Below are 72,089 nucleotides of genomic sequence, written 5' to 3'. Positions count from 1 at the left end.
TTCTCTCCCTAGATTACCGCAGCCAGTGCCACAAAAAGGAGGCTTGAATTGGCTTCCAGTGACACCCTTACACTATGAGGGAAGGTCTCAAGGAGCAAGCACTTGACATTTCTCGGGGGACCTGGTTTGGACATCCAGGTGAGAAATGTGGAGTTCCAGTGTGAGGCAAGTGAAATAGAGTGGAGTGGCAATCAGATAGTGATTGCCATTATGTGGATGATTGCACCCACTCTTTCTAATGTAGGGGGAGGGTAGAGTAGAGGACGAAGTGCAGCAACTGACTGCACAACAAGTCTATGCAACATCAACAATAATTCATACTCTCTCACAGTTATTCTGCCATGAGAAATTACTCTTCACTTCTGAAACACTGTAAGAGTCATGGTCACAGTAACTTGCAGAATGTCTCCAAAGTTTGGACCACAGTTAATAAATGTGAAGGTCCTGTGTCTCAGTCGGTTGTGTCCCCATCTATTATATGGAGGCCCTGAGTTGAAGTCCCATTCCAGGGCTTGTTAGCCAGGGAAGGAGCGCTCATGATGCAGATCAATAGGTTTACAATCAGCCCGCTACTCTGTTAAACACTTCTTCATTATCTCCAAATCAAAAAAAAGGATGTGAATACACCAAACCACAAACAGACTCAGCAAATGCTTGCAAAAGGCTAGAGAATGGTTTCCCCTCCTGTTGTGGCTTCTTCCTGCTCCATTGCCTTTACTTCCCAAAGACTGAAGCTCACAGATGTTAGTCAAGTCAGGGCCACTCCCTGCATTGCTAACCTTTGGGGAATTGCTTCTGTGTTCATGCAGGCAGCTTTGGAGTAGGGAAATGGGATGGAAGAGTGACCATTGTACTAAATTCTTTTTAGCACAAGCTTAACTACTCTCCTTGGGTCAGAATTCATCAACCCACATGGTGGTCTCCAATTGTCAAAAAGAAAACACATTACCGTTTCAGAGGGAATAAAATGTCTGTCATTCCTGATTGCTATTCAGTAACCTTTGCTGGAAAAGCGCTTGCAACATGAACATTGGGCTTGCACAGGGTCTGTGATTCCCTCTATCCATCCAAATCTGTGTACATTCATTTTTAGACAGATGCACGTGAGGAGTCAGAAGACTGCCAGTTTCCAAATTAATAGATCTTGGAATAAGTCATAACCTTCAGGAGAGGAATCAAGAAAACTGGGCCACAACTGTTATATTGTTGTAAACACTGATTCTCTCACTGAAGTTTTCTCTGTGACACTGATGGGTTCCTTCTTGACAATGTTTTAATGATGGAGAAAAAAACTCTGTAATTATACAAGGAAATATTGGACTTCTGAAAAGACCAGAGTTGTATATTTCAAAATGGGCATAGAAATCGAAGCTGGCTGAGAATGTTCGAATCCCGCCACGGCAGATGGTGAAATTTGAATGAAAAAAATCCCTGGAATTAAGAATCGACTGATGACCATGAAACCACTGTCTGTTGTCAGAAAAACCCATCTGGTTCACTAATGTCCTTCAGGGAAGAAAATCTATTGCCTTTACTTGATCTGGCCTATGTGTGACTTCAGAGCCATAGCAATGTGGTTAATTTTTAACTACGCTCAGGCAACTAGGAATGGGCAATGGCCAGCCAGTGACACCCATGTCCCACAAATGAATAAAAAAAAGGAATGGCTGCATGGGATTTCTCTCAGGCACAATCGAATCCCTCCCTGTACTTCCAGTCAAGGCACTTATCAAACCATCCAAACACTGATTACCATCTCCAGTAAGAATAAAAGGACATCTCTAATCTCTCATCTCCAAAACCCTGGGTATAATGGCCAAGACAGGCTAGTACATTCTGGTCCTGTTGGAATTCTGTCTATCTGTGGGTCCTTGTGGGTGTGCTGCGAAAAAAACAGCTGAAGGTTTGTCATACTAAAGAGAATACAATAACTAAGGCAGGGTCCCTGCAAAGTAGCCAACTTTTGCAGGAACATCTAAAACTCTCTCTCTTTCTGTGGAAGTTGATAAACCAGCAGAAGGATCACAACCACAATGCACCATCATCTATTCTAAACGCAAGAACTGTCCTGTGTAACTATGTTTGATATTTACTCACTATTGGACTTGATTCTTATCTGTAATCCGTACGGCTGTGGATGCACACGTTTTGCCGTTTCTCCTTACCTTTCAGTTAATAAACTTCCTCTACCTTAACTTAAATTGCCTCCATTCCGAACATAACTATTGGGTCTGGAAAAAGTATCCAAGGGAAATGGAACCTTGTCAGATTAAATCTTTGTTGCTACTAACATAGGGTTTGTTGAATAAAGGCATGGAACCAGTCATCCACCCTCACCCAGGTTTGTGAAGCCCAGCCAGACGGTGACAAATCGAGGGGTCTCACCTGGATCAATAACTTTGAGAATTTCACCTGTAATTTCACCTGGTTGTAATAAAGACCACTGTGTGGGGTAATGAATTCTGACCCAAAGAGAGTGGTCGAACTTGCGGTGATTAGAATTTAGGACAGTGGTCAGTCTCCCATCCTATTTCCCTACCCCAGAACTGCCTGCAGGAACATGGAAGTAATTCCCCAAAGGTCAGCAATGCAGGAAGCGACTCTGACTTGACCCACACTTGGGGGCCTCCGACAATAGACAATGATAACAAAACAAAAAAAATCAGTTTTGAATTGAGTGCTTTTAATAAGAAGCACATTCTTCATTGTATCACATGCTGCTGATGAAGTCACCACATCAAGATGCCAGTTCACTGGAAAAACATGAGACAGCTCCACATTCTGGAATTCAACACAAACAGCTGCAATCACATCTGGACTTGTTATTTTTTGAGTGCTGGTTTCCAATATGTATTTGTGTTTTTCAATCTCATTTTCCACTGTAGGTACAAGACGCAGAGCAAAAATCACCCCATTTTCTTCACACATTGAAGGAGAGAAATTATTCTTCTGCAGGCACTATGGATTAATCCACAATTAGTGTCATATTTTGCAAAAGTTTTGCAGGATTCATGCAGTTGACACTCAAGTGTGGTCCACCATTTCAGAATAAATGTCCGCACTTCATGCCAAGGCAGTTCTCTTAGTTCAACAAATGAATGTTGTGTGTGGAGCCAAGGTACATCATCAACATGTCAACTAAAAATGATTTAACAACAACCTGGAAGCAAATTACCCTTGGGATGTACAAAATATTGGACAGACCAAATAAAGAAAGAAAGTAAAATAATATTACATTGTATTATGTAAATGATATAGTAAATTATATCTTTGTCACAAATACAGCAAGGGGATGAATGGTAAAGTATTTGCCATGCTTCACTGTTACAGTTGGGGTGATTCGCTAGGTCCGCTAGTCCCAGCTGGGTTTCCCAGTGCCCCAGGTATTGAGGGCCAAATCGCGATTCTCGCTGGGCATCAAAGCCATTGCGTGTCTCCCAGCTCTCTACACCGGGCCTGATCATGTTCTCATCCAGAGTAGACAAGAACTTGATTACAGCTGATTCAAATACATTTTAATGCAATTAGTGGACTGGTGCCTGATTCAATGGCTTCCTGGGATGCTGGAGGGCCAGTTTGTTCTGGTCCTGACTATTGGGAACCAGGTGCCAGGAACCAAAAGGAGTCAAGGAGCTAGATACTGCCTCCAACTGTGCCCATGGGCTCCTCCGCAAGGTTTCAGGTTTGTGGAAGGGGGGTGTCATTTAAGGGACCTGGGGAAGGGGCTTGTGCTGGAGGGAAGGGGTTGACCTCAGGGCCCTCTCTCATGAAGGGGCTGTCTATAGAACAATAGAATACCTACAGTGCATAAAGAGGCCATACGGCCCATCAACTCTGCACTGACTCTCTGAAAGAGCACCACACCCAGGCCCTCCCCTCCACCTTATCTGCATAATCTCATGTATTAACTATGGCTAATCCACCTAATTTACATAATTTTGGACATTAACGGGCAATTTAATGTGGCCAATCCATCTAACTGCACATCTTTGGACTATGGGAGGAGGCTGGAGCATCCGGAGGAAACCCACACAGGGAGAACATGCAAACTTCACACAGACATTCACCTGAGGCCGGAATTGAATGTGGGTCCCTGGCACTATGGGGCAGCAGTGCTAACCCACAGTGCCAGAATGCCACTGAGCTTCTTCTTGTTGCCCTGAAAATTGTGGAATTTATTCATAGGATGGCGATTTCAGGTGCCTTTCTGGAAAAAGTCTTTATTATTGTCTGTGTTCTATAAAACCTTTGAAGTGGCCTGGTCACATTTAAATCCATGTCACCGGAACACCTGGAGGCCTTTAAAATCACAGTAGCATCCCATTCAATAGTGGGGATTGTCTTTGGTTGAATTCAGAAGCCTTAGGTGTTACTAGCCCTCCTTGCATTGAATGACAGGAGCATTCAATTTCACTAGTAGATCCCCCTTTCCAGCTTGAATGAGCTGCAGCAGCTCTGAAATCTCTTAGAACTGCTTTGGCTGATAGCTCTAGAGCAGATCAAAAAGGGTTTAGCAGAAGTTTGTTTACACAAGGAACTGATGGTTTATTAGCTTTTTCTGACAGATAGTTCCAGGACAGATCACAAAGTTCATTGTTGATACAATCAGTTTATGCTCCTTTAAACTTGAAGTGCTTCCTCTTTTCACTACACTTGTTCTGTCTAGCCTCTTTTTTTTAAGACACTGCAGTATTTTTCCAAGCCTCTGCCCCTTCCTAGAAAGCAGATATGTTTTCTCGTCAATTTTTCTCCATTGGCTTTTTTTCCTCTCTGCAAAGCTTCTCACTGAACCCATAAGTTTCATATTACCCCTTTTATCTCTTAGAATCATAGAATCGCTGTAGTGCAGAAGGAGGCCATTCAGCCCGCACTGACAACAATCCAACCCTGGCTCTATTCCCATAACCCCATGTATTTACTCTGTTAATCCCCCTGAAGCTAATGGGTAATTTCTCATAGCCAATCAACCTAACCTGCACATCTTTGGATTTGAAATTGATCTTAAGAGTTATGACAATATCACAATTAACAAGCATGCCAGAGACTAGACGTGAGTTAAAGCACAGACTCTTTCTACGTGATTTTGCTTTCTCCTCATCAATGTCTGCCTTCTTAAGAACTGTTCATAGTATTACAATATAACTGATTTTTACTCTGGGATATCAGAAGAACAAGATAAGGTGCTATTGAAGAATGCATATCTTTTTATGGTTGTTTTCTCATCATTTCCAGCATCTATGAGTGAGATGGTAGGTAGCTGGCATTGGGGTGACTCTTCCTCCCTGTTTGCCTTCCAATGTTTGGATGAGATTGGAAACTCGTGATGCTTTATATGTGCTAATCTATATCTCTCTTTAGCTTTGTTATATACAAGCTAAGAGCCCTAGGGTACTGTGTCACCCTGACGCTCCTGCACAAAGTACAATTTCAGAACTACATTTCATTCCATTATCATGGGTATGTGTGAATGATAGAATCATTGAGATGCAGTTGTCATGGGGAAAACTACAGGTTTGATTCAGTTATGACACATATTTTAAAAGGACATTGCGCAGAACATCTAATCAGACTTGTAATAAACTAAGCAATTGTTGAGCTGTTCAGTTATAGGCTTCAATTCTTGCTGTAGTAGAGACTGTCAGAACTAAGCCAACAGTTATAACTCAAAGCAATTGAGATGCAGTCTCATAAAAGATCTAATTTGAAATGCTACCTGCATTAATGTGAAACTGGGTTCTTCTTCCTTCAGTTATTGAGGAAGAAGGGAAAACAGGAGTGTGAGCTGAACAGCTGATCACAGATCCAGGAGCCTCACATGTCAGGCACACTTGGCCTGTGATTCACGTGGGGGCATTTTTTTTGAGTTTTAAAGCTTTCATTAAGAATTATTGTCGTGGCTGTACATTTACATAATGGGCAGAAATTAGGGTCATTTTGCACTCCCAGATAGGGTCTTGCTGGGTGTAAGAGCTTTGGAGCCATAACTCTATTCTATCTGAGCAGACTTCTCAATGGGAATAGAACCTCAAAAAATTATCTTTTAAACTATCGTTAGAGTGACTGAACTGTCTCTCAATGAGTGTGGAAGTATGTTATTCAATACTTCTATGGAAGTGTCACTTGTTGCAATGGTTCACATTTTAATGAAATCAAAATCAAATTTAATCCACTTTTAAGCAGAACATTCAGTATGTTGTGGATTCCACATTTACAAAAAGAACATTTCAAATAAAAACAAATTACTTTGGATTTCGGAATCTGAAACCAAAACTGGATGTGCTGGAGACCTGACAGTATCTGTGAAGCGAGAGCAGAGTTAACATTTTGAGTCTGAATGATTCTTCATCTGAGCTGAATGCAGCAGAAAACAGGATGAGATTTATGCTGTGAGGGTGAGGGGTGGAGGGGGCACAATTGACAAAGATAAAAAGGGAATGTAAATGGTGGTGGTTGAGATTAAGAAAGATGCTGATGGCGGCCTAGTAAGAGATCAGAATGAAGGTAAGCCGATGTCAGAGGACAACTAGAGACATGTAACAGATGACCCTAGTGAGCCATCCGATTAGGCAGTTTACAACCTTCCGGACTTAACATTGTGTTCAACAACTTCAAAGCATGAGCTCTCCCTTCTCCCTTCACCCCATTTCCATTTATTTTATTTTGCTTCATTTCATTTCATCATTTTTTTGTTTCCATTTCTTCCATTGCTTCATTTTTCCACTTTTTAAAGCCTTGCTTTCCATCGATTATAAAGAACAACAAAGAACAAAGAATTATTCCCCGCCGTGGTCTTTCCTCTCCCTGCACCACAAGGTTCATCTGTTACATGTCTCAGATTGTCCTTAGTCACTCTGTTTACTTTTGTTCTGCCATTTACACATTCTAATCTCTTAAGGACCGCTCTCAGCCCCCACCTTTGCCGTAATCACCACCATTTACATTCTGCCCCCCTCATCACCCCCACAGTATAAATCTCATCCAACTTTCTGATTTCTTCAGCTCCAATGAAGGGTCATCCAGACTCGAAACATTGGCTCTATTCTTTCTCCACAGAGCTGTCAGACCTGCTGAGATTTTACAACATTTTCTGTTTTTATTTCATGGAATCAACAGGATGCCATTAATATAAAAGTTGAGGGACACACACACACACACACACACACACACTACATTGTATGGTTTATATATGCAATATCTATCACGTGTAGGCTACTGAGTGGAGTCCTTTTGAAATGCAATCTACTTTTTCCAGGGGGTCCTTTCTCTAAAGAACTTGCTCATTACTCACAGCAGTAATATACAATTCTCTCTGTTTTACATTATTATTAGACCTGGATTTCTTTCAAAATCTTACTGCAATGTTCTGTCAATGACCTATATCCCCCAGCTTTTGGCTTTGAAACATCAAACAAATAAGCACAAGTTGCATTACAAATCAGATTGAATTTTCTCAGTGCAGATAATGCTGCACTCAATCTGTACATACTCTATCCCATAGAGGCAGACAAGCCTAAACAAATAAGCACATCCATACTTAGACTGCTGGGGTACTCGGAGGAACACTACATTGATAGGAAGCAGGAACACCAACAGAAGAGGAGTCAAAATATCCTGTTCCAACTTTCCCAGTCTAACTTGCAACAGATGTGATTAAGACCGCTCTATTATTTACCCGATTTTCCTTATTTTATCTAGTCTCCCCATCAACTGCCAATGCAATTCCCACTTGTTACAATATTCATATTACAACTACTTCATAGAATCATCAAATGATACGTCACAGAAGGAAACCTTTCAGTCCATCTTGTTAATACCGACTCCTTTTTAGAGCTATTCCAGTTATCCCACCCCCTTGCTTTTTATCTGTAGTCTGTAATTTTCTCCCCTTCAAGGATTTATCCAATTATCTTTTGAAAGCTACCATTGAATCTGTTTCCCCCAATCTTTCAGACACTGCATTACAGATCACAAAAACTTGTCGTCTGAAACTATGTTTCTTTGTGTCATTTTACCAATCACCTTAAATCTGTGTCCTTGGTTAGTGACCCTACTATGTCTTTCTATCTTAAGTCCCTGTCCACTGGTTACTAGAATGTCTGTTGTCACCATCAAAGTGCACATCAGAGTTCGGGACTTACTTTGTACATGGTTTTGCACAGAGCTTGAAGCCATCTTTTCTCGAATGGAAGTGCTGCCCAATTCAGTGAGACTACTTGTAAACGCAGCCACGCTGCAGTATCTGATGGCTGAGTCCTCAGCTTCTACTGCAGCACAAGCAGGTACCAGTGCTGCAGTGGCAACTAGTCATTGGCCATGCTATCTCAACTTGGTGCCATACAAGCTCGGGTTTCTGCCTCATGGCTAGTATTCAAAGGGGCTTGGAGCTTCTCACATCAATCTACTAGTCTGTTTTCCAATAGATTACTAGAGTTAAAACAAAAGCTGTTGGAAATACTCAGCAGATTATTCAGCATCAATGAAGGGAGAAACAATTAACCTTTCAATTGATGAATTTCACGTTGCTTTTAGGTTACGAGGATTACTAAAGTGCTGCCTAGTGGGGTAACATGAAGCACCACCCTTCTATCCACCCTCAGGATTACAGTATTTGTCCTCCCAACCCTGCCATTTCGCTAGTGCCCTTGCTGTTGCCTGCTCAGAGCATTCCAGATAGCAGAAACATTGTTGAAACATCCTAATGGCCTACTCAATGCCTTTTTGTGTGCCAGAATGCTTCTTGTTATATGCATGTTTTGCACACATGTATGGGTTGTACAGTGGAAGCATGCGCCACTGGATAGTTCTTGTCATTCAGTATCCATCTCTTGGTGTCTCAAACACCAATGCAACAGTAGACTGGCACAGAACAAAGGCACTGTGACTGCTGTCAGAGTATCTATCTCGCATTCACATGCATGATGTGCTGAATATGGTCATACACTGGCTACACATTCAAAGAGTCGACCCTCTTGGGTTTATTGTTTGTTCTTTGGATGTGAATATTACACCAACTGCCCTTAAGTGGTTGGTGGTGAGCCAACGTGAACCCCTGCAATCCACGTGCTCCAAACACACCCAGAGTATTTGATATTTCTGTAAGGATTGGATATAACTAAATGGTTCACTAGGCCATTTCAGAGGGCAATTAGCAGTCATCCACAGGGGTCTGGAGTTACTTATAGGCCGGGATTTTCCTGCTGTTCATGTACTGCTGCCACTGCAAGCAAGGATGGAGAAATTGGAGCTCCTCATTCAGCAGGACCAGAAAATCCCACTGGCATGAACGGCTGGAAAATTCCAGCCATTGTCAAAAGACTAGATAAGGATGACAGATTTCCTCCCTTGAAGGGCATTAGTGAACCAGATAGGTGAACAATCCGGTAGTATCCTGAACAACATTAATGAGATTGGTATGGTTATATCAGATTTATTAATTAACTTAAATTCCCCCCCCACCCCCCGCTGACCCCCTGCTGACCCCCAGCTGCTGTGGTGGGATTTGAACTCATGTTTCCAGGGCATTTGTCTAGGCCTCTGGATTACTAGACCAATATTATTACTATTATCTTACAGTGCCCAGTACATCTCTGCATTTAGATGCAGCTCTCACAAAGCCACGTGTGCAGTGCAATGCCACCTTTTCAGCAATAGATCTCAGTATTATTTGCAGAAACCTTACCACAGTTTCCCTTCCCCAGCTCAGGATACTTGAGGCCAAGTAAAACATTCCCACTGGTATCCTGGCCAAGATCATCTAATTCAACACAAATTAAATAAAAAATATAGGGTCTAAGGCTTACATTATACATGAAGGCCATAAAAATTGAACATGTTAAAGCATTCACTCATTAAATTCAATATTTGCACTGCATGTGTAGTTTGCTTTATCATGGACGTTATCCACTTAACTGACTTCTGGAAAATTTCTCCCTGATGATTAAAGTGAGTCAAACATAACTCTAAAAGCTCTGTGGATGAATCTTGGAAAGCACATGGGAGCAGGATATGAGGCAGGTGGGGGAAAAAGGTTAGTTTCTCAGCAGTGGGGTGGAACTATGGCAGCAAATCAACAAAGGATTGAGTCCCTGATGGCAAATATTGGGATCGTTTTGTTCATACATTTACTAGACATGGATGCTCTTTAAAAAGCAAGCTCACCAACATTAAGTGCATCTTTACAATAAATAAATTGCTGAATGAGAAACACATACCTTTAAATTCACAACTGCTTAAACATGGTGAGCAACAGGCGAGGTAGTTTTCCTAGTTGATTTGGAGTGAGTAGAAACTGTTTTTTGTTCTGTAGGGAGCAGTTCAATTATGATGTTGATGATAAAGATGGGGTGGTAGCAATCAAAGAGCAACAAAATATGGATGATCTAGGGAGGGGAAAAAGTGAGAGCTCTATAAGGTCTGGCAGGAGTCAGAGAGAGGAAGCTGAGTTATACAGGAAAGTCAATGTCAAAAGGTTAAACATGAAGAACATGAGTTATAGGGAAGGGAGAAGGTCAATGGTGAGTTCCTGAGAGTTGATGATAAAGGCAAGGATGTGTTACAACCAGGTGAGGAGAGATGAACTGGCTCCCCTTCATTCAGTCTCCTTGGCTAGCCGCAGCAAAGGTTTTGAAATTTATTTTCTCCTTAGTTATTTTTTCCAATCTAAATGTATTTACTTTTCAATAAAGAACAAATTAGATCAAGCTTTCTTCAGTCGAAGATAGACCATTTTAATTAGTTACTAAACCTGGGGAAAAATAATAAAAGGTGCGACAATGCACACACACTCAAACAGATATAAAAAGTAAGAGAAGTTACAGTCCAAATAAAAGTTAAAGAATATATGATTAAGTCCTTTGCTTGTCCTTGAGACATAGATTATTGAATGTCATGGCCATTTGAAGATAGTTGGTTTTCTTTAAGATCCTGGAGTTGAACTAGAATCCAGATAACCATAATTTGCTGGAGGCAATTTCAATCTTGTTCATTTCATGATCCATCTCCCAGAAATTGATCGATTTCTCCTGAGGTTTTTGCTGATGGGCAGTCAGTATCTCTTGGGTTGGATTTTTATATTGTAGAGAAGGAGCTTTTCTTAACTTAAAAGAGAGAGAGATTCTTTATTGGTCCTTTCAGCAGTTTCTACAGGTGACTTGGTTAGTTTCTCCTTTCTTCTGGTTTGATAAATCCAGTTCTTATAAACCTTCTGTGAGTATATTCCCAAAAGGGAATTTGATTAATGTCTTGCAGTTATTTCTATAGAGCAACTAAGCACATTTGATATTTAATTTCAGAAACTTTTGATACATTTTAATAGAGCAGAAACCAACAGGGGATGGGGCTATTTCATTTTCCACAGGGGGTTTGAGTGCCTGTTGGGTCTAACTAGCTGGTTAGCAGTTCCCATTTCTTTATTGCTGATTAAGATTCAGCACTTTACATTTTTATTTCTTCCTTAGTGTGGGTGTTGCTGCCTGTTGGTTTCCTATGAAAAATCTCTTTCTTCACACTTAAAAAAGTAGTGAAGTTTATTTATAAGGCTTACATTAACACTACAGTGAAATTACTGTGAAATTCCCCCAGTTGCCACACTATGATACCTGTTCAGGTCAATACACCTAATCAGCACGTCTTTCAGTCTGTGGGAGGAAACCAGAGCATCTGAAGGAAACCCACGCAGACGTGGGGAGAATATGCAGACTCCACACAGACAGTGACCCAAGCCAGGAATCAAATCCAGGTCCCTGGCATTGTGAGGCAGCAATGCTAACTACTGTGCCAACGTGCCACCCAGCTTCTTTCCAAAAAGGGTTTATTGTTTGCTTTTTTTCAGCTTCAACTTGGAAGGTGGCCTCACATTTTAAAGCTATTAGTTGTCTCCATTTTTTAAATACCAATTTCGGGTCAGTTGAAAGTTTTTGAAAAGTTGATTTTTCAAAGGTAAAAAATATTTGTGCGACAGATGATAGCAGGTGAGTTGAGGATGATGGCTGGCAGGCAAAGGGTAACAGATGAAATTCCACTCCACCAGGGGCTGTTTGTGCATCATTGAAGCAGACAATGAAGGGGTTAGGTTGAAGGGCACAGAAAGCAGGACAAGGCTGATGGAGTTAAAGTCAGTGGTGATTTAGGCAGGTGCAGGGAGCTGGGTTCCAATTTCAAGAGGTAAGTAGAAAGTAGGTGGTAACAGATGCAATTCACAAAAGCCCCTCAGACAAGGAGAATGAGTCCCCTGTCCTTTAAATACAACACAGTAAGAAGTTTCACAATGCCAGGTTAAAGTCCAATGGATTTATTTGGTAGCAAAAGCCACTTTTGCTACCAAATAAACCTATTGGACTTTAACCTGGTATTGTGAGACTTTTTACTGTGTTTACCCCAGTCCAACGCCGGCACCTCCACATCTTTAAATACAGCACCCAGACCATTGACCCAATAGAGTTAATGACAATGAGGTTAACTTTCTGTTCACCCTCTGTTACATAATTCATCACACTCCATAACCATGAATATCTAATTGTCTGGCTGTTGTGTGATTGCATTTACATCATGGGATATATTACTGCCAGGTTTGGGTTTTTCTTCTCTGTTTAAGTTTAAGTAATGGTGTCACAAGTAGGCTACAATGAAGTTAGTGGGAAAATCCCCTAGTTGCCACACTCCAATACCTGTTCGGAGAATTTAGCATGGCCAATGCATCTAACCAGCACATCTTTCAGACTGACACTTCACACAGGCAAGGGGAGAACATGCAGACTCCACACAGATAGTGACCCAAACCAGGAATTGAACTCGGGTCCCTGGTGCTGTGAGGCTGCAGTGCTAACCACTGTGCCACCAGCTGTATACTTTCCAGTAAAGGGCATTAAATAATGATCGGGGTGGGAACCCTGCATGAGCAGAACTGCCATGTATTCCTGGTCCCGTTGCAAACAACCTTACGGCTACTGGAAAATTTCACCCAATGTTAACACACATTTTATGTTACAGCCTATCTATTCTCTCTTTATAACCATATGGTTATTCAATACTGATTTTCCATTATCCTCTGTTTGAGCCTCAGGGTTGCTGCAGAATAAAGGAGACACAAGTTCTATTTCTTCATAAAATACCTTTATTTCTTTGATCCAACTCCACAAACAATTCTCTGCCAATAAATAGTGCCACCTGTGACCCCTTTATATATCATTACTTCTATTGAATAACTGACATCAAATAGGACTTAATTGGAAGGTCCGTTAATCCATTCCTAACATCCCCGAGAAAATTCTATCATCTAACTTTGTCCCTGCAATTTTCGTCATCAAACTTCCAACTTTTTCATTATCTAGAATCAGGAACTCCTGACTCTATTCCATCATTTTAATTTTCTTCTGATTCAAATAATCCCTTAATTGGAAAACACACTTGCACTGTGAAGAAGGAAGTTATGGCTCCATTCCATTGTTTGCTGTTTTGTCGTAAACATTCAGATCTTGCATTGAAGTTCAATTCCAAAAGGTATATAGAGCGAAAGAAAACACTGACCTCAGTCTGTCACATTAATGAATACAGATGAACTTATTTACCATCTCTTTACATGTTTAATTTCAGTTAAAAAGGTGAATAACCCAAATATGCAATAACTGAACAATATGCTATAACAAGAGATCACATGAAGGGGAAACTGGATCTTCTTACAGTAAGCTATGAGGAGAAACAGGCGTCATTATACAGCAGTTGAGTGACTAGGTCATTAGCTCTCATGACATAAGCTGCACAGAATGATTATAGGCGTAGAGGTAAGAGAAAGACAGACATGGTATTTATACAGCTGACTTGCACATCCCCAGGATATCTGAAAGCAATTCACAACCAATTCCTTACTTTTGATGTGTTGTCATTTTGTAGGCAAATGTGACAGGTGATTCGTACTCAGCAGTAAGTGAGATGAATGAGTACTGAATCTGATCTTTGATGGCATTAGGTTGCAGAACAGTTGTTGACCAGGGTTTCAAGAGAATTCGCTTCAATAGGATTTTTAAAATTCACTTGAATTACCAAAGGCAAGGCAGCACCCTGATCAACATAAACATTGCTCAAGCTGCTATCTATTTCTAATAATGTCTGTGTTTTTATTTCACATCCAGCATTTGTAGTTTTTCTGTTTTATTTTAGCCAAATCATCTTTCCTGCCGCTGTCACAGATTCCTGGGTATGAGAACAACAAGGTATGGTCTTGTGGTGCATGTTCACTTCAACTCCATTCGTATACTTAATTTCATCTTGTGATAGTGATAACATACATTTCTAAATGTTTATGCGCAAAGCATTTAACAATCAGCAGACATGCTAATTTCCTGAATACTTCTTTTCAGGGATTTGTTTTAATTGGGGAAATCTCACACCAGCATACCAAGCAACTCACTCCATTCAGGATGGGCCTCTTACTGTAAAAAGGGATACCAAGGAAATACCCAATTCCAGATCCTAGGACTGGCTTAAGAAAATCAAACTGTTCTTAACCATTGCTAATGTGAAAAGAAACTACAGGAGAGTCACATTAGATGGCAAATGGCAAGATATTTATGCAAATCGCAGGATATTTCTGGCAAATCACAGTGTATCTTGTAATCATCCCCCAAGTCCTTTGATGGCAGCAATCATTCCGCCACAGTTGGGAACAAGGAGAAGCATAATGTTGAGCAGATTTGTTGGGCTGATCAGTAAAGGTAAAAGCAGAGAGGAACAGAGTTCTATTCATGATGACACCGCACTGGGCAAAAAGGCGATGTTTGCTTTTAATCTGGCAGAATTTATCAAAAGGAAAACATATCTTTCATAACTGTTGAAAATAAACCAGTTCAGTGGGACAAGCTCCAGTTTAGCTTTTCTATTAATTTACACTTCTGGATTGCTTTGCAAAAAGCCATAGGGGTTTATCTAAAGCCTTTGCCTTTGTAAAGGTCGACAGCTAAACAGTAGCATCAGCATCATCAATGTTTGGAGACTGGCTGGATTTCAGCCCATTGTTGTGGATTGTGACCTCTTGCCTGGGCTGTATCATCACTTGCAAACGCTAGAGTGAGGAAAGAAAAACAACATTGTAAGAATAACATTTCAATCATTGTGTATTAGTAAATTAAATACATTTAGCCAGAGGATATTATTGTGGCTGAAAGCAAGCAATTTTCCCATTAACTGTCACAATGAAATCCCAATTGTTAATCCACTGAATGTCAGACACTAGTAAACTCTTTGGAAAAGGCAGCAGTGTGATGACGTTGGGAACCTTTGTTATGCCAATGAATGCAGTAGATGTTGAGGAGCCGAGCCATTAGTAGAACAGACCAGGACCCGAGGGCACATCGTCAGAGTAAAGAAATATATAAACTAGAAGCAGGAGTAGGCCATTCAGCCCTTTGAGCTTGTTCCACCATTCATTATGCTCATGGCTGATCATCAAATTCAATATCCTGACTCCCCCTTCTCCCAATAACCCTTGATCCCTTTAACCTAAAGGGACAATCCTTTAGAACCGAGATGCAGAGAAATTTCTTCAGCCAGAGGGTGGCAAATCTGTGAAACGTATTGCCACAAAAGGTTATGGAAGCCAAATCATAGAGCGTATTTAAGACAGAAATAGATAGGTCTTGATTGGTAAGAGATCAAGGGTTATGGGAAAAGGCAAGAAAATGGGGTTGAGAAACATATTGGCCATGATCGAATGGCAGAGCAGACTCGATGGGCCAAATGGCCTAATTCTGCTCCTATATCTTATGGTCTTATGGTGCTGACCAATGCATCAATCACTTGATTGATCCATGCTCGGGTGATACTTTACTTGATATCTCAATGCTAGCCGAGCCTCAAGCCATAGTCAAGCCGTAGTTAACAACAGTAGTGACTTGGCTAAAACCCAGTCCTACCACCCTGTAGACTATACCCTGGCTGCAGACGGAAAATCTCTGTTCTGACATTATGGAGAAATTGTTCTCAGTCATTGACATGTAGGTGCACGAAAGCTTCCAGGTATGTGAAGTTTGCTGGTCTATTTTCTTTCAGCTTGTTCCAGCTTAAACATGAAATATTGCATTTGGGCAGCACAGTAGCACAGTGGTTAGTACTGCTGCTTCACAGCTCCAGGGACCTGGGTTCGATTCCCGGCTTGGGTCACTGTCTGCGTGGAGTTTGCACATTCACCTCGTTTCTGCGTGGATTTCCTCCGGGTGCTCCGGTTTTCTCCCACAATCCAAAGATGTGCGGGTTAGGTTGATTGGCCATGCTAAAAATTGCCCCTAGTGTCCTGAGATGCGTAAACTAGAGGGATTAGTGGGTGAATATGTAGAGATATGGGGGTAGGGCATGGGTGGGATTGTGGTCAGCGCAGACTCAATGGGCCGAATGGTCTCTTTTTGTACTATAGGGTTTCTATGATTCTATGAGAGGCTTTTAAAACAATCTAACCTTAAGGAGTGAAAAAATCCCTCTTTTCAGAAACTAAATATTGACACAGTATCAGAATTATTGTAAAATATCTCATCGGAATACATTAAAAAGAGCTGTAAATGTTATGAAGTATACGCTTAAGAGCTTCATGAACATTTTATTGTTTCATTTCCAAATAAAGGTGCAAGGTGAAAGAATTAAGCCTACTTAAATATCACTGAATTGTGCTCCTTTAAAGACTTTGCATAAAACCTGACGTTATACCCAGAGCAGCATATAGAAGTATGCAAGTATATTTTGAAGCTCACTATATGCTGAATATTGAAATAGCCAAAACAAGTGTTTTGCCGCTGACACACATCACTGATGATATAAAAGACATTGATGATTATGTAGGGGGTAGGATTAGTAAGTTTGCGGATGACGCAAAGATTGGGCCGGTGGTTAACAGTGAGGTGGAGTGTCTTGGGCTACAAGATATAAGGTGGAGAAATTCTCCCATCCCGCTGTGCTAATGTTTTAATGGAATTTAATCCTGAAAAGTGAGTGGTGATACAATTTGAAAGGAGTAATTTGACAAGAAAGTATTCAATGAATGGTTGGACACTAGGAATTTCTGTGGGACAAAAGGACCTTGGCATGTTTGTAAGAACATAAGAACATAAGAAATAGGAGCAGGAGTATTCTGAAAGTGGAAGAGCATGTTAGTGGGGTGGTGAAAAAGGCATTTGGGATACTTGCCTTTATCAGTCGAGGCATAGGTTACAAAAGTAGGGAAGTCATTTTGGAGTTGGATAGAACTTTTGCGAGGCCACAACTAGAGCACTCTGTGCAGTTCTAGTTGCCACATTAGGAAGAATGTGATTGCACTGGTGGGGGTGCAGAGAGGATACATCAGGATGCTGCCTGGGATGGAACATTTAAGTTCTGAAAAGAGGTTGGATATGCTTGGGTTGTTTTTGTTGGATCAGAGACTATTGAGGGGTGACCTTGTCACAGAGTCATAGAAGTTTACAGCATGGAACCAGGCCCTTCAATCCAACTTGTCCATGCTGCCCTTTTTCTTAAACCCCTAAGCTAATCCCAATTGCCTGCATTATGCCCATATCACTCTATGCACATCTTACCCATGTAACTATCTAAATGCTTCTTAAAAGACAAAATTGTACCTGCCTCTACTTCTACCTCTGGCAACTTGTTCCAAACACTCACCACCCTCTGTGAAAAGAAATTGCACCTCTGGACATTTTTGTGTCTCTTCCCTCTCACCTTAAACCTATGCCCTCTAGTTTTAGACCCCCCTACCTTTGGGAAAAGATATTTACTATCTACCTTATCTATGCCCTTCATTATTTTGTAGGCCCCTATAAGGTCACCCCTTAGTCTCCTACGCTCCAGAGAAAAAAGTCCCAGTCTAACCAGCCTCTCCTTATAACTCAAACCATCAAGTCCCAATACACCTTGTACACCTGATCAAGTTGTACAAGATTATGTGAGACATGAACAAAATGGATAAGGAACAACTATTCCTCTTAGTTGAAGGATCAGTCATGAGGGGATATGGGTTCAGAATGAGGAGCAGGAAGCTTGGGGGGAATGTGAGGAAAAACTCTTTTACCAAGAGGATGGTGACAGCCTGGTGACACACTGCCTGGGAGGGTGGTGGAGGCGGGATGCCTCACATCTTTTAAAAAGTATCTGGATGAGCACTTGGCACATCATAACATCCAGGGCTATGGGCCAAAGTGCTGGCAGATGGGATTAAGTGGGAGTTCAGGTGTTTTTAATGTGTTGATGTGGACTCGATGAGTGGCACAGTTGCACTTGGCTAGCACTGCTGCTTCACAGTGCCAGGGATCCAGGTCTGATTGCTGGCTTGGGTAACTGTCTGTGTGAAATTTGCATGTTCTGCCCATGTCTGTGTGAATTTTCTCTGGGTGCTCTGGTTTCCTCCCACATTCTGAAAGGCGTGCTGGTTAGGTGCATTGATGCGAACAGGCGCCACACTGTGGCGACTAGGGGAATTTCACAGTAACTTCACTGCAGTGTTAATGTAAACCTTACTTGTGACTAAAAATAAACTTTACTTTAACTTTGAAGTGCCTCTTCTGCGCTGCATGATTCTATGATTCTGACTGATATGAAACTGTACAGATGAAATCTTTTGTGTACTCAAATGTCTTTTGGAACTTCCATGCCTGTTAACTGCTAGAAATGATTTGCAATCCTGAAAGATATTGGTACATAACTCTTCCATAATGGTTGGGCAATTGTTCTCATAAATACGCAGGATCGCTGAGTTCGCCTTTAATTGTCAAACACTTCATTAAGCTTTAATTAATAGACATATATTGAACAAAAAACAATTTGAATGATAATGATATAATCATAGGTTTCTGGTAGGAAGGACATAATGCCTGAATTGTCCCTTCCCATCCCTTCAATGCTTCTCGGAACCAATCAGGGTTCTTATGTAGTGCTTAGTTTAATTAAATGAAGAGGATGTTGACTTGACAGCTGTGGACAGAAGCTGTACCAATAACGTGCATGTGATAACCAGGGGCAAGGCAGATTGAATCTCAATTCCAGATGTTGCTTCTTTTTTCTTACCTGTGTGTAGGTTCCTTTTGTGTTGAAAAACATGTAGACAATGTATCCTGGGATAAATACCATGGAGGAGAGTGCCATGAACCAGCCAATCCCCTGCCCCCATCTGGGGTAGACGTAACTCCCAAGGGTCAGTGGTGTCATTTCAACAGCACTAAAGAGAAATACTCCCTAAAATGAAGGAATAAAAGTAAAATTAGGAAATAAACACATCACAGCCCAGATTTGTCCTCTCTCCATGATCTAAATATTACTGTGGAGGGCCAATTGGATCAAATATAGGGCAGCATTTTCCACACTCCCCTGAGGTATATTTTGCAGTGGCACAGGTGGTCTGCTATTGATACGTGGCAGGATTTTCCAGTCCTATCACTATCAACAGGATTTCCTGTTGTTCTCACCTTCCACCACCTGGGGAATGAACACAGAGGGTTGCCATCAGCAGGTCTGGAAGATCCTGCTGGTGGGAATGGCAAGAAAATCCCAACCATGGTGTCAGCCTTGGCTCAGTGGCAGCACTCTGTCCTCTGAACCTGAAGATCATAGATTCAGCCTTCATTCCAGAGCCATGAACCTTAGAGTCATAGAATCCCTACAGTGCAAAAGGAGGCCAGTCACCCTATTGAGTCTGCACCGACTCTCTGAAAGAGCATGTTACCCAGACCCACCACCCCTTCCATCCTATCCCCATAACCCCACGCATTGGTCTTGCCATGGCTAATCCACCTATCCTATACACCTTTTGACACTGAGGAGTAATTTAGGATGGTCATTCCACCTAATCTGCACATTTTTGGACTATGAGAACACCCAGAGGAAACCCTCGCAGACAAAGGGAGGATATGCAAACTCCACACATACAGTCACCCAAGATCAAAATTGATCTGGGGTCCCTGATGTTGTGAGGTAGCAGTGCTGAGCATATAATTTCATAATGGATAGAATGCCGTACTATCCTATTTTTCCACTGAGACTTTAAATATACCCCATCTGTCCTTTAAAATGAATAGAAAGATTGCAGAGGAATAATCAAAGCAGGACAGGGCGGTTTTTCCAGTGGCTTGGCCAACAATTATTCCTCAGCAAACATAATTAAACAGAATGCCTGATCATTTATCTCATTGCTGTCTATGGAAGCTTATTTTGTGCACATTGATTTTCCTACAATATAACACATTTCAAAAAGACATGGTGACACAACTGTGCCTTTAAGAAATGTATTTTAATCATGTGCACTGCAGTTTTTCTGAGCAGGCCTGGCCTTTTTATTTTGGCACCATGCTGTCTGTACTGGTACCTTTTGTTGTTGCTAAAGCAGGGTAATTGAGGCAGTGTTTATTTTTTATTGGACTAATGCAGTATCCTGGAGTTTATGATCTTTTGGAATTGCTAGGGTTTGATTTGTGAATGATTGACTGGTCATGATAGTTTTTTTCACAGTAAAGTTCAGGGTTCTACTTTCGTTTTGGTCAGAAGCTGTTTGGACTGCAGCAGCCTGGAATCAGTCTTTCTTGTCTCTCTCTGGAATTAAAATTCTGCTGTCAGTGGTTTGCTAGCTAGAAGCTAGAAGCAAGCACGGTCTTTATCTCTCTATCTCAAGGGGTGCTGAAAGTTCCAGGTCAGGGAAGCCTCAGCATTTCCAATTCAACGTTTCAAAAAAAAAGGGAGGTAGAGAGAAAAGAGGAAATTATAGACCAGAAAGCTTAACATTAGTAGTGTGGAAAATTCTCAACCCATTATCAAGGACTTTATAGCACAACATTTAAAAAGCACTGGCAGGATCAGACAGAGTCAGCATGGATTTATGAAGGGGAAATCGTGCTTGTCAAATCTTTTGGAATTTTTTGAAGATGTAACTAGTATAGTTGACAAGGGGAGCCCAATCAATGTGGTATATTTGAACTTTCAGAAAGCTTTTGACAAAGTCCCACACAAGAGATTATTATGCGAGATTAAAGCGCATGGGATTAGAGCAAGTGTATTGAGATGGATAGAAAAATGGTTGGCAGAGAGGAAACGAAGAGTAGGAATTATTGGATGCTTTTCAAATTGGCAGGCAGTAACTAGAGGGGTCCTACAGGAATCGGTGCTGGGACCCCAGCTATTCACAATATATATTGTTGATTTGGATGAGGAAACAAAATGTAACATCTCAAAGTTTGCAGATGATACCAAGTTGGGTGGGAGGATGAATTGTGATGAGGATGCAGAGATCCTTCAGAATAATCTGAGCAGATTGGGTGAGTGGGCAATCAATGGCAAATGCAGTATAATTTGGATAAATGTGAAGTTGTTCACTTTGGAAGAAAAATTAAGAAAGCAGATTACTACCTAAATGGCTGTAAATTGGGAGAGGGGAGTGTGCAGCGGGACCTGGGTGTTCTTGTACACCGGTCACTGAAGGTAAGCATGCAGGTGCAGCAGGCGATAAAGAAGACAAATGGCATGTTGGCCTTCATTGCAAGAGGTTTCGAGTACAAGAGGGATGTGTTGTTGCAATTATACAGAGCCTTGGTGAGGCCACACCTAGAGTATTGTGTGCAGTTTTGGTCTGCTTTTCTGAGGAAGAATATTCTTGCTCTCGAGGGAGTGCAGCGAAGGTTTACCAGGTTGATGGTGGGACTGATGTATGAGGAGAGATTGACCCAGGTTAGGATTGTTTTTGCTGGAATTCAGACGAGTGAAGGGGGATCACATAGAGACTTATAAAATTCTAACAGAACTAGACAAGGTAGTCCAGGACCAGAGGTCACTGTCTGAGGATTCAGGGTAGACCATTTAGGATGGAGATGAGGAGATATTTCGTCATCCAAAGGGTGGTGAAGTTGTGGAATTCATTACCACAGGAAGTATTTGATGCCAAAACGTTCAAGAGGAGGCTGAATGTAGCACATGGGATGAATGGGTGAAAGGTTATGGGGAGAAAGCAGGATTAGGCTATTGAGTTGGATGATTGACCCTGAACGTAATGAATGGCGGAGCAGGCTCAAAGGACCAAATAGCCTCCTCACTCTCCTATCTTCTATGTTCCTATGTTAACATCCAAAGGATTAATCCACAGCAGGTGTTAAAAAGCTGCAAAAATCATGCATCACATGAGCATACTTGCATTCTGTGCCAAGCTGTGCTGATGACACAAAGATGAGTGGAAAAGCAAATTGTGCAGAGGATGTGGAAAGTCTGCAGAGGGATCTGGATAGGCTGAGTGAGTGGGCGAGGACCTGGCAGATGGAGTACAATGTTAGCAAGTGTGAGGTTATCCACTTTGGCAGGAATAATAGTAGGAGAGATTACTATTTAAAAGACGAAAAGCTGCAGCATGCTACGGTGCAGAGGGATCTGGGGGTCCTTGTGCATGAGTCGCAAAAACCCAGTCTGCAGGTGCAGCAGGTGATCAAGAAGGCGAATGGAATGCTGGCCTTTACAGCGAGGGGGATAGAATATAAAAGCAGGGAGGTCTTGCTGCAACTGTACAGGGCACTGGTGAGGCCGCAGCTGGAATACTGTGTGCAGTTTTGGTCGCCGCACTTGCGCAAGGATATTTTGGCCTTGGAGGGAGTGCAGAGGAGGTTCACTAGGCTGATACCGGAGATGAGGGGGTTAGACTATGAAGAGAGACTAAATAGACTGGGTCTGTACTCGTTGGAGTTTAGAAGGATGAGGGGGGATCTTATAGAGACGTATAAGATAATGAAAGGGATGGATAGGGTAGAGGTAGAGAGATTCTTCCTGCTCAGAAAGGACAGCAGGACTAGAGGGCACAGCCTCAAGATAAGGGGGGTGCAGTTTAGAACGGAGTTGAGGAGGAACTTCTTCACTCAAAGGGTGGTGAATCTCTGGAATTCTCTGCCCGTTGAAGTGATGGAGGCTACCTCCCTAAACATATTTAAGACACGGGTAGATACGTTTTTGACAGACAAGGGAATTAAGGGTTACAGGGAAACAGCGGGAAAGTGGATCAGCCATGGTCTTATTGAATGGCGGGGCAGGCTAGAAGGGCTAGATGGCCTACTCCTGCTCCTGTTTATGTTCTTAAGCTTAGAAAGGGGTGTATGTTTGTGGGGGCTGTTTGATTTGGAGCAGTAAACTTAGCTGTTAAGGTTTATACAATATCACGGTAGGTTTTTATAATTAGTAAAAGTTGCGCTAATTTTCTTATTACATGTTTTGATTTGATTTATTATTGTCACGTGTATTAGTATACAGTGAAAAGTATTGTTTTTTGCACGCTATATAGCCAAAGCATACTATTCATAGAGAAGGAAATGAGAGGGTGCAGAATGTAGAGTCACAGTCAAAGGTAGAGTGTAGAGAAAGATCAACTTAAGGCAAGGTAGATCTATTCAAAAGTCTGATGGCAGCAGGGAAGAAGCTGTTCTTGAGTTGGCTGGTATGTGACCTCAGACTTTTATATCTTTTTCCCGACGGAAGAAGGTGGAAGAGAGAATGTCCGGGGTGCATGGGGTCCTTAATTATGCTGACTGTTTTGCTGAGGCAGCGAGAAGTGTAGACAGAGTCAATGGATGGGGAGGTTGGTTTGTGTGATGGACTGGGCTACATTATATGTAAACTATGTTCTTAAATAAACTTTGTTGGATGAAAGTTCCTGAGTGGGTCACTTGAGTCATAGTGGAGTGAAATATCTTATGCTCATCCGAGCCAAATTCAAAGTGCAAAATGTGTAGTCTAGGCTGTTTTCGTAAAACACCTTGGAGTTTCTGGCCCAGGTCATAACAGACATCTTTAGCTGTGAAATATGTTAGGACATGTCAAGGTTACAATAAAGTACATTACAAATGAGAGTTCCTTCTTTACTGGTCGCATAACTCACAAATGATAACATTAAAAGGGCAATCTGATGCATTGGCTTTTGTTGAATATCCACATCATAAGTAATACTCTATTAAACATAGCATGGTTACGTGGCACTTTAAGCTAAGTAGCTCACAAGTTTCTTGGAAAAATATTTTTTAAAGTGGGGAGCTAGAAATTGCAAGTTCACATAATGGACGTATAATACCAACAAAAAGTCCCAAGATCCTGGAACAATTTGATGAAAAATACAAATTAGTGCAGTATTGATCTCCTGCCAATAACATTTACAGGAAGATGTTGCAAAAGTTACTCGGTGTATTAAAGCCATCTGCAGGCAGATTATTGTTACTGCACCAATATTTTCTTCACTCTTAATCCCATAGTTAAGTGCAGAAAATTGGATCTTTTCCTGAATGTCCTAGCCTAAGAAGGGTTAGGTTGTTCCAATCATAGTTTGTTATCAAGTGATTGGATTTAAGATAAAAGCTTGTCTTTTCCTAACGGCATTCAGTGATCTATTAAACTTGTTTTCCTGATAAGCCCAACGTAGTCTATATCTGTTTTGAACAAGAGGTTAGTGAAAGCATGCCCTCCATCCCGGAAGCTTCGGATGAACCTTTATCTGAGGTCACCATTACTGACATCAGAGCAGCCTTCTCAAAAGTCAATCCATTAAAAGCAAATGGGGTATCTAGATAAGCACTTAGGTCCTGCGCAGACCAGTTGGTGGAGGTATTCACAGACATCTTCAACCTCCCTTTACACCAATTTGAGGTCCCTACCTGCTTTAAGAAGACGACCATCATCCCAGTACCAAAGAAAAGACAGGCAGCGTGCCTTAATAACTATTGTCCGGTGGCTCTGACATTCATCATTATGAAGGCATTCAAAAAGTTAGTCGTGGCTAAACACAATTCCTGCCTCCCAGATTGCCAAGACACAATACAGTTCACCTATCGCCACAAGTCCACAGCAGATGCCATCTCCCTGGCCCCACACTCAACCTTGAAACACCTAGATAACAAAGACACCTATGTCAGATTCCTATTCATAGACTACAGCTCAGCCTTTAATACCATTATTCCTACGATTCTCATCTCCAAACTTCATGGCCTGGGGTTCAGCCCCTTCCTCTGCAACTGGGTCCTAGACTTTCTAACTCACAGACCACAATCAGTAAGGATAGGCAACAACACCTCCTCCACGATCACCCTCAACATCGGTGCTCTGCAAGATTGGGTCCTCAGCTCCTTATTACATTCTTATACACTTCTGACCAAATGCCCATCCAATTTGATTTTCAGGTTTGCTGATATCAGCACTGTTGTGGGTCGGATCTCAAACAATGATGAGATAGAGCACAGGAAGGAGATAGAGAATTTGGTGAACTAGTGTGACGACAATCTCTCCCTCAATGTCAAGAAAATGAAGGAGAAGATCATCAAATTCAGGAAGTGTAGTGGAGAACATGCCCCGTCTACATCAATGGGGAGACATAGAAGTGGTCGAGAGCTTCAAGTTTTTAGGTTCCAGATCACCAACAACCAGTCCTGGTCCCCCGATTCTGACACCTGAGTCATAGAGTCATAGAGGTTTACAGCATGGAAACAGGCCCTTTGGTCCAACTTGTCCATGCCCCCCTTCTTTTACACCCCTAAACTAATCCCAATTGCCCACATTTGACCCATATCCCTCTTTACCCATCATACCCATGTAACTTCCAAATGCTTTTTAAAAGACAAAATTGTATTTGCCTCTACTACTACCTCTGCCAGCTTGTTCCAGACACTCACCACCTTCTGTGTGAAAAAAATCACCCCTCTGGACGCTTTTGTGTCTCTTCCCCTCTCACTTAAACCTATGCTCTCTAGTTTTAGACCCCCCTACCTTTAGGAAAAGATATTGACTATCTAGCTGATCTATGCCCCTCATTATTATATAGACCTCTATAAGATCACACCTCAGCCTCCAATGCTCCAGAGAAAAAAGTCCCAGTCTATACAGCCTTTCCTTATAACTCAATTCATCAAGTCGCAGTAGCATCCTAGTAATCTTTTCTGCACTCTTTCTAGTTTAATAATATTCTTTCTATAATAGAGTGACCAGAATTGCACACAGTATTCCAAGTGTGGCCTTACCAATATCTTGTACAACTTCAATAAGATGTCCCAACTCCTGTATTCAATGTTCTGACTGATGAAACTAAGCATGCCGAATGCCTTCTTCTTAACTATAGTTAAGGAAGCCCACCAATGCCTTTACTTTTTTAGAAGACTAAGGAAATTTGGCATGTCAGCTACGACTCTCACCAACTTATACAGATGCATCATAGAAAGCATTCTTTCTGGTTGAATCACAGCTTTGTATGGCTCCTGCTCTGTCCAAGAACGCAATACACTACAAAAGATCAGGAACAAAGTCCAGTCTATCACTCAAACCAGCCTCCAATCCATTGACACTGTTTACACTTACTGCTGCCTCAGAAAAGCAGCCAGCATAATCAAGGACCCCTTGCACCCCGGACATACTCTCTTCCACATTCTTTCATTGAGAAAAAGATACAAAAGTCTGAGGCTACGCACCAACTGACTCAAGAACTGCTTCTTCCCTGTTGGCATCAGACTTTTGAATGGATCTACCTCATATTAAGGTGATCTTTCTCTACACCCTAGCTATTTCTGTAACATTTCATTCTGCATCCTCTCCTTTCATTCTTTATATACGGTATGTTTTGTCTGTTTAGCGTGCAAGAAACAATAGTTTTCACTGTTTACTAATACATGTGACAAAAATAAATCAAAATCTTTCTCTGAATTTTCCCTTCCGCTCCTGAAATCAGGCATCCAGGAATACAGTTCAATCTGAATATTGTCCGAGAACTCATCAAAGGAGCCACCTTTCATGAGTAAGGCTATGCTGATAGTTTAAATCATGGCCGATATTACAGCCAAGTTTGAGTTTTCCTTCTCCACGTACTTAGCAGAGGGCACAATAGCGATCAGACGTGGGAAGCCGGCACAACTCTTCCCCTTGCAAACCTGGGGACAGTGAGCTCAGTTTGTAAAATACCTATCGAGACACCAAAATCAGCTCACTCAAAACAGCCTACGGATTAAGTGGAGATCTTTCTGATCAGAAACAAGGAAGTACTTTGTTTGGTGTGCAGTTCGGAGCTATCGTATTGCTTTTGCACCTCATGACAAAGACTAACCTGCTCCACACTGGTGAGTAATCAATTTATATGACAGGAATGAGGTGATACCTGGGATAGAGGTAAGTGCAAAGTTTCATTTGTGAAAATAAAAATGCAATTACGGCCAAAAAAATTACACTGGTTTGTATAGAAATAGGGATATGAAGAAACGTATATGTTAAATATCCAGGGGGAATTGCAGACAATTAAACCAGTACCAAGAGAAAAATGATTCAAGGTAGAGAGAGAGAGAATAACTTCAGAGAAAGGGGGAACTATTCCAGAGAGGGAGATTTAGAATCAGATTCAGAAAGAGTTAAGATAGGAACAAGCTGGTGCTGAAAGAAATGAGAAGGAAAGAAATAAGCTGTCATTATTCTTCTGCCCATGTGGATTTTTGTGGTTCGTTGTGTGTAGGTTATTGACTGTGGAATCTTAAGGATGGCGAGCAATCAGCGCTGTCCATCTCAAGAGTCGATGTCTAAAGTGCAGCCAATGACTCTCTAACTTCCACAGTTATTTAATGTTCGTGTGAATGATGATTGGCAGTGGCTGGGCTGAGTATCCAACCTGATGTTGTGAGACTTCTAACTGTGTTTACCCCAGTCCAACACTGGCATCTCTACATCACTCTACCTCAGGACTAAGTCCAGGACAGGGGGAGGGGGGGTGGGTGGGTAGGAATTGGAGCAATTGTGATATCAGGGGTTGGCCAACATGGAGGGAAGGCATCCCAGAGCTCCAATGCCCCTGGTAGGAGGGTGCCCCAACTCTGAGGGAGACTCTGAGGCAAATGTCACTTTTCACCTCACCCCTATCCACTCCCATCAGCTTAAGAATACTTAAGGGCCTTATTGAGTGAATAGGCGAGTTTTCCCACCTGAGGCCCAAGCCTGAAAATGGGTCCAGATTTGGATGAGTGAGTTCCCAGGGTGGAATACCACCCATACAATTTTATGCTCCCCTCTAACTTGGGGGAAATGTAAAATTCTGTCCTGTGTCTGTGGTAAAAGACCAGTCTTCATTATAAAGCTATTACATTGCTCAGAGATCAAGAGCTTCACATTGGAAAAGTTTTAATGCAAAAATCAATGAAATACTCTTGACAATTTCCCAACACTACAAATATGTCTTTGTCTTACCAGGACCACAATGGGAGTAAAATATACCCAGCAAAGCTTCCACCATATGCATGGCTTGTACCCAATCATTTCCTCAATGTTTTGATAGAACTTGTTAACTCCTGTGAAAAGCAAGATCAAAGTTACAGTATTTTCAATGATATACTTCCAGTGGATTCAAATTCCCTTCTAAAATTCTCAACCTTTTTTCAAGTCATTTCTAGACCTCTTCCCTCCCTAACTCTAACTCCTTCACATCTATAGTCCCCTAGAATTCTGCCAATTGAGCACTTCTAATTTTAATGACTGCACTATTAGTAACTGTGCATTTAATTCCCTCCCTTAATATCTCTCCCCATCTTCCTTTCTTTCCTCCTCACAAGTCACTCCCTAAAACCTACATTTGGGACAAATTTTTTGGTCATCTACTCTAGCATCTCCTTATATGACTCTGTCTGTGGATGGTGAGGTGGCACAGTGGGTTAGCACTACTGCCTCACACGCCAGGGAACCAAGGTTTAATTCCAGCCTCAGTTCATTGTCTGAGTGGAGTCTGCACATTCTCCCTTTGTCTGCATGGATGTTGTCCGTCACTCCAAAAATGTGTGAATTAGGCAGATCAGCCATGCTAAATTGCCCCTTAGATTTAGGGGAATTAGTATGGTATCCAATTTTATTTCATAATGTTTGTGTTATTTCATTAAATGTGCTATATAAGAGCAACTTGCTGTAGTTATTTTATACAGTTCCCTTTTTTCCAAATCAGATTATAGCTGAGAGAAGTGTCTCATTTAAGAAAGAGCTGAGAAATTTCTTCTCTCAATGCCTTTAGTCTTTGGAATTCTCTAGCCCAGAGAGCAGTGGACGCTGGGTCATTTATACATTCAAGGCTGAGTTAAACAGGTTTTTAATCTCCTGGGAAGTCAAGATGCAATGGGTGACAGGCAAGAAAGAAAGTGGAAGTCATGGTACAATCAGCTTATCTGTGGTCTTATTGAATGGTGAATCAGGCTTGATGAACCACTGGGCCTCCTTTGCACATATTTCTAATGATCTCATGATCTTATGAATGAAAAGAATGCCTCCAGGAATCATTGCTAGCTAAGCTACCCTCACAAGTAACCTGATCGCATTATGAATAATGGTGCTGCCTTCTGATCATTAAAGAAGCATAGGCCGGTGGTTTCCAATCTTTTACACATCATGGCACACCTCTATACTATAAAAAGAATTGAGGCACAGCTCGATTTTCTGTCTTCTTCCCTCACCAGGTACTTCACTTTTAACTTCTCCCTGTCTCTCTTCCTTCTCCCAGGGTTTTTGCGCTCTTTTTGAGTTTTTGCACAGACATATGGGATCTTTGTCTTCAGCTCCAAGTCCCGTTGATCATATGCATAGGCCTGACCAACTTTGAAAATGTAAACTGTGCACGTGTGGCTGTTTCCCAGCCGCTGCACGCACAGAAGGCCCAAGATTCATCAGGTCTTGGCGATGCCAAGCACAGAGCTGAAGATGAGGGTTAGTTTTATTTTAAATATATGAATTTTGAATCACTTTGAATCTTTCTTTGTGACACATTCTGGGGGGGGCGCGGTCTTCACACACTGGTTGAGAACCACTGCCATAGGCCTCAGCGGATTTTTTGGATTTTATATCAGATCGCTGAAATACATTTTTTTAATGTATGTACTGCTTAATGTCTAGGAGATTTCATCTACACAGCAATATCTACGATGTTTCGCAGTTTGGTAAACCAAAATTGTACTGTGAACAATGGTTTGGATTAGCATGCTTCAGAGTGTCAAATTATATTAACACTAATATTGACATGGAAGATCTCATACAAATTTTCTGATATCACTGCTGCAAAATGCAGAGATTGAATATAATTTTAGTTAAGTAAATTAACTGAAAGTCACTAGTTGCACTCCTCCAAGATTACCTTGTTTGGACAATGATTCAAGATGTATGGGATAGATCAGTGCCATCATCGCTAGCCTACCCAATTCCCAATGTAAACATTTAAAGTATCCTTAAGTGGCCATTTCAGGTTTGGAACGATGCATTAAGACATCAAATCAATATGCAGCCTCTTCAGAGGTTAATACTGAGTGTACGTGCGTTATAAATAAATTTGTTTTAGATACTGCATTAAGCTCTCTTTCCACTAAAACAAAATATTATGCAATAGATGGACACAAAGTAAGCAGAACAGAGAACTCCCAACATTCCAGCATCTCCTATTACATGAGCACAGCAATGATACATTAGAAAGACAGCAATTTCTGGTGACAGGAAAGAAAGGGAATCTTGCTGAGCGAGAGTCTCCTTTCAGTAAACTCGTACCTACCTTTCCGCAAAAAAAAACTTCTCTGACTTTGAGTCAAATGAAACACTTTGAATTAATTGTTGCAGGAATTAGTCAAGTAAGAAATATTATTGTGGTGGAAAATCATTTTTTGTTTTATTGATAAGAAGGTAAAGAGAAGTTAAAGATTTGGGTGGGGGGGAGGGGTGGGGAAGCTGAAGACTGATTTCCTATCCTAAGCTTTTCCAGATTTCCTGCCATGGGAGATAGGTAGGATGCTTCCTCCTGAGTGTTGGACAATGTTGGTCGGTATTCATCGGTGGGTGGCACCCAGCAGCACACTGACTCTCCAGGTTTTAGAGAAAACCCTCCTACTGATTTCTTCCCCTTCATTACATAGCTGAGGTCCTGAGGAGAATCAGAAACCATGTCCTGCCATTCCATGATGCTGCTGGCATAAGATTAAAAATTGAACTGTTGCTATTTCTATTTTGATCAAGACTTTTAGGAAGCATCACTGTAGTTCTTGATCCAGAGCAATTTTTGATGTAGGGTAGCTTTTGATTCAGAGCAGTTTTTGATCCAGTGCTGTTTTTGATCTAAACCAGTTTTTGATCTAGAGCAGTTTTTGATCCCGTGCAGTTTTTGATCCAGAGCTATTTTTGATTCAATGTGGTTTTTGATCTAGAGCAGTTTTGATCTCGAGCAGTTTTTGATCCCGAGCTATTTTTGATTCAGTGTGGTTTTTGATCTCGAGCAGTTTTTGATCCCGAGCTATTTTTGATTCAGTGTGGTTTTTGATCTAGAGCAGTTTTTGATCCAGAGCCATTTTGATCCAGAGCCATTTTTGATCTAGAGCAGTTTTTGATCTAGAGCTGTAGTCACTGATGAGATTCATTTCTGTTGATGAACATGTGTTCTGCTAATAATGTGTTCTCTCTCCATAGCTGACTGCAATTGGAAGTTAAACAGGGATCACAATATTTTCCAATAACAACAAAATTATATTTAGAACAATCACTAACCATAAAACCATGATATCGAGATAGTTTCAAAGAACACCAGAAAGAGCAGGGTCATCCCACTGGCAGAATAATAGTCGAATAACTTGAACATATAGAGGCCGCCCTATGTTCAGAAACAGAAGAAATAGTTAGAGTTGTAATGTTGAAATATAAACTACAAGTCCAGTTAGAACACGCCATCTCAGAATATTATCTATAAGTCAGCTCACACGTTAGGTCAACTATAAAGGTAACCTGATGAAGGAGCAGCACTCCAAAAGCTCGTGATTCCAAATAAACCTGTTGGATGTTAACCTGTTGTGAGACTTCTTACTGTTATTAAACTAGAATAACACCATTCGAACAGGAGCAGCCATATAGCCCCATCCACTCTGATCTACCCCATTCAATGTGATCACAATTGATCTATAACCTAACTCTATTTACCTGTTTCTGCTCCATGTCCCTTAATGTCTATGGTTAACAAAAAGCGACAAACTTCAAATTTAAAATTAATAATTGATCGAGCATCAATTCCATTTGCTGACGAGGCATCCCAGCTTCTACTAACTTCCGTATGTAGAAGCAATTCAAAGTTTTACTCTTAAAATGTCTGGTTCTAATTTTTTAACAGTGCCCTGAATTCTAGACTCCCATACCATTTGAAATAATTCCTCTCTATCTGTACTCCTTTATAACAAGAAAACCTTATTCAAATCACAGCCTAACCATCCAAGTTTAAAGGAAACCCTAGTTTGTGTAATCTCTCTCCGTGTAACTGAATGCCTGCAGACCACGGTCTGGATTTTACACTTGATTGGCCTGTTGTTCGGCAAGCCTTCTTAAAAAGAAGTAGCACAGGTTTCTCACTGGCTGTCCAGCCGACAGATGAGGCCCCCAACACCTCAACAATATTCTGACCTCTGTTTCTCTCTCCACAAATGCTGCCAGGATCTGCTGGATTTTTCCAGCACTTCTCACTTCTATTATTGACTTCAACCATTTCACTGTAACTAAGCCCAAAGTTCCAGTCAATTAGTCTGTCATAGGTAGAGAAAGAAAAGTCAACCTGAAAGTCATTATCAGGCTGCAGTGTTATAATTTCTACACAAAATGTTCAGAGTGGACTCATAGAAACATGAGAGTAAACCACCCAACTGCCATGGAGAGTGCGTGATCCTGAGATCAACTGGAAGAGGATCTAAGCCTTCATGTTTTTTTTCTATCTTTTTTCCCAGAGATCTGTCTCAGGTTATGCAAGTGGCCTTTTCTGGAAAATACCTTCACCTAAGATCCCAGCAGGGTTTACTGTAAAAATAAATATTTCAATCATTGAAGTGATAAAAGAAAATGCCTGATACTAAATGGCATCTTTGGAATATGTTGGTTATCTTATAGAAAATGGATGCAGAGTTCCTCAGAAGGTTGAGAAGACTCTGGATTGTAATACTATCTATCCCGGATCACTGTAATTATTTTATTTTGTCTCTGCTGTTTGTTGAGATGCTGGTGAAATGGATTGGGAATATTCAAACTCAATCCTCTTTGACAACCCCAAGGTGTTGTTTATTCAGCTTTCACTGGGACAGAATTGTCAAGCTCACTCAGAGAGAGTTTCATAAACTACACTCAAAATATCCAGCCATTGCTGCAGAGACACATCTTTTTGAGGTCACTGTTGGTGCACGTGAAGCAAATCATTTTACTCTGTATCTGACTCATGCTATAAGTCAGTTAGAAGTGTTTTCCTGCTGACATGAGGTTCAAGAAGTAAAAAATATTTAATCCTCCACCATTCACATGCTTGGTGACAGTCTCTTGAAAAAAGATGTATGAACTCATTTTTGACTATAGAACAATCCTGCTGGTAGAATAATCTCATGTGTTAAAAGATCCTGTCTATAGTATAAATGAGATATGTCTTAAGGTTTTATTCCAAAGTGTACCTGAGTTATGTTACATAATCCAATGATGTATGAAAGGACGCACACCACTGCAATGAAAACCTTTTTGTGGGTTCGCAGTCGATGAGGATATTCGTCCATTAGGGCAGTGATGAAACCTTCCACTGTACAGAACTGAAAGGAAGTAACTAGATTTAGAATAGAGGCAGAATGAGGAATTAAGGTTCGCGAGCACAATTTAGAGGCACAGTGATTTATGCTGCCGCCTCACAGCGCCAGAGTCCCAAATTTGATTCACGGCTTGGGTCACTATCTGTGCAGAGTCTCCATATCCTGTGTCGGTTTCCTGTGGGGGCTCCAGTTTCCTCCTACAGTCTGAAAGAATGCTGTTAGGTCATTGGCCATGCTAAATTTTCCTTCAGTGTACCCAAACAGATGCTGGAATGTGGCAATTATGTGATTTTCACAGTAACTACATTGTGGTGTTAATGTAAGCTTACTTGTGACACTATTAATTAAATTTTATTTAGGAGGAATGAAACCAACGTGACTACTGGATTCTAAGATCAGGAGTTGGTCCTTTGAGAGCCCTGTATTTAATTTTCACAAGTCCATCGTGGATTCAACTGGAATGATGTGATAAAGTGTCGAAGTATTGATTTTGCTCCATAACTGAAATATGGTGCATGGCTACTTGTGTTAGCAGAAGGTGAAGTTGCATAATTCAGGCAAAAGTTAAGCTTTTTGTTTGAAGAGTGTTACATTCAAGAACCACAATTGGCAGTGGAGAATCAGTAGGAGTAGAAACTGACCACTGTAGTCAGGTGGCAACATGGTGTGGAATTGCTCAGCCACATCTTTACATATTACAGCAGAACTACCATAGCAGCACAGTTACCTGGGGATGAGGAATGTCACAACACCAGGTTAAAGTCCAACAGGTTTATTTGGTGTCAAAAGCCACTGACTTTTGGAGCACTACTTTAACTTGGTGTTGTGAGACTTCTAACTGTGTTCACCCCAGTCCAACACCGGCATCTCCACATGATGAGGAATGTAGCATACCCAAGAAGTACCTGTTGATTATCAAGGAATTTGTGACTGAACTATGCCACCTTTTTCAGAAAGACCAATGGACCTAAAATCCACATAGCAACGGTGGGTTTCCTTTGAAATATTACTGGATTTTAATCAAATAAACATCTATAAGGGATTGTTCCCTGGAAGGGTATTTATTTGTGAGTCTAATCAAGTAGGTAATTACTTTTTGAGGGAATGTTCGGCAAGACTAATTTTAATTGTATAAACATAATCTTGTGTGTTTAAGTTTTCTTTTATTTTGTTAATAAATGTTTCAATTTAATATTTAAAATCTCCAGAAGTTTTACTGGAATTTGTGGTTCCTAACTTTAGTGTATATTTCTTCTCGTAGTCAAAATACAAAAAGAAAAGAGTTGTGATAAATTTGCCAAGTTTTCTTTGGAATTTTGTTTGTGCAACAATTATCACCCGCCGGATCATAACACCTACATCGAGGTCCAGCTTGATTGTTCTGTGACACAATTCTCTCAACTTTGTGAACTAAATACCCATCTATAATTGCCACAGGGAAGGTGATGGCCTTCTTGAACCGCTGCGGTCCATGTGCTGTAAGTAAACTCATTGTGCTGTTAGGGAGTGAGTTTTAGAGTTCTGATCCAATGACAGAAAAGGGATGGCAATCTAGTTAAGTGATTTGTTTTAACCACTGAACTACTGTGCTCAAGTTATAAAACTGTAATTAATACCTATGAGGTAATGAACTATATATAAGCATTGGACCGGATTTTACGGCCTCACTCAGGCAAGATCAGAAATGCCCACCCAAGTTCAATGGAGATTTCCGTTGTTGGACGACCACCTGCACCGATTCTGTGGTGGGCGAGGTGACAGAGTTCCAGCCATTATGTCTGAATGTAGCCCCACATTGCTTGGAAATGCTAATTCTAAAGAGCTTTTTAATTAGAGCAAAACCTAATGATGCGGTGACCACAGACTTCCTCACCAAAACACATTTGTCTATCAGTGGACTATTAATGAGCCAGGATATGAGTGTGACATATTTGCAGAAATGTGTATTCAGTAGTGATCACTTGCATTGCTTCTTGTTTCAATACTGACCTGTGAATCAAGACCAAGCATCAGTAACATGGAGAAGAAGAGAATGGACCATAGTGCTGGGGGATGCATCTGTGTCACAGCCTGTGGGTAGGCAAGAAATGCCAGTCCAGGACCTGTGCAACAAATGACGTGGAATCACAAAGTCAATACAACTGATTTGAGCAAAATACTCAAAAAATAATTACTTAAATTAACCTATTCCACTAAAAACACAGTCTCAACATTCCATTAAGTCCATGAAGTTGGCCCAAATTGAGGTGATCCAAGTTGGTTGTGCTTGGGAGAGCACATCACTTGCCCTGATTTTCAAAGCAGGATCACAGCGGTCCAATGGCAGAAAAGAATTCAGGTAAGATTGTCTGGTGATCAAGGAGTGAAGGATTGTGATAGTATACAATTTTTTCCAGGGTATCCATTTTTTGGATACCGTTTTCTGGACCACTGAGTAGGCCTTTAATCATCCTACGTAGGACCATGGTAGTATCACACTAAACAATGTCCTGATGTTGAAAGCAAGGTATTGAAGTATAGAATCCCTACAGTGCAGAAGCAGGCCAATTGGCCCATCAAGTCTGCACCAACTCTCTGAAACAGCATCTTACCCAGGCCCTAGCCCATGTATTTATCCAGATAATCCCTCTAACCTACACATCTTGGAACACTAAGGGAGAATTTAGCATGTGGGTGGAGGGATTTCCACTATATTTATTGTGGCTTTTAAAAATGGTGCCCTGATCTTTAAAAATGGAAGCTGCTGTCCCGCCAGTGTGATGCCGTGAGACCTGCCCCTTCAACTTTTATTCACAAAGTTCCTAGCAATGCGTCAGAGAAAACTGCAATTGGTGCCATCGGTTTCAATGCCACTTTTCCCATCCGCTGACACACTCTGCAGAAGGTAAAATTCTGCCCATTTTGTTAGTAATCATGATTGAAAATCAGTCAGGAAATTATTGTCTACGGACACCCTAGCCAACCCAAGGCCTCAAAGTTGAATTGGAGCGGTGATGGTGGCTGGAAGTTCCACATGACCTATTAAATACTTTTCTATTCAATCGATGGAGCATGGAAACATTCCAAAAATACACACCCACTATCAAATGGTTACCAATTAGGAAATGCCTGAAAATCTAGGTGTTTATTCAAATATTGGATTTGATCCTTAAGTTATTTAAAAGGGGATATGACAAAGCATCAAGAATCATAGAATGAAAGGCTCTAATCTTACCTGATGAAGCAAGCTCAATTATTGGTTTACTTGTGACGTGAGACATGAATCCGATGACTGAGAAAATGACCAATCCTGCAAAAATGCTGGTGCAAGAGTTTATACTGCAGACTATGAGGCAGTCCCTGGAAGGTAAAGCAGGCACATAGAATTAATCTTATCTCTTATTCAAATAATATAAATCTTGTTTGAGATGTGGTTACGAGGAACACAGTTTTCAAATTTCTGTGAATTTGGAAAATGACCACAACATACTTTCATCTGAATGTTATTTTTCAGTGTGATTTCCTTTAGGGTGGCACGGTGAAGTGGTTAGCACTGCTGCCTCACAACGCCAGGAACCTGGGTTCAATTCCCGGCTTGGGTCACTGTCTGTGTGGAGATTGCACATTCTTCCTGTATCTGCATGGGTTTCCTTCTGGTGCTCCGGTTCCCTTCCACAGTTCAAAATATGCAGGTTAGGTGCATTGGCTGTGCTAAATTCTCCCTTAGTGTACCCGAACAGGTGCTGAAGTGTGGTGACTAGGGGATTTTCACAGTAATTTGTGAATGTAAGCTTACTTGTGACTAATAAATAAAAGCTTAAAACATTTTATTCACCCTCAGTCCTGCTGGCCCACACACTGCTCTATACTTGAGCAAACAAGCTACCTGCTGCAAATTGCCTTACGTTATTTGGAAGAATTGGAAGTGTAAAATGGCAATGCTGTTTTATTACTATAGCTTTATAAATGCAGTGACAAGGAAAATAAACCTTCCTCCCCCATCAGATTTGTTTCCATGCAAATACAGTTGTCAGCTAATGTGGTTAGACAACAGTACTGTAATAACGTCAAGATGACTAATTTTAAAACATACTTATTTTTTAGTTGTAGTGAAGCATACATAATTCTTGCACTTAGACTTATACCTAAACTAAAAGACTGATCGTGAGAATGGCACATATTATTCAGTGCAATTCACCTTAAACTGAAGAATGTCAAGGTCAGAATGTACCAGGATGTTGCCTGGTATGGAAGGACTGGGTTACGAGGAAAGACTGAGCAAATTGGGGCTGTTTTCCCTTGAAAGACGGCAACTGAGGGGGATCTAATAGAGGTATATAAGATAATGAAGGGTATAGATAGAGTAAACAGAGGTAAGCTATTTCCTATGTTAGAGACACACAGTACGAGGGGCCATGGGCTTAGGGTGAAGGGGGAGAGGTATAACACAGATATTAGAGAGAGGTTTTTCACACAGAGAGTAGTGGGGGTATGGAATGCTCTGCCAAGTAAGGTGGTGGAGTTGTTTAAGAGTAACTTAGACAAGCACATGAGTGGGTTGGGGATGGGAGGATATAGGAGATTGTTTTAATTAAGGTTCATTAGCATTGGGACGTCCCTGGTAATGTAAAAGGATGTGGTATGATACTAATGTTTTTCTCTTTTAATTCACAGGTTTTAAGTCGGTCCGCCTTGTTGTCCAACGAGGGGCATACATGCGATGGGTCGTACTGGGGCTGCTCTTGGATGTTTGGGAATAGCCCAGTACTTCACGTCGTTCGTGTGTGCTTAAACTGGACCAGATGCTGGGCAACACGACAGCTCAGTGACTATCACTGTTTGCTGTGCAGACACATGGATTTGGGCCAGTGTCTGTGGGAGTTTGCGCATTCTTCCCTTTGCTTGCGTGGGTTTTCTCCGGGTGCTCCGGTTTCCTCCCACACCCCAAAGATGTGCTATTTAGGCTGATTGGAGGTAATAAATTGTCCCTAAATTAGTTTCCCTCAATGTGGAATGCCATAAACAATAGATAAGGGTCATGGGTGGAGGTGGACTGGTAATGTTAAAATGGTGGCGTGGGCTCGTTGGGCCGAAGGGCCTGTTTCCCAGGCTGTTTTTGATCTTTGTTCTTTGTTCTTCATATCATTCTATGCTCTCATCCTGCCAGTGATGTTCTGCTTTAAAAAACAAACCAGATTTTGAGTAGTCCTGAAAAAAAGGCATGTTAAAGTTTTACATTTTGCACTCATCAATACCAAAAGCAAAAGGAACCACAATCAGAGTGCTGTCTGGTTGGCAAATGGTGCCTCTAGGTAGAACCATTGTCATGAAGAATTTATCAGTTACCTGATGACTGATAGTTAACTGCCAAGCTTTGTTTAATTTCAAACGAGGTAGTTTGACTCAGATTGGTCAAAACATTGCCCTGGGGAATGAACTAGAGAACGGTTGTCACCTATTTTGTTCAGTTGAATAGGTGCAATGTGTGTACCTGTTCTTTCTGTCTGCAAAGAACAGATGTCTATGTATTGATACATGTAGATTCTAGCAGAAATGCACAACTGTGTGTCCAACTGATAATCTTAGATTGGTTGCCAGTGGAATTCTTAACACAACCAGATTTGTTTAGCAAATGTTGTCCAGTTGTGGAATCTAATGTTGAATACCGTGTTTTGAGTTTTACAAGCATGGGCTGGTCAGCTACAGTCAGTACTTTGCCTCTTGAGGACAGCTGAAGAGGCATGGTGTTTGATACAATCTGCCAGTTGTTTGGACATATGGGCTACATACCTAGCATTACTATCATCTATGTAATCCTATCTTCTCTAGTCAATTTATGTGTTGGGATTCCTACAGTTCCACGTGCTATAAGATTGGCCTTATTGGCAATCTTATAAATAGGACCCAAGCCATTTGTTCTCCGTGCAAGCTTGATGCTGAAGTCATGAGCATCAAAACCATCCTGCAGGATAATGGCTACCCTGATCCAATCAGTGCTTGTGATGCATCAAGCAAACTTATGATTGGGTCCATGGCGATAATTTGAAAAGTCTTGAAAAGTGTCCAACCCACCTCAGATTACCCTGGAAGAGTAAGGTATCTCAAAGATTTGGGCAATTGGTGAAACCAGCTGTTACACACTGATGCTATGCAATAGCAACATGAGCTGTGTTCACAAATGTCATGATGTTACTGTCAAGTCAAAAAGATGTTCTATCTACCACATAAATGAGTAATGTGGTATATGAATTTCAATGCCAGTGTGATGCTGGGTATGTCGACCATACATCCAAAAGATTGGCAGATTATATCAAACAATGTGCCACTTTGCTGTTTGCATGGTATTCACTATACCCATGCTTGCATGACTCAAAAACACAGGCCAGAACTTTCAGGCTAAATATAGATAGTTGATCCGTCTTGTGAAATTCCTGATGAGTGCAAGACAAAAGCTTCAACGTGTCTCTTTTTTCAGCAACACTCAAGTTCTGTATTATCAAATGACTATGTGTCTCATCAACATTCTCTATATTTTCTTGCAATGTTATAGGATATAAAAAGAAATATGGGGATAGATGATTCAAATTTAACTTTATGAAACAATTATGTAAAAGTAATTGCATAATTGTGCTCCCAGTGTGGAGCTACAGTAACAGGGAGTGCTCGGCAGAAACTTGTGATGATAATACTGTAGCCTTGTCTCTGGCTGACTTAAATTTGTAACTCTCCACAGAGATCATCATTTCCACTATAAAGATTATCAGCTTCGAATTGCAAATAGACAATCAATTGTCTCGAGCTCAGAGTAAATGATGTGCTATAAATTTTTGTCAGTAATGAGTGGAAAACTTCCTTCATTTTCAGTCAAATGACTGGAATCCTAGAATGGAATAAACTGCAACAAGTATCACAACAATTGATTAATTAGGCTTTCACTTTATGACCATCATGGTAGAAATAGGAAGCCTTATTTAAGTCAGCCCGTTGTATCAGGACTCCATAATAATGTAAAAGGATGTTCCTACCCACTCAGACCATAATATTGTGAGGCTAAGTCCCATCAACAATTGGAAGTTGGAAAACATTCCTACTGGAAAGATTACAATTCCTCCCTTCATTGCCCAACACAAAATAATGTAAATGTTTTACCTGTAAATATTGTTGTGAAAGGTATTGTAACTGCCCAAAGCAATAAGAGATCCCAGACCCAGTCCATAGGAGAAAAAGATCTGTGTAGCTGCATCAAGCCAGACCTACCCAAAAGGGGCAGACATCTATTAACATTAATCATTAAATGTAAATCAGTGGCTAACCACAAACAACTTCTTAAAACAAAATAGACTCATAGCCAGGCCAACCAAAATTATGATCAAGGCAATGTTTTAATGTTGCTAATACCTTGGCTCTCATTAGGGTTGATTGCAACTTTTGTGAATCAAACCAGCAAAGCTATTGAGCTGCAGGACACCAAATAAAAGTGAGGCACGCTGATAATGGATTGCTCCAGCCACCAAGGAGGTAGGTTCAGTTGGTGAGGTCAGGGTTTGGTGTTGCAATCAGAAAGGTGGGGGACAGGGTGGAAGCATTGGGCATGGAGGCTGAAGGAGCTGGGTGGCTGCAGGCAACGTCTGTTGGAGCACTCCTGTGACCCCAAAATTTATTCCAAACTTTCCATTTCTGGTGCTTGTTGGCTCAATCACAATTTGACTCTACATAGTGCACTCTCTAATCAGTTCAAAATGAAAGCAGAACCTTACAAAAGTTCAATTACAGAACACCAGTCAAATATTTACTTTGTGTGCTGGGCAGAGTAAAATAATTGCAAGCATGTTTGTAAAGAAAATGGTTCCACCACATTTACTGCACGGAGGAAATGTTCTTCTATCATCACAGCAAAGGGTCTTTTAAGTTCCATCTGTTCTGTACCTGAAATGCTTGATGGAGAACAGAGAGGAGGCCCCAACTCACATGTAGTTCATACCGAAAAATGTCTTTTGCTGGCACTGAGTGCCAAAAATCATCAAACTTAATCATTCAGACCGAGATGGTTCCAGCTTTGATCATAGTCTATGTGAAGCTAGCATTGTTCAACATTGAGGAGAATAAGTTGCTTCCTTGCCCAAGGATACAGAAAAGAAAAATCAACCACAGTTCTTGCTATTGACCTGTCCGCTGACCTCTGCTGCATATGAGTAGACAGAGGACAAGTAGAGGATTGGCCTTGTTTCTGCTGTATTAAAAGTAATATTGCTTGCTGACATTCACTGTTTGTACTTAATTATGAAGCATGGCGATTTGAGCATCAGAGGGTACTGGTAGAAGAAACAGTATCATGTACGAATTAGTAACTCCAATATAAGGGAGTGGAAAACTAGGAAAACACAGCAGTAACAAATAAAAGTAACGTTCTTAATAATATTTTATGACAAGTTCATTGATGTTATTAAATGTGTAACAATTCAATTCACAGAGAACATTACGAGAATTGGAACAAGAATAGGCCATAAAGCCCTTAAAGGCTGTTACATTTGATTATATTTGCCACATAAAATTATATAGAATATACAACACAGTCTTTTTTTTATTCTCCAAGGTGAGCTTAATGTTTTTATATTTCCTATCAGAGTATCATCTCACATATGTCTATGCTAATTTTCTTTTACCTTTATTTAACTGCTCAGTCTTCTATTCCTTTCTTGTACTTCCTTATATTATGTTGCATTCTTCATCTTTGTTAGCTATATCCTCAGTTTGGCATCAGTAGCAAATGTTGATCTTGAGTTATTTATTTTCAAGTCCTAAAACTGAACACCACTCCAGATGGAGTCCAACAAACGCTAGCTCACTTGGCTCTTTCGGACTCAGGGATGAATAATTTCTCCATACCTCATTCCAATCAGACAGTCTGTGTTCAATGTATTTTGAACATACAATTGTACAGTTGGGCAGAATGATCTTTATGATTCTACAGTGGAGGGAGTAGAGGCTGGGGATAAACCAACAAATCTCCATACTGGTCCAAAGAGACACCAAAGTTATGATGAAACATAAATTTGATAGAATGAAATAAGAAACGACCATACAATTCACCAGTCCATTCTCTTCAAAGTTTAATTTGCATGGTAGGATTTTGTCCAACTTAGAAAAGTAAAAAACCCCTGGAAGTAAAAGAAATCTCTAACATTTCTGCCTTGTTCCCAAGGACCATTGAGCAAAATATTCAACAAATAGTTAAACGGTGCTATTTATCACAAAGAACAAATTTATAATTACATGTAAAATCCACATAGTGCGCACCTGTGAGTGTGAAAGCTTGTTGAAATTGGGCGTAATGTAGAACAAAATCCCTTCTTTTGCACCTGGAAGTGTCACTCCACGGAAGAATAAAATGATCAGCATGAGATAGGGATAAGTGGCAGAAAAATACACAACCTGGATCAGGAGAAAACAGATAAAAAAAAACAGAATCAGACACATGAAAATAACACATGGAAGAATTTTGATTGCAATGGAGACAATGGGCCAGATTTTCCTCTTTAGTTTGGCAAACGTGAATTGGGCCATTTCCTGACATGTCATCCTGACATCTAAAGGGCAGTTCATTCACCTGGACTTTTAGTCTCTGAGAGTCGGGTACAAGCTGCAGTCTGGGCTACCACCTCTCAAAGCAGACCTGAGGAAGCAATAGAGGTGGGAGGTGGGCACATGACAATGCCAGCAGATTAGAAGGCCCTGTTTACTGGAATATTTGCACAGTCCAATTCATAACTTTTAGATCCTCTAGCCCTCATCTATCCCTCTATGCAACCTCAATGCACCCTCTTATCTCCCATACCCAGTCCATGACCCCTTATTATATCCCATTACCCTCCATACTTCCCTAGCTCATATATTTGTCTATGCCTCTTCATGCCCCCCCAATGCCCCTCATAAATCTTGTGGCCCCTCCATTCCCCCAGACCATGCCCTTCATACATTCTCCATATCCCTCACCTAGTATCCACCAGGTATAGAACTCATGAATCTTTGAAATTCTCATGAAATTTAAAAGAAAAAGTCAGGGATTCAACATTCCTTTTGAAGAAAATTTGCTCTCCTCATAAAAGTGTGAATCAAGCACAGCCAGTGCAGTACCCATTGAAAACAAACTTAATCTTGTCCAAGTAATTGTACCGGCATTGGAAATAAACTCTTCAAAGAAAGATCAAGTTATTACAAGGCAATAAAACTGTTGAGCCAATAAAGCCAGTAAAATTACCATTGAAGGAAACTTTAATTGTATCCAAGCATTGAGAAATCACTTCAACCAAGAATCAAGTATAGCAACAGGAGCAAGTTGAACAGTTAGATAGACATCTGTTTTGCCAAATGGTCCCATTATGAATGCTTAGCTGAGTTCCAATACTCAGCCTAGCGGGGGTTTAATTTCACATTTTCAAGAGGAACTGTTAGCTTTGAATGATGATCAGTTTTATTGCTTTGTTATAACTTGATATTTGTTTGAAGTGGTTTTTCAATGCATGTGTGTTTGTTTTGGCAAGATTAAATTTTATTTGATTTATTATTGTCACATGTATCCATAGTGAAAATTATTGTTTCTTGCGTGTTATACAGATAAAGCGTACTGTACTTAGAGAATGGAAGGAGAGAGTGCAGAATGTAGTTTCACAATCATAACTAGGGTGTAGAGAAAGATCAACTTAATAACTTAAAGGTTTCTTTAATGGGAATTTCACTGGCTGTGTTTGACTGATAGTTTTATCATTAGGACAAAGTTTCTTCAAGTGCCAATTTATTTTAAATTCTTGAGCATTTGAAAGACTTGCCATTGTTACTATATGACTCATTGGTTCTGTACCTAATGGATATTGGAAAAGTGCTTCAAAGATACAATAGAGCATGTAATTAAATCAATGTCAAATTCAAACCACTGCATTGAAATCATATTTAGATTAGTTAACAACCTTTGACCAGAAAGCAGTGCAGCAAGGAAAAAATGTAATTTCTTTAAAATAACTATGGAATCTGTTATTGGTTTTAAGAATGTTTGAAAAGGATTTCGAAGAATTTCCATCAACCATAAAGGGATCAATCGTAAATTTCTAGGCTAAGAAGAAATGCTGGTCCACGTGATCTGGTGAGCCTTAACTTGGAAGCAGAACAAACAGGATGGAAGTTCATAAACAAAAGCAATGTGGCTGGCAAACAAAGAAACTACTTCTGAAGGTGAGCTGAGGTGAGAACAGAGAAAGGTATGTTAACATGGAGCAGTCTGTGTAAGCACAGAAAGCTGAAGACAGGGTTAGAGCAGAAATCGTGAATTGGATAATGATGCTTCAGTTTTGCCCAAGCCGACCAGACCAGTCAGCAAGGTTAATTAAAAGAGTTTCTGGGAAATCGTATCATCAAGACTGTCATGAATCTAGTTCAAGATGCAGCAGTGTGCTTTGCGGTGACATCTGTCTCCAGGGGACTCAGATAGAATGAAGTTAAACTTGCTAGAGACCTGAGAAGCATTAATTGAGAAAAGTGAGACGTCTTGCATTTCAGAGGCTGATGTGGAAAGACTATGAGATTGCACATTGTGTAACATTTGTATAGAGAGCGATATGAATGTTTGTAATCTTTTGACATTGTCTTTGTTGTATCTGCTATTCCATGTTTAACTTATAGTTTGCATTGATTGTAATTTGCTTGTTAATTCATATTTAATTGGATTTGTGTAAAAGTAAAAGCTTCAAAAAATGGAAGCTTGTTGGTAATTTCATCACTTAGACATTATTCTGTAAATTTGGTTATTTTGGTTCCCCACGGGGATTGTAATAAACGTTATAAACAATTACCATACCGTGGAAGTGGCTTTTAAATTTACCCATCAAAAGGTTCCTGACTCCACAGCAGGTTTCCCCCAAGGTTCGTGGTGACATGGTTCTCCCAGCCTTCAGGGACCCACCTGTCTGCACTAAGTAATGACAAATGACGAAGAAACTTGATTAAGGTGGCATGGTAGCACAGTGCTTAGCACTGCTGCCTCACAGTGCCAGGGACCCAGGTTCAATCCCGACCTTGGGTGACTGTGTGGTGTTTGCATGTTCTCCCTGTGTCTGCGTGGGTTTCCCCTGGGTACTCCAGTTTTCTCCCACACTCCAAAGATGTACTGCATAGGTGCCTTAGCTATGCTAAATTCTCCCTCAGTGTACCCAAACAGGCGCTGGAGTGTGGTGACTAGGGGATATTCACAGTAACTTCATTGCAGTGTTAATGTAAGTCTACTTGTGACAATAATGCATAAACTTTAATGAATGATGGGGAAACTTGGTTTTGGAGCAGGTGTTTAAATAGCAAACTCAAAACTAACAAAGTGAACATCACCCTGTTTCCGACCCAAAGAAAATGTCAGGCCCCAGAATCAGAGGGGAAATTTTAAAATGTGGCCCCGTACCTCTCCCAGTTCGTCCTCCTGACATGGGATTGTTCAATGTTGGGAGATTAAAGTTCAGCTTTCTGGATGTGAAATTGGGCTTGGCAAAGTCTGCTGCTTGGAGTAATGAGTCCACTGCAAGTCCGCATATGTCTACTGAGAATCTTGCCAGATACTACTGTTTGTACAGCTAATGCTCAATGGGAGTAAGCAGGGCAACAGAGTATGGGATTGTACAGTGCTGAATTGATGCCAGTGCTGTCACCTTGGAATTCCAAGCTCTAGTTTTGGCATAATCTTGGACAGTTGAACATTTTCACAAGCTTGCAGGAACACCTGCTCCAAATAACCATCACTGCCAATGCTATTTATAGGGATCATCAATACTTACAAGCTAGTTCTGTTGATTTCTTCTACATTTCTACAAGCGTTTGGTACTTTTTAATCATATTTTTTAAGTTGCATTAATCAATAGGGAGTGGCGAAATAGTTGCTGAACAAAAGAAACAGGAGCAGGAAGACATCTTTTGACCATTTGAGCCTTCTCCGTCATTCAATAAGATTACGGCCGATCTCCCGTCTCAGCAATTCTTCCCATACTAAACCGACCTTGACCGCTACAAACCTACTATCGTCACATGAAAACTGAATAAAATACACACACTGATTGTCATTCAGAGTGAATCTTTTTTGAAAATAATCTTGTAAATAGCAGCTTCAAATACCAAAAGGGATGATTTTGCATATCTGATCTATTTTCCTTCCTTGATGAGGAGACACTCCAAATAGATTATAGAAAGTCTTATATTGAGTAGAAAATATATTCCATGGGAATTGTTGAAGGAATTTTGCTGACTTCAAGGCTTCTGCACAAACTCCTGCCAAATATGGGTGGCCTAGTGGAGCTTTCTCTTATCATTGAGCATGACTGGGTGAATGAACCGAAACAACACACAGCATGGCAAGCTAAAGAAGGGCAATGAGGACGAGAGTCTTTTCACAAGAGGCAACACCTGCCAAGTATCTTCAGGGGGGAAGAACTATTAGAGAAGAAATTGTAAGGGGCAAGGTTCACAGGGAGTCCCTTCGCACATAGGTATCTAGAAAGATGACAGCAGCAGACTGAGCCTCCACTGCGGCTATCAGACTTTAGCTAGCTGCTGCTTGTGCTGTAACAAAAGGGGAGACATTGGCCATCAGATGCTACCCCATGGTTAAGGCCACATATGTTGTAAAGGGAGAGGATGCGCTCCAAGGCTTACACAAAGACCTGTGCCAGATTAGTGCTGGACTCCTCCGTGCTTCTTAACATTGAGCACAGGCTTTCAAATGGGCCTCCCAATGCACAGAGCATTTTGTTGTGTGTGCCCATCAACCACCTTCTGTAGCCTGCCCGATCAATGTCTTTACCTGAATGGTCTACAACAAAATTCATGTGTGACCTTGCCCTTGAGTGAGCTGGCACCTGCATTATGCTTGACCCCTGCCCTGGCTGCACATCATGTAAGGTCATAACTCTACACTGTTGTCTAAGCTACTCACAGGCCACGATTTAACGGCCTCATTAGCTGTGTGCATAATTCCCACAATGTCCACTAAATCTCGTGAGATTTCAGTTTGTGATCTTCCCTTCATCCCCCCTTCTCCAATGAGGTAATTGGATTCTCACCCCGGGATGGTGTGAGCCTGATTTGTATGCATTAGCATCTCATTAGCAGCATCACGAAGCATCGTGTGCTCTCGCTCTACCTTCCCACCCAGTTGGTATGACATCTCATTGGCGCAAATCACTACTGTTTTTAAAAAATGGAAACCTGGTGCCATGACCTTGGAGAGGGAAGGTGGAGATGAGTGTACATGTCACCACTATCCACTAGGGAGTTCAAGAGGAGAGAGGGCACTGGACAGCTCTGGGGGGGAAGAGGACACCTCTTCATATTATAGTTGTAGAGGATAGTTGTCAGAGGTCTATGATTGACCTTGCAGTGGTCAGTAAGTCCATTCACAGGGGTCTGTGAGGTTGGCAGGGTCTATGAGGTTGGTGGCATTCAGTGAGTCAGGTGGAGGGGCTATGTCCAGAAGGATCAACCAAGTGTCCTCCCTAATCCTGGTGTCCTGGAACCATGTCACAATGAGGGCATCTGTAACCCTCTTGTCCATGTTCATGGATACAGTGGAGGGTCTTTTAGGAGGGATTTGGGTTTCCTTGTTACAGCTTGATTGTGAGGTGGGCATTGGGAAGGGGAGGGATCCAATGGTTGCCACAGAAGAATTACTATCCAGTGAATTTTATGATGAAGGGATGACAGAAATGCACTCGCTGTTGGCTGTTGCTGGAATTACCATAGTACTTATTAGTATTAGCACAGCTTGGCACTGAAAGAGGAACCTATTAAGCCCAGTTAGTAAGCAGAGATTTATGCTTGTGACATTGATTGAAACTCAGGATTTAACCCTTTGCACCATCAGCTCTCCACAGTGCTACATCCAAGATGAAGCCTCAGCTTTCAGACTGGCCGATTTAGTGCCTCGGAAACAAGTGCCAAGGTTTCACCTCCTCTCAGGGCCCTGGCTCCAGCATTGGAGGACCCATGGAACCCCCCCCTTCCTAATGCCCACCTCACTGTGACGGTGCATCCAGGAAACCCAAGTCCCTCCTGAAAGAGTCTTCAGTCTGCCCATGTACATGGGTAGGGGGGCTAGAAATGCCCTCATCATGGTTCCAGAGCACCAGGATTAAGGAGGACTCTTGGGTGACCTTTCTGGACATGGCCCCACCTGTGTGCCCAGCGAGGGCTAACAACTCAGAGCTGCTGATGGGGATGTCCCGAATGCTAACTGCCCATACAGTGCAGAAGGGTGATGATGACGTTGTGCAATAGGAAAGGGCTGTGATGACCCTCAGGGATACTCTGAATGTCTGATTCCTGTCTGGCTGCTGGCAGACCGCAGACACCCTGTGACTTGGGTCAATTCAGAGCGATGATACACTGAGTCAGTCATTCCTAATGCCGAGGGGGTTGGGGGTTTTGGATAGAGGATTCCCTGTATCATTACCAAGTACTGTCAGAGCAAGTGAAACACGGGCACTGAGATGACATCATTACAAAGAGGAGATGGAAATGGCACTGTAAGTCTGAATGCATCTCTAACATTAGACGTGCATTCCTGACACCAATCAGTGGAGATCAGGCAGTGTAAAGTGGTTAATCAAAGTGAGTTATAATACATAGTGAGATAAAATATATAAATATGTATAACCAGCTAACACCACACATGCCCACACCGGGTGACTACAATTTCTTAAACTTCCTAATGCCACAGCTATGTCTAGGTGTCTCCCTAGGAGCCACATCTGAGTTGAGGTAGCTTGTTGCCTGAGATGATCTTAGCAGGCATCGTCTGGAGGACCAGGATCTGGAGGGCCCTGGACTAGTTGCGAGAGGCACAGGTGTTGCAGTTCGGCCCGCTCAGTCTGCTGGGCCAGAGGAGCCTCGATTTCTGGAAAGAGTGAGAGAGATGGACTGGACGCTCCAAGGGTCTCGTGCCCACCTGCGGGTAAATAGTTGCCCTCCTCTCTTCCACAGTATCTATCATCCATGGCAGGCCACTTCCTGTGAGCGGGCATTCTTGCTTCACAGTCCACTTGGCCGGACTGTGAACGAGTACTATGGAGCTGTTTAAATGCTTATTTGAACTGCTCTGGTGATTCCAGGATGGCTGATTCTGACACGTTGCGCCATGGGTGTCTAATAACAATTTTTGTCTGGATGATGTCAATGGGGGTCAGTAGGATTCACTCCACTTTTCACACCAAAACTGACCCTTAGCCAAATTTTGGGAAAATACCACCCACAGGACAGGATTTTCCAGCTGCTCTCACCCCAAAACTGGAAAATCTCTCCCCCGAGGTCCTTTGTATGGGCCGTCCCCTCTCCTGCAACAATTCCCGTAGTGGGCAAGCTGGGAAAATTCCTCCACTGTTAGAATCTGCACTCGTGGCTGCAAGTCTCAAATTTGTTATATCATTGCTGTCTTTTTGGTGTTACTCTGTTGGCTGGCCATAGAATCATAGAACCCCTACTTTGCAGAAGGAGACCATTTGGCCCATCAAGTCTGCCACCGACCACGATCCCACCCAGGCCCTATCCCCATAATGGCATTTATTTACTCTGCTAATCCCCTGACACTAAGGGGAAATTTAGATGGCCAATCAACTTAATCCACACATCTTTGAACTGTGGGAGGAAACCGGAGCACTCAGAGATGACCCACACAGACTCGGGGAGAAAGTGCAAACTCCACACAGACAATGACCCGAGGCCGGAATCGAACCCAGGACCCTGATGTTGTGAGGCAGCAGTGCTAAGCATTGTGCCACCAGGTTTCAGTTCTTGGATAATCTTAAAGGAAAAACACAAAGGTGAGGGGATTGTTGGTGCAAATGAACAGATAGCATGAAGATGGGTTGTTAACTACATTTCAAACAATTGGCACAGGATAATCACGCTTGTGATCTTTGCATCTGTTTTTTGGGGGTATCCAATTTAGGCCCCAGTATTCCGAGCAACACATAGAGATGCGGTCCCTTCAGGATCAAACTGCAGTCTCTTGGAATTAAAGGTTAATCACTCAGTCACTTCTATGAACAGCACAGCACAAAAATTAGAGAGGCTTTCAGAAAAGTACATTGTATTTCAAAGCTCATTGACTGAAATTCACTACACAGTTATCTTCTCTTGATTTTTTTTGAAGGGAAAATAAAGCAGGAATGTTTTGATCATACCTTTCCTGTCCACTCCACTCCTTTCCAGATCGAGAAATAGACCAACAACCAAGAAAGGGCCAGTGTGCCAGCCAGAGGCCATCGTATACTCCCTAGCTCTTCCAGACCACTGGTAATCTGGTGCATGTTCCGTCTGAAAAGATATAATGTGATATATATTAATTATCTCATAGTAATGTGTAAGCTTAATCTCCATCTCCCAGTTTTCCATTTACAAATGGCTCTTTTAATCTTTCAACCCAACTGTACTAAATTAGTCTAACTAAATTATGGGTGGTACAGTGGTTCGCACTGCTTCCTCACAGTACCAGAGACATGGGTTCAATTCCCAGCTTGAGTCACTGGTTGTGTGAAGTTTGCACATTCTCCCTGTATCTGCATGGGTTTCCTCCAGGTTCTCTAGCTTCCTCCAACAATCCAAAAGATGTGCAAGTTAGGTTGATTGGCCATGCTAAATTGCCCCTTAGTGTCAGGGGGACTAGCAGGGTGAATACATAGGGATAGGATAGAGGTAGGATTGTTATTGGTGCAGGCTTGGATGGGCTGAAAGGCCTCCTTCTGCATTGTAGGGATTCTATGATATATGTAATTCTCTCCCATTCTTTAAGGCTTACTGTAACTCTCACCATCTGAGGAAACAGCTACTTCAACGTTTTGGCAATACGTCTCTGAAATAGTAACCAGGAATTGTATGAAAGAAGCCTATCCTCACCCTTCTTTTCCCCACTGGTCCACTCATGTCTTCCCACTGTGATGTTCCTGTGATTCACAAATGAGTGTGCAGAGGCAGCATTAAGATACACAGGCTACTCCAATCCAAACTCACATGATTCCAAGGTTGGAATAATTGTCGTGAGCAAGAATGTTTCTCCAGACACTGCCTGCTGCAGCTCAGGAACCATTTGATAAGTTTGTGTGAGACATTCCCCACTCTTTAAGGGCTCCCTGATGCAATCTTGTTTGGTCTGACGGTAGGGTGTGACTTTGACATAACCTCAGGTTTTTAAAGATGCTTATATGCAAAAAATAATTGGATAAAACTTTGTGCGTGTAATGCCTCTTGCCATGTACATTAAATATTGCATTGAGGGCTGAGATCCAAACACTTGCCTTCGGAAAGAATGAAAAAATTGAGGGGAAAGTCTCCCACTCTACTGTGCATTGAGTTAACCAATAGCTATTTTGTCAGAGAACAGGCAATAAGCCAACTGTCTGATTTTTCAGCTAGAAAATTTGGTGCATCAAGGGAAATAAAACACAAGAACATGTGGAAAATGAAAGTCAGCAGTGTGAAAATGATCCATCGTTAATTTGTTATTTTTTGGTGGATTACTCTCGTTGAAATGAGGCAGATCTAAACAGTGAAATGGAAAATCAAGTGTTAGCATCAAGCATCCCAGGTTAGGTGGAGCATGGGTTAGATTGCAGAATAACATACATGGTCCCAAAAAAAATTAGCTTTAAGCCAAGCTCCAAATAGTATCCTTCTCTGGCCAGTGACTTTCCATTAAGCACATCAACCCTCCTAAGTGAGAGTACCACTAGAGTGACTGTATGAGCTAATCATAGAATCCCTACAGTACAGAATGAGGCCATTCAGCACATCGAGTCTGCACCAACCACAATCCCACCCAGCTCCTATCCCTGTAGCCCCACATACTTTCCCTGCTAGTTCCCCAACACTAAGGGACAATTTACCATTGCCAATCAACCTAACCTTCACATCTTTGGACTGTAGGAGGAAACCAGAGCACCCAGAGGAAACCCATGCAGACATGGGGAGAACGTGCAAACTTGACACAGACAGTGACCCAAGCCGGGATTCGAACTGGGTACCTGATGCTGTGCGGCAGCAGTGCTAACTACTGTGCCACTATGCCACCCTAAGAGTTTTGTCCTGTGAGAAGAGTTTTGCGACATAAACTTGAACCAAGTAGGAGTATTTTGTATCTGTCCCTGACATCCATCATTTTGGAACTCATCTCAATCTAGGCTGAATCAGTGCCCAGAGTCAGGAGATAAAAACAATGACATTCCAACCCACCAAATCATCAATCATGTTTTTACTCCAGTTTCACTTCACTCTGACAAAGTAAACATGACTTAAATGTTTTTTTAGGAAGGATTTACAGGCTGAAGGAGAGAAATGGGGTGGTGCACGGCTGGAACATTTGAACTGCAGGCACAAGTAGAGCAGGTAAACTGTTTCAAATTGTAAGTAATCTTTCTACCTATTGTGTGAACTGGTCCTAGAGTCATACAATCTTAAATGTTGTTCTGCCTCCAACATTTTGGTGGATCTGAGACAGATTGATGGCTAAACATAGTTCAGGACATGCAAAGCTTTTGTTCAATTTCCACTCCCTAGACTTGGAGGTGGGGAGAGTACAATTAAAGGTAGGGAAGGAAGTGGGTGAGTCTTCTGACATATTTTCCACAACTTGCTAAGTTTAACCTGCTAGTCACAAAGGATACCTCGTAGGTCCTAGGCAACTACTGAGGGCAATGAAACCCAGACAATTTTTATGCCAGGTTTGTTTGAGCTGCCACTAAATGTTATCTGTTAACAGCAAAAGAGAAAACCAAGAATTTTCCTTCTAAATATGGTGTTTCAAGTTGCCTACCAGCATCCCCATGCTACGACAAGTCTCCAAAAACCCCCTCTTAAATATTAATCTCTTAACGCTTGAAGGTTGACAAGAATCAAGGGCAACTCTCCGTAGCAGATAGAAGTCGCACTCTGCACCCCTTAAAGATGTGTCTCAGTCAATGCATATGTGAAGGGGCAATGTGGGGCAGTGTGTCCAGTGAATATCCTTTATGGATCCCAAAGTCCAAGCTCCATACACTATCTAAAATGTCAGGGGGGAACCCATCTATGATCCCAACAGTTGCCCTGCAGCAATTTAAACTGGGAGCAATGTTAATTGCTTTAAGGTGATTCTTTCACTTCCTTCTCAGGAGGAAGTTCTGTCTTAGACAACCAGATTAGTCGGCCAGATGACCAGTGGGTTTGTAGTCTGAGCAGTGCCAGCCTAGTTCAGTGGTCACTGTTGGGGCTACAGTCACCCCACCATGCCCAGGTAAGTTTGGAATTGGGGCTTTCAGTGAGGCTGTGAGTTGAAGAGGCTGGGATTAGGTTGAAGGAGAGGGGAATATTGCATTTGTGTGGAAATGGGGGGCAGAGGGGCGTTCCTCTAATGGGCCCATGAGGCCTGCACAGGAGTACCCCCTCCTTTACACAACACCAGCCATGTAAGCTGCCATGTTGCCCATATAGGGTTGGCTTCCCCCTGCCATGGGTAAAATATCAGCAGGGGTAGGATGAGACTCTTAAGTAACCAGCTCATGATAATTAATAGCTACTTAAGGGTTTTGATAGGCCCAATCGTGATTTCTCCCCTGTCCCTGTAACATTTTAGGCAAGATGGGGGCAGGCAGGTAGGCATCAAGAAGGATGCCTGTTGGATTTTAAGCACTCCCTCACCTTTAAAACCACTGGATTGAGGGGATGAAGAATCCAGCCCTACATATTTGGCAAATTTCACATAATCAGTGTTAACCAATAACTATTACCGGCAGATACAATTCAATAGACAGAATGAACGTCACTTACTCCCAGAATTCTGTCACTGCACTGGTCATGTTACTGGTATCAACCAGCGAGTAGTTAGAGAAACAAGCTTTTGTGTTCCATTCATTATCACAGCTTTGCCAAGGAAGATCCTAAAGAAAAATACATAAAAGGAACAAAATAAAATCCAGCTTCTGGCAAACATTCTGATTTTGCCAAAGTCAATGGAGTTTTGAATTCCTTTCCGCATTCTCCACCCCCATCCCCACAGCAATGGGGCTATAACATCGTTATTTCTGTGTTCTCCTGTCTCACTGCATTGATCTCCAGTGTAAGTTCAGAGTTCATAAAGAATACCAACACTCTTTATGTGACCCTCAACAATATCATTCAGATGCACAAGATTAACTTTTACATGAACACACTGTTTTACCACTCTATCTTGATTGTATCTGCATTCTCAAACTTCATATCTGACATAGGTAAGATAAAATTTTCCTCTGGGAACACAATTGCCCTGCACAGGGAACCATCTGAAAATGTGACTTAAATTTTAACCTTCAGGTGGCTCTGCCTGGGTTACATCAGTAGTTATCCAGAAAAAGTTACAAGGATTAAAACCACTTCTAATTTTGGGTAACTATAGTACAGACCCAGACTGACCTCCAGGGGACACTCCCCAACACCTCTCACCTCCCACCTCTCCCCCTATCCACACAACCAACCCGCAGGTGTCACGTAATACCCTCTGACTATTCCACCAACAGGATTGTCCCCACTATTGCCCGTGGGGTCTAGCCCTATTCTCCAACTCCCTGACTATGGCATTACACCACCCCCCCAACCCCACACAGCTATTGTAATACAAAGAGGAAGAGGCCTCCTTTACTTTGATTCTCCTGCTCTTTGCTGCTGGGCCCTGAGGACATGGGGTCATTGCTTGGATCTCACCCAGCCTGAGTTGGACGTTTGGGCAAGATTGGATCGAAGGAAAATTGACAGAAATAATTGGGTATGGAGTTGCAATCTGACACTGATTGCCACTCCGAGGAAGTTCAGGTTTGCTAAAAAAGGAATGTTAAAAATGCTCCTAGGTTAATTACAGTAAAGGTTGATCCAGAGTAATGGTCAGCAATGGTACTTTTGATGTTTCTGCAAGGTTTTACAAAGATATTGTATTGTAGTTACAAGGAGATCAGAATGACCCAGTGGGAAATACTGGTACTGATACCAAAGTACTGAGACTCACCGATGTGAAAGAGCTGAAGAGGTAGTAGAGAGCCCAGGCTATGATCACAATGTAGTAAGTATTGAGCCAAAAGGACAAGATGACAGCAGCTAGCCCAACTCCTGTCAAGAAACAGTTTGCAGTTTATTGCAAAAAATACATCTATATTCTATTGACATACCTGTCCTCTGGTTCATTAAAAATGTTACAATCAGATTTACAATGATCATCACTGTGATTCACTGTGGCTACAAAGAAATGGAATGGAAGTGAATCATTCACTGGGACATACAATTTACAAGGATTTTCCTAATGACACCATGGCTCCCCCAGACAGGAATCCAATTCTGATGGACCTTCCTCATGTAGCAACTAATAGGTCTTATGACTTTCCAAGCACACAGCTCCACTTTGGAGGAGAACAACACATTGTACACTACATGCTATCACGCTGCTGTCTTTATAAACACTGTATGAACAATGCCTGTTCAAGATTCAGAAAGAGAATACCCTTTAAAATACCTGTGGATACAGATGCAATGTTAAATTCAGTGGTTGAATTAAATGCTGGAAAGACAATAGTTAATAAAAACAGAAAAAACTGAGTAGATCAGGCATCAGCTGTGAGCGAGAAACAGACTAATGTTTTAGGTCTTTCATCAAGTTGGGAACAGTTACAAATGTGTTTAAGCAAGTCAAAAGAAGATGGGTGACACATAAAACTAGAAGAAAGGTCTTTGATAGTGTAATGGACACAATTTATGTGCTCTCTCGTTACTCATCTTGAATGGGAGACTCCTTAATTTGAAACAGTGTCCCTAGTTCTGGTTTCTCCCACAAGGGGAAACATCCTTTCAGAATTCACCCATTCAAGTCCCCTCAGGATCTTATTTGGTTCAATAAGATCACTTCTCAATCTTCTAAACTCCAATGGATACAGACCCAGCCTGTCCAACCTGTTCTCGTAAGATAATCCCCAGCTCCCCCCAACCCCAATCATCCCAAGCACCAGCCAATCCTCTCTAAGTTGCTTCAATTGCATATAACACAATAATAGTTTGTGGAAGCGGCTACACATGTTGAAGTGTAACTGCCTTCAGTCTGATCTTATTTTCACAAGGAGGAAGTAGGAAATAGGAAATACAATTTGTACACATAAAACCTAGTAGAAGGTCTGAACTTACTGCACTTATTTGGGGAGATAGGGTACCCTTATGGAAAGATGCGGTAAAATTTTACAATATAGTCCTGGGACAACTTGGGGAGAGATCAGATGCCCTTTGGGAGATTTAAACTGCCCTTTGGGACTGTTAAAAGTAAAAATGAATTGCATAAAAAGTAGATAAACTCATTGGAACTGCAAAGTGAATGGAAATGTAAAATGGCACTGTGCAAGGTACCTCACAAGAGGTTATTGCAGAAGGTCAGGGGACATGGAGTTGGGGGTAGGGTGTTAGCGTGGATAGAGAATTGGCTGTCAAATAGGAGCTAGAGAGTGGGGGTCAATGGGTGCTATTCGGATTGGCGGATGGTGACTAATGGAGTGCCCCAGGGGTCGGTGCTGGGGCCTCAGCTATTTACTATTTATATAGATGATCTGGAGGAGGGAACCGAGTGTATGGTGTCAAAATTTGCTGATGACACCAAGATTGGTGGAACGGCAAATTGCGCGGAGGGTGTGGAGAGTCTACAGAAGGATCTAGATAGGCTGGGCGAATGGGCCAGGAACTGGCAAATGGAATTTAATGTTGGCAAATGCGAGGTGGTCCGCTTTGGTAGGAATAATGGTAAGAAGGATTATTACTTACGTGGCGAAAAACTGCAGCAAGCGACGGTGCAGAGGGACCTCGGGGTCCTTGTGCATGAGTCGCAAAAACCCAGCCTGCAGGTGCAGCAGGTGGTCAGGAAGGCGAATAGGATGCTGGTCTTCATAGCGAGGGGGATTGAATATTAAAGTAGGGAGGTCTTGCTGCGGCTGTATAGGGCATTGGTGAGGCCACAGCTGGAGTAGTATGTGCAGTTTTGGGCGCCGCACCTGCGCAAGGATATTTTGGCCTTGGAGGGAGTGCAGAGGAGGTTTACTAGGCTGATGCCGGAGTTGAGCTATGAGGAGAGGCTGAATAAACTAGGCTTGTACTCGTTAGAGTTTAGAAGAATGAAGGGAGATCTCATTGAGACATATAAGATGATGAATGGGATGGATAGGATAGAGGTGGAGAGACTCTTCCCGCTCAGAAAGGACAGTAGGACTAGGGGGCACAGCCTCAAGATAAAGGGGAGGCGATTTAGAACGGAGTTGAGGAGGAACTTCTTCACTCAAAGGGTGGTGAATCTCTGGAATTCTCTGCCCGTTGAAGTGGTGGAGGCTACCTCGCTAAATATTTTTAAGACGCGGGTTGATGGGTTTTTGATAAGAGAGGGGATTAAGGGTTATGGGGAGAGGGCGGGAATGTGGAACTGAGCCACGACAGATCAGCCATGATCTTATTGAATGGAGGGGCAGGCTCGAGGGGCCAGATGGCCTACTCCTGCTCCTATTTCTTATGTTCTTATGAAAGGGAGCTTTCAATTTGTCAAGGAATTTAAATCTCTTGCCCTTTAAATATTTGAAAAAGAAATCTGTCTGCAATGTTGAAAAAAGTCAATGCTTGCTATTAAGTCTGTTTTTTGACATCAACTTGTGGGGTACAATTATAGTGGTACCTGACATTTCACAACCTATCATTATCACAGTAGGGTGTCTGCCATTCAAAGTTTGATTGAGAACTCCAAGTGCTTAAAATTCTTTGAAATGGGATTATGAATGCAAATTCTTGTTCTTATAAGGGATTGAGGGAATTCACTGTGATAGATGACTTTTTATCTATCAGTTAGAGTAAATTCTGTGAATATTAAATTTATCAAAAGACACTTCAGAACCTCAGCATGGTTCATAAAGTCCGTCCTTTGTGGATACTGGGTGAGTTGAATGAATGTGTAAGGGAAAATGGCGCTGGGTGGGGGCATTGGTAGACATGAGTTGGCACTAAGTTAGCATGGGGACTATAAATGGGGAGTGAGTGGAGGGGCATATGTTGATATTTCAGGGTATGATGAGTTATGGAGGTGGACGGAGGGTCACTGGTTAGCATGGAGGGTCTGAAGGAATGGAAGGTCATGATCAGATGGCGAGGTGTTTGAGGTGTGTTGGGTAAGTGCCAGATGGCTGCTTTTTGTTTCATTGCTTTTTTCACAGTTGACCTCTGTGATAGAGGCTCTCACCACAGCCCCTTTGGATGCCTACAAACTGTTTCTGGGGACAATAGGAATTCTGGCTCATCAGAATGAAAATCTGAATATCTCTATTTTTTATGAGACGGAGTTCACAGAATCAAGAATTCTCCCTGCTCTAGGGAGCAAAAATTCAGGCCAGTGAATCAGGATAAATGGATCATTTTCAAGTTGGAAAACGGTAACTAGTGGAATGCAACAGGGATCCATGCTGGAATTTTAACTATGTATGAGCTACATTCATAACTTGGATGAAGAGACTGACTATTGTAACCAATTTGCTAACAGTATGAAGATAGATACGAAAGCAAGTTGTGAGGAACATACAATGAGTCTACAGAGGGATATAAATAGGTTAAATCAGAAGGTTAAATTTGGCAGATGTCATATGTTGTACTGATTAGACACAGAAGTCAATGCCTTTCACAATGATCTGCCTATGTACAAAATTACCAATCTCAGAAGAACTGCTCTGCTGCTCCAATATGATATTTCCATTTTTCAGAATCAGTTATCTATGTGTCCTGAGAGTGAGAAACTCTCCCTCATTCTTAGTTCCAGCTGTCTCAAAGTCATTTTATATAATTGGCCACATTTTAAGAAACTTGCATCTGGTATACTGAGAACATAATGAGCTGGCAATTTTCCAAGTACATTTTTGTGTTAAAGTGCCTGACCATGTTTGAGGACTTGAACAACATTCGGTCATATACTTATGGATTGTGGACACAGGGTTCCATTGTATCAGTCCAAAGTAAGCCTGATTTATGGACCTCAAAGGTGAAAGGACAACATCTCAGCCAGACCCTCCACCTAACTTTCTGAGCATTGTTACAGTGTTCCTTCTAAATTTATTCCTTATTTCACTACATTACTAACATTACCGATTTTATGATGCAACAAAGAAAACTCTAAAATAATTGTTACAAACATTTTGAAGAAAATTACAATCCATGTGATAATTTTTAACAGTTTTTTTTAATGCAAGTTCAAAATTTCAGAGCCAAATATACAAACCCTTAAACATAGGAGCTAGCTTCCATACGCCAAGACCTCCAATGGATGTGTACTGACCAAGGGCTGTTTCCAGGAGGAATAAAGGAATGCCAGCAAATACCAGCGTCAGAAAATATGGGATCAGAAAGGCACCTGAAATATAACATATCGAAAGGTTACTCACAATAAAATAGGTACTGAATTTTGGAAATATGTGTCTATCTGTACAATAAAATTATTTGTATCTACATGAACATATGATTTGAGATTGTTAGATTCTAATTTGCTTTCCATCTAGTCAGCATCTGATTGCAACATAGGTCACATGTTTAGCAGACAAAAAGTACATTTGCAAGCCAAATACAACAAGTACAGAAGACAGATATTACACTTACACACCAGCATAAAATATCATTAAATAAGTTGAAGCAGTTGTAACTGAAATTTCAAGATTAAACCAAACTTTTGACTATGTTCAAAAGTAGATTCTTCCGTTAGCCCACAATTCAATTTATGAACAATCCAATTTGATTTAATTTGATTTATTGTTGTCATATGTATCAGTGTACAGTGAAAAGTATTGTTTTGTGTGCTTATACAGACAAAGCATACCATTCATAGAGAAGGAAACAAGAGAGTGCAAAATGTAGTGTTACTGTCATAGCTAGGGTGTAGAGAAAGATCAACTTAATGCAACTCAATCCAGTTAGATGCATCAGCTGCTGAGGTTTTTAATAAATGTTTCGGCAAGAATTTTTCAGCTATTCGCACCCTGTCACCACTGCAAATGAGGGACGGATTTTTTGTCACTCAGCCAACTCTCAGTTCATTGCCACAGGGCCAGAAAACCCCGTAGGCATGAACTTTCACCCTTTATCTCTATGCCACTCTACAAGAAATTGTCTAATATATATTTATATACAAGTGAATAATGCTGTCTCACCATAAATCTATACATCAAAACTATTTGTTGCAGATATGTCATGCTTTTTCATTGTGTCACGTTGACGGGAAAATGTGTCTGACTGAGAAATACCTATAGCTTCAGCAGCTAGCCATGAACATATCTAACTGTTTAAAGTGAACCTTTTTTGTAAAAGAAGTAGAATGGCGGGGCAGGCTCGAAGGGCTAGATGGCCTACTCCTGCTCCTATTTCTTATGTTCTTATGTAAAAGGCATGACTGAAGATGGCTACCACCAGTCATCTGATGTCTGGTTCTTGTAAATGGATAACTTTTCTGGAAAGTTAATTTATGGATTGCACTGTAGACCTTCCCTGACATGTTGTATGGAATCTCATACTTGAGAGATGTCAAAGTTCACCTCAAAAGAGGGACCTCTTGAAATAAGGGCATTAAATGCAAAGTGCTGGACTTCCATCAACAATAATTCTGCCAGGACATTGGGAACTGCTAACTAGCCAGACACACCCAAAATCCCCAGTAGAGGTTGAAATAACCAAATCCCCCAATTGTTTCTACTATCATGAAATGTGTCAAAAGTTTCTGAAATGAAAGATCAAAAATGTGATTAAGTGTTCGACAACAGTGATTGCAAGGCATGTCAATCCCTTTATGGAGTACACAGATAGGATGATTAGGAACTGTTTTTTCTAAACCAGACGCAGAGAAAAAAACTTTCTGGAATCACTGCTGAAAGGAGCAGGAAGGAATCTCTCTCTCGCTGAAAATAAGATTGTCTGCAGAAAGGTACAGTTATCTCAACTTAAATTCAAATCAAAGATTTTAAAGGAAGCCAGCTAATTTCAAACAGCCACAATGTTTAATAATCTATGCTTCAAGGACAAGAAAATGATATAATTCTTAACTTTTTTTTCTAACTTTTCCTACTACTGTGTAATGACTTTAATCAGGCAATTGAGATTGGCCTGTTAGAATATGAGCACCCTGATTAAGGGCCAAATTGATGGGCCAATCAGGAGCCCCTTGCTTTGTACTTAACCAGGAGTGTCACTTCCTCTGGGACTCCTAGTGTAGACTGCAAACTAAAAGCACTCAGTGTGTAGTTGTCAGACTAATAAGTTAATGGATTTTGGTGAAGGGATTTCTGCCTTCGAGAACTTACTACGTTCTCAAATTTGTGTATGTGCGTGTGCCATTGAAACTTTTATTATTTTTTCCTCAGGTTTAGAAACTAATAAAATTGCTATTTTCTTTCACTCAAGAAAACTTGGTTTCATTGGACCCTTATTAAAAGGATTGGAAAGGGTATCTATGGGAAAAATGAACTTACAAAACCCTTTGTTACAACCAACTAAGTGAGTTGAATAAAGGGGAGCCAGTTCATGCTGCCTCACCCAGTCGTAACAATTGATTCAGATGTTAGTTATAATTAAATATATATAACTAGTTCAATCATACTGATACATTGATTTTCACCAATCCCAAAGAAAATGGACTCTCCACTCCCAATCAATCTCATCAGAGATTTCTTTTAATAAAGTGGTCCCTCTAAACATTTTTATTTCTAACCAAAATGAAAATACTGGAGCCACATTTCCTGCCCTCCCATGGTCAGACAACACATTACACCCATCCAGATCCAGGTGTGCTTGAATTTTCTGTATAGTTGAGTCACGCTCCATGATTTCAGTATGAGAGGGGAAGGATATCACCACTGTGCTCTGAGGGAGAAGAGGAGGAAAAGTGCCACCAAGTAAAGAGTGGCCATGGATAAGAACACAAGCTTGAGGTGCTGGAGGAGAGGAAAGAAGTATGTTGCACAAAGCAGCTAACTGAGGGGAAAGGTGGGATTAACGTGCAGGACCAGTTTAAATCTGTAGGTTTTGAATGAGTTGAAATCTTGTCCCTGGTGTCTTCCATTGTGTCCTAGTTTGGTCAATGCAGGAGTGAGAAGTGGAAGAAGAGTGAAGGTTGGCAGCATGATCTGAGGGAGGGGAGGTTGAATTGTGCTGTTTGTAAACAAGGGGGTGGCCACTGCCAGTGTAAGTGCTTGCGGGAGGTATTTTGCAATATCATTTCAGGGAGAAAGATAAGGAGTGACTGCTTTAATTGAAGCGGGAAGGACAAAGGGTCATGCACAAATTGAAGAGGCAGATTAACGTGAAGACAGGACTGGAGTATTTTAAATGAGGGATGGCATGAGCTGAGGTGGAACAGGGTACTGAGGTGAACAGTACCAGCAGTAATTGGATGAAAGGAGTGAGAATATCAGCACAGAAGTGGGTGAAAAATGTGAGCTTCAATGGGGGTGAAGGGCAAAGACTGAAAGGTCAGCTGGGTGGAGCTTCATACAAATCACACTCCAGTGGCACGTTCTTCATGAATGTGCTCTCAAAATAACATTATAATATTTTATATGTCATCGTCCTCCTTGTATGTGCAATAATGTTCAGTAGCGTGTCCTACCTCCACCATTTTTTCCACAGAGGTAAGGGAATCTCCAGACATTTCCAAGTCCAATGGCATATCCCACACAGGACAGCAAGAAGTCAAATTTTCCCTGCCAGTTTCCTCTGGTTGGTAAGGTTTCACCTTTACCAGCCTGGCTCTCTGATGCCTCTACCATTTCTTCTGGCCGTGTCTCCCTTAGGTTCGAGGAAAAGTTGACCTCCAGCAAAGCTTGATCTGTCTCCCCCATCACTGCACGCTCACGTCCAGTTCATATGAAATGGTTTAAGGCTTATGAACCCTCAGCACAACTTAATCACAGTTCTTAGTCAGAATCAAATGTTTGGTCCCGAAGATTTCACTTCACACTGCAAGTACAAAACAAAGGAAAAAATTTATACAAATGTTGTTTCAGTTTTGTTTACATTTAGTGGGGGTGGTGGGTAGGCTAGCAGGGGCAGGGCAAGAAGAAACATTTTCTCAAATAAGCTAAGATATAAGATATATTGTTAAAATTTCAGCCTCACAGCAAGATGGGTGAAACCCAATTTTGCCAGGTTCTAACAAATGCTTTCCTCAAAGGAAGTGTCAAAAAATAACTGGGCTGGGCGAAAACTGACATGAAGGGGTTTCAAAGCTGGTGCAACATGTCAGACAATTCAACAGCATTGGGACCTCTGCACTACCATAGGCTTTAGTAAAACTTGACAACCTTAACAGTAGCGGAGACAGGAGTGATAGCATGAGGGAGCTGGATTAGCATCAATAACAAATACAGTTGTTAATCCATGGAGTTGCTCAGGCTAACAGTGTGAATAAGCTAGATTGGTAACAGACACAACATTAACCTCAGACCTGATTTTAACTTTGTGGGTTTTGAGTGAGTTGAGTCTTGTCCCCAGTGTCTTCCACAGTGCCCTCATTCAGTCAGTGTAAGTAGCCCTTCCAGTCAGTTTAGAAAATACAAGCACCAACCTGTAAAAATGGCCTTACAAGCTGTCCAGTTCAGTCTGTCAGACAGGTCCTCTTTTGAGATATGATCTGCATATTATTAATTTTTCCCCAGTCTCAAACCTGCTTGCCTTTGCTTCCTGTCTGATCTCCCACCATCAGCAATACTCTGAATAATAAAAAAACACAAACAGACGTGAAAAACTGAAGGAACGAATAATTAACTAGAATTTCTGATTTTATAATAGGTTCTCATGTAAGATCCTTTGATATTTGATGGTATACCTAAGGGGCTTGAGAATTTATTTGTATTTATTTATCTATCTATTTATTTATTGGTGTCACAAGTAGGCTTACATTAATGCTGCAATGAAGCTACTGTGAAAAGCCCCCTGTTGTCACACTCCGGCGCCTGTTCGGCTACACTGGGGGAGAGTTTAGCATGGCCAATGCACCTAACCAACATGTCTTTCAAATTATGGGAGGAAACCGGAGCACCCGAAGGAAACACATCCATACATAGGGAAACTTGCAGGCGCCACAAAGACAGTGGCCCAAGCTGGGAATTGAACCCAGGTCCCTGGTGCTGTTTTATTGCTATATTGCCAGTTCATGTATCCAACTAGGGAAAACAGGATCTTTAGAACCTGTAATGGAGGACAATTTTACTGAATTTCTTCAAGTCAGGCTTGTTTCTGGCAGAGATAGGTACTGCATCAAATTATCAGTGCCAGAGTAATGTCCTGAACAGTTTTGATTGCCCAGGAAGTTAGAGAAGAATTTCCCACATGTTTATTCCCCCAAATTGGCTTTGCTTTATATCTCTTATTGCCTTTCCCAGGATGGTTTTGGGTGGGATGGAAAGCGTACATTAGTAATATATGAAGTATCAGAACATTGTGGGGCAGTTTGGGTGGACCGGAGCATCTTTTCCTGTCTCTCATTGCTCGCATATCCATACGTTCATAACTCACAGTTGGTGAATTCCTTTTGATCTTAAAGCAAATATCACTACTAACATAATTGTCATTCTCCCTTCTACTGAAATCCAGCATAACTGGGAAGACGCAAACAGTACTTAGATGTGTCTCATCTGCTAGCTGGCTATGGTGCACGTTTGCTGCAGACGATCTTCAAAGGGTTTGCTTTTACATCAAAGGCAAATTTGCCATGAAATTCAAGGGCCACATTACAGTCTCATCTCACCTTAACAACTGATACAATACATAGAAGCTCCATGAATAATTTCTCCCACACTTGGAATCCCTACAGTACTGAAAGAGGCCATTCAGCCATTCGAGCCTGCACCGACAACAATCCCACTCAGGCCCTATTCCTGTAACCATACATATTCACCCTGCTAATTCCCCTGACACTAAGGGGCAATTTTTTTTAGCCTGGCCAATCCATCTAACCCGAACTTCTTTGGACTGTCGGAGGAAAACAGAGCACCCAGAGGAAACCCACACAGACACAGGGAGAACATGCTAACTCCACACAGTCGCCCAAGGACGGAATTGAACCTGGGTCCCTGTCACTTATCTGACAACAGTGCTAACCACTGTGACACCATGCCATCCATCTTATCACTTAAGATTAGTTTTGAGAGGTTTCTTAAAAGAAACAACCAGAACTTGTGAATTGATGTCATTAGTAGCTTGGGCTGCAGTTTTCCAGACATCCCTATCAGCATGATCGATCTACTGGTCCTACCGACAGCAAGCCCTGTTGCACATTCCCCTGTGGCAAAGGGTGGAAACAACGGGAAAACCCCTTGACAGCTGCAGGACTGGAAGATCTCGCTGCTGGTCAATGGCAGGTCACCTCTGCACAACATGCCATGGGGTGTGGAGTGTGGGAAATCCTGCTCTCAGTGTATCTTTAAGCGTTGGTGTATTATTTAACATTTAAGTAATTTCCAGCGATTTCAACAACACAAGCGCACAAGAATTAGGAAAAGGAATAGGCCCTCAAGTGTGATAAGATTGTGATTTATCTGATTCTGGCCTTAACTCCACTTTTTTGTCTGTCCCCATAACCCTTGAATCCCTCGCTGATCAAAAACTCTGTAACTCAGCCTTGAATATACTCAATGACTTTGACTTCACTGCTCTCTGGGGAAGAGAATTCCGCAGATTAACATCCTCTGAGAGGAAAAATCTCCTTATCTCAGTTTTAAATGGGAGACAACCAAGTTTTAAACAGTGGTCTCTGGTTCTAGACTCACCCACAAAGGGAAACATCTTCTCAGTATCTACCCTGTCAAGTCCCCTCAGGAAGTTATATGTTTCAATAAGCTCATTCTTCTAAATTTCAGTGGGTGTCGACCCAACCTTCTCAACCTTTCCTCATAAGATAAACTCTTCATCTCAGGAATAAGTCAAGTGAATCTTCTCTGAACTGCTTGTAATGCAACTATATCTAGTGTTAAGTAAGGATACCAAAACTGTACATAGTACTCCAGATGTGGTCTAACCCACAGCAATACTTTTCCTTCCTTTTGCAGGGCAACGTGTAGGCAACAGTGATCATTGTATTATAATGTTTAAATTGATAATGGAAAAGGACAAAGAACAATCTAGAATAAGAATATTTATCATAGAGCCATTGAAAAATTATGGTACAGCAATCAGCTGAAAAAAGACCATTCTAACCCCACCTTTGAGCTTGCAGTCTGTAGTCTCATGGGTTATAACACATCAAGTGAAGATTCAGATATCTTTTCAGTAAGTTTAAGGTATCTACCTCGATTACTAATCAGGCAGAAAATTCCAGGTAACTATCATGCTCTGCATGAAGAAATGTTTTCTAATAGTCCCTCTAATCCTTCTACAAATCACCTCAAAATTGTGCCGCCTTGTAATTGATCTCTCCACTAAGGGAAACAAATTATTCCTACCTACTCTACAACTCTATCTAAGGCCCTCATAATTTTGCACACCTCAAACATGTCAGCTCTCAGCTTCCTCTGTTCTAAGGAAAACAACCCTGGTCTATCCAATCTTCCCTCATACCTGCAATTTTCAAGTCCTGGCCACATTCCTGTAAATCTCTTCTACACTTGCTCCAGAACAATTATATTCTTCCTGTAATGTGGTGACCAGAACTGTACGCAAAACTCCAGCTGTGGCCTAACCAGTGTTTTATACAGTCTTTTCATTACATCCCCGCTTTGGTATTCTATACCTACATGGAATGCAATAAAGGAAAGCATTCCATATACATTCTTTACCACCATATCCACCTATCAGGGACCTGTGGACATGTGCTCCAAGGTTTCTCACTTGCTTACTGCCTCTCAATATTACCCCTTTATTGAGCATCTCCTTGCTTTGTTTGTTCTCTCAAAATGCGGAGCCTCACACTCCTCCAGGTTGAATCCCAAATACCACTCTGCCGCCCAAACCATTGATATCATTCTGGAATCCACAGCTATCCTCTTTGCTATCAATTGGCCAATTTTTGTGTCATCTGCAAATTTCCCAAACTATATAGTAAAAAGGCCAGGGGTGGGGGTTGGTGGGGGAGGCAAAAGGTGAACAGATTAGGGATCAAAAGGCAGAATTTACACATAAAGGCAAGGGGCATAGCTGAGGCATTAAATTAATGCTTTCCATCTCTCTTTACCAAGGAAAAATATGCTATGCAGGCATGGTGAACAAGGAGGTGATAATGCACTAGAATGATTTAAAATTGATAGGTCGTGCTTAAAGTAATAAAGCATCAATGGCGGAGGTGATAGTGGATGCCTTGGTGGTTATTTTCCAGACATCGCTGGATTCCGGGAAAGTGCCGGAAGATTGGAAAACGGCTAATGTTACGCCGTTGTTTAAGAAGGGTGCCAAGCAAAAGGCGGGGAATTATAGGCCGGTTAGTTTAACGTCTGTGGTAGGTAAAATGTTAGAATCCGTCATTAAGGAGGAAATTGCGAGGCATCTTGAAGGGAATTGCTTGATAGGGTAGACGCAACACGGTTTCATTAAAGGGAAGTCGTGTCTGACAAATTTACTGGAGTTCTATGAGGATGTGTCTAGGGCAGTGGATAGAGGAGAGCCGGTGGATGTGGTCTTTCTGGATTTTCAGAAGGCGTTTGACAAGGTACCTCACAAGAGGTTATTGCAGAAGGTCAGGGGACATGGAGTTGGGGGTAGGGTGTTAGCGTGGTTAGAGGATTGGTTGTCAAATAGGAGGCAGAGAGTGGGGGTCAATGGGTGCTATTCGGATTGGCGGTTGGTGACTAGTGGGGTGCCCCAGGGGTCGGTGCTGGGGCCTCAGCTATTTACCATTTATATAGATGATCTGGAGGAGGGAACCGAGTGTAGGGTGTCGAAATTTGCTGATGACACCAAGATTGGGGGAAAGGCAAATTGTGCGGAGGGTGTGGAGAGTCTGCAGAAGGATCTAGATAGGCTGGGCGAATGGGCCAGGAAATGGCAAATGGAATTTAATGTTGGCAAGTGTGAGGTGGTCCACTTTGGTAGGAAGAATGGTAGGAAGGACTATTACTTACGTGGCGAAAAACTGCAGCAGGCGACGGTGCAGAGGGACCTCGGGGTCCTTGTGCATGAGTCGCAAAAACCCAGCTTGCAGGTGCAGCAGGTGGTCAGGAAGGCAAATGGGATGCTGGCCTTCATAGCGAGGGGGATTGAATATTAAAGTAGGGAGGTCTTGCTGCAGCTGTATAGGGCATTGGTGAGGCCGCAGCTGGAGTACTGTGTGCAGTTTTGGGCGCCGCACCTGCGCAAGGATATTTTGGCCTTGGAGGGAGTGCAGAGGAGGTTTACTAGGCTGATACCGGAGTTGAGGGGGTTGAGCTATGAGGAGAGGCTGAATAAACTAGGCTTGTACTCGTTAGAGTTTAGAAGAATGAGGGGAGATCTCATTGAGAGTATAAGATGATGAATGGGATGGATAGGATAGAGGTGGAGAGACTCTTCCTGCTCAAAAAAGACAGTAGGACTAGGGGGCACAGCCTCAAGATAAAGGGGAGGCGGTTTAGAACGGAGTTGAGGAGGAACTTCTTCACTCAAAGGGTGGTGAATCTCTGGAATTCTCTGCCCGGTGAAGTGGTGGAGGCTGCCTCGCTAAATATTTTTAAGAAGCGGGTTGATGGGTTTTTGATAAGAGAGGGGATTAAGGGTTATGGGGAGAGGGCGGGAAAGTGGAACTGAGCCATGACAGATCAGCCATGATCTTATTGAATGGCGGGGCAGGCTCGAAGGGCTAGATGGCCTACTCCTGCTCCTATTTCTTATGTTCTTATGTTCTTATGTGAGATGCAGCCAAGGATACTGAAGGAAGTAAGAATGGAAATTGTGGAGTTTTTGGCCATCATTTTTCAGTCTTTCTTAGACTCTGGGATGGTTCCAGAAGACTGGAGAATGGAAGAAGTTACACTCCTATTCAAAAAGGCTGTAAAGACATGCTGATCAACTATAGGCCAGTCAATTTAACTTTGGTGCTGGAGAATCTTCTAGAAACAATAATTCAGGGCAAAATGAATAGCCATATGGACAAATGTGAGTTAATTAAGGAAAGCCAACATGGATTTCTTAAGGGAAAAATCATGTTTAACTTGCTGGAGTTTTTATAGAGGTAATGGAGAGGATGGATGAGTGCAATGCTGGCCGTGAGGTGTATATGGACTTCCAACAGACGTTTGAAACAGTGCCTCTTGATTGTGAGCATTGTTATATTCATGGAATAAAAGGGACAGTAGCAACACGGCACAACATTAGCTGAGTGACAGGAAACAGAGAGTAATGGTTAATGGATGTTCATCAAGCTGGAGGAGGTTTTGCAGTGGAGTTCCCTGGGGTCACCACAGTCCGGTGCCTGTTCGGGTTAATGCACCTAACCAGCACATCTTTCAGAATGTGGGAGGAAACCGGAGGACCCGGAGGAAACCCACACAGACATAGGGAGAACATACAAATTCCACACAGACAGTAACCCAAGCCGGGAATCGAAACCAGTGCTGCGAAGCAACAGTGCTAACTACTGTGCTACCCCACAGTAGACAATTAAATCAAAACATACTGTAATAACAATTGTTCAACACCAGAGGCAAGAATTCCACAGATTGACATCCACGAGTACATTCATTAGAAAGGATATAAGGATGATCACTCTGGCCTCTCTTCTAAAGGAATTCAAACCATATTAACAGAAATTTCTTTCTACATGCAATCCATGCATTACCTGACCTAAAAGTGTATACTGTGATGGTATATAATGAGCTTTACTATGCATCTAATTGTTGTTATACCTGAGCTGGGATTATTCAATGACAACACTGGATCCAGCAATAAGTCTTCAGTGTGACAACAATTTTGAGCACAAAACTTTCCAAAGTAAAGTTAACCCTTATATTAAAGCACTAAACAACACTGTTTTCTTACCTCTTACAGGATTAATATCTCCCAATTTCTATGTCTTTTAGCTTTGACAAAGGGTCATATGAACTCAAAACACCAGCTCCTGTCTCTCCTTACAGATGCTGCCAGACCTGCTGAGATTTTCCAGCATCTTCTCTACTGTTTTCATACCATTCACTGTCGCCAGGCTTCTTTTTATTTCCCACAAGTATTACTATAAAATGATAAAATCTTACCTTTTTTTAATTATTGATAACCTTAACAAGAGAAGTGCTGGTGATCTTGTATCATAATGGATTGCCATGTAACAAGTTGATCACAGAGTGAATGAATGAAAAAGTGGAAATGTCATCCTTTAATTGGATGGTTTGTCCTCTTTTTTCCCTAATTTACTCCTTCCTCCTGACCCAATTCATTCTATTTTGAGTTGCATTTAATGAGATTTGATTTATTTGTCTGATCAGATTAGTGAGTGTTCCTGGTTAGAATTCTGCATGATTAGAGAATCAATAACTTTTTTTCTCCACGATAATGGTGTTTTAACTACAATCAATGCAACCACATGAAAGTGGGAATGGGCTATAACAAAATGCATGAGATTTAAAGAGAATATTCTTACTACGCTCCAAATCTAAATGGGGAACTCCCAGCACCCTGTCAAGCATTAATGTGAAGCATTATGCACAACCATTCCTTTTGTATATTCACTTTCATTGTGTTCAAAACTACACATAGATCAGGAAAAAAATTCTAGACACTCAGGACGACTCATTTCCCAACTGTTAAACGATATCCCAGTGGAATCATAAAACCATAAGATACAAGAGCAGAATTAGGTCACTTGGCCCATCAAGTGTGCTCCACCATTCAATCTTCTTCCCCATAACCTTTGATCCATTTACTAATCACGAACCTATCTATCTATCTCTGTCTTAAATACACTCAATGATTTGGCCTCCACAGCCTTCTGGAGCAATTAATTCCATAAATTCACCATGCTCTGGCTGAAGAAATTCCTCCTCAACTCAGTTCTAAAGGGTCGTCCCTTTACACTGAGGCTGTACCCTCAGATCTTAGTTTCTCCTACAATGGAAACATGTTCCCAAGGTCCACTCTATTCAGGCCTTTCATAAGTTTCAATGAGATCCCCCCTCATCCTTCTACACAAAGGAATTTTCATAAGGATGCTTCAATAACAAAACATAGTGCTGACAGCAAAACCTCAATTCTTTACTCCAAATTGCCTTTGGAGAATCAAGCACCCTGGTACGTTACTGGCTGTTTGTTGAGGCTAAACAACACAAGCTTTTGGAGCTCCGCTCCTTCGTCAGGTGAGTGGGAGTTCTGTTCACAAACAGGGCATATAAAGATACAAGCTCAATTCAGTAAATTGAGTTTGTGTCTTTATATGCCCTGCTTGTGAACAGAACTTCCACTCACCTAACGAAGGAGCAGAGCTCCAAAAGCTGGTGGTGTTTGTTACCAAATAAACCTATTGGACTTTAACCTGGTGTTGTGAGACTTCTTACTGTATTTACCCCAGTCCATCACTGGCATCTCCACATTAGGCCAAACAAAGTCAGGGAT

The 72,089-nt window shown here is 41.6% G+C and overlaps 1 protein-coding gene across 3 annotated transcripts; it reads right to left on the bottom strand.

The window, feature by feature from the left end:
- Positions 1–13,116: 13,116 nt before the first annotated feature.
- Positions 13,117–70,824, bottom strand: LOC145344129 (sodium- and chloride-dependent GABA transporter 1-like). Of its 3 annotated transcripts, XM_080190997.1 has the most exons (16): positions 70,739–70,814; positions 64,150–64,294; positions 63,193–63,542; positions 59,824–59,955; positions 55,558–55,658; positions 54,351–54,460; positions 50,735–50,867; positions 42,825–42,959; positions 40,677–40,780; positions 36,763–36,887; positions 35,538–35,650; positions 33,420–33,551; positions 31,495–31,597; positions 28,183–28,283; positions 19,036–19,203; positions 13,117–15,055 (listed from the first exon to the last, which is right to left on the bottom strand). In XM_080190997.1, exons 3-16 carry the CDS (start codon positions 63,422–63,424, stop codon positions 14,951–14,953), a joined length of 1,794 nt encoding a protein of 597 aa, XP_080047123.1. In that variant the 5' UTR covers positions 63,425–63,542; positions 64,150–64,294; positions 70,739–70,814; the 3' UTR covers positions 13,117–14,950. The 3 variants fall into 3 exon arrangements, with proteins under 3 accessions (XP_080047123.1, XP_080047122.1, XP_080047124.1); XM_080190996.1 differs by lacking the exon at positions 64,150–64,294 and having other exon boundaries at positions 70,739–70,824; XM_080190998.1 differs by lacking the exons at positions 33,420–33,551; positions 64,150–64,294 and having other exon boundaries at positions 70,739–70,824.
- Between the last annotated feature and the right edge of the window lie 1,265 nt (positions 70,825–72,089).

The sequence above is a fragment of the Carcharhinus amblyrhynchos genome, chromosome 6 (assembly GCF_965287045.1).
Source record: "Carcharhinus amblyrhynchos chromosome 6, sCarAmb.v2.hapA, whole genome shotgun sequence".
In the NCBI taxonomy this organism is placed as follows: domain Eukaryota; kingdom Metazoa; phylum Chordata; class Chondrichthyes; order Carcharhiniformes; family Carcharhinidae; genus Carcharhinus; species Carcharhinus amblyrhynchos.
This window is presented reverse-complemented; position numbering and strand designations above follow the sequence as displayed.

Excerpts from the sequence above, each read along its gene's own strand:
- LOC145344129 (XM_080190996.1), bottom strand. The coding sequence starts at position 63,424 with ATGGGGGAGACAGATCAAGCTTTGCTGGAGGTCAACTTTTCCTCGAAC. Across the intron at positions 55,659-59,823 it reads GCTAGCTCCTATGTTTAAGG|GAGTTGGGCTAGCTGCTGTC; the intron begins GTTTGTATATTT and ends GTTTCTTGACAG. Across the intron at positions 35,651-36,762 it reads AATTGAGCTTGCTTCATCAG|GTCCTGGACTGGCATTTCTT; the intron begins GTAAGATTAGAG and ends TTTGTTGCACAG.